Here is a 70484-nt window from a genome sequence, read left to right as displayed (position 1 = left end):
AACTGGTTCGCCCACACGGCGCAGCTGGCAATCGCATGCTGCGGTTTGTGTGCGCGAGCGCTCTAACGCCCCCACTACACGCTATGCCTACGTGGCACTGAAATTCCAACAGATTTCTTCAAGATTCGTGCAAAATATAACAGACGGAGATGAAAGCATGTGGGCGAAGTGCAGATATGTCACACATGTGGGCGTTATTATTTGGGAATAAAATAGCAAAAAGGTTTGAATTTTGTTCCTTGCGTGCTCCAGATAGTGCGTATCCTGGTATGCAAACATGCTCGATGATGTCCGTACGCAGATTTTCATTTCTTTTTTTTCTAATAAATATAATATTTTCATTTCTTTTGTGTTCTTTCGAGGTTTTCCTCCCCCTGAGCGACTGCCTTTTTCACCTTTTATTACTTATCCCTTGCTTGCCGGCGCTGGTCGCTAAACTGTTTACCACTTAAAACAACACGCTGCATGCACGCAGACGCACGCGAGACTTTGCTTGTTGACGGCAACAGTCAATCGATCCAGGGCAAACATACTGCTAATCCGAGCACTGATCATGTGTCCCAACGCTCTCGGTAGCTTTGGTGACGGCAAGATTGCAAGAAGCAAAGCACACGTACAGGTGTCTCTCTCGACAGGTGCTCCATCAAAAAGGAAAGGCACTGCAGAGAGCGCCACGCGGAGCAGAAGCAACAGAGGCACGGCTGGCTCATGCGGCCGAGATAGGCCCATGCGGACGGCGGCGTTGGGATTTCCACGGCGGGTGGCGGCCAAACGATGGGCGCATGGCAGGTGCCGCCGCGCGCCAACTGTTTTCGTCGTCGCCCGGTCTGGATCCCATGCCTCATGCACGCACGCACGCTTGCTTGCACACCTGCCCATCGATCACACGTCCCAAAAGGCTCCTGCCTCTCCATCCAAGGTCGCAATCGCAACGCACGCACGGGCAACCACGCCAGTCATCGCCATTGCTCCCGCCAGTCATCGCCATTGCTGATTGCTACTGCCAGCTGACGCCGGCGGCCGTCGCATCGAGCAAGCAAAGCCGGCCAGGCGCCGCGCCGTCCTGACAATCCAATGGTACGTCTTGCGTCAGGCTAGTACCCGCTGATCTTCTGTCTGTGCCTCGTCCGATGCATATGCCGCTCATTGCGTGGCCGTGGTTTACATAGTAGTACAATTCTTGGCATGTGTTTGCAGTCTCTGCTGCCGCTGTTCCTGAGGCCGGCGGCGCGGTTCCTGGGGCCGTTCCTGGCGGGCCGGCCGGCGGAGGCGGCGGCCACGCTGCTGCACCGCGCCGGCGTGCTCCCGAGGAACCGCGCGCTGCGGCGGCTCGTCAGGGACGACCTGCTCGGCGACGGCGGCGGCGGCCACGACTGCATCGCGCGTCTCGTCGTCAGCGTGGTGAGCTGCCTCTGCTAGATCGCCGGCCCGGCGGTGCTCCGCTCTCCACCCCCGGTTCGTAGGTTCTCAGGGTGCGTGCGCGCCGTCGAGCTGATCAAAGTACTGTAGGTCCGATGTGGGCACAACTGAAGTGAAATTCGGTTATTTGGCCGAACAGGAAACCAAGATTTCAGTGGCCAAAATGTTCACATGATCCAAAATTTGAAACCATGATACAAACTCATCATAATCTGGAGAAACGAGAAAGAAGAGAATCTGTGTGGCTCCACCAACAAAATTTACACATAATCAAAATTTTCTGAAGCACTAGTACATGGTGGAGCAAATGAAATTAATTTCTGGAACTGCAGTCTGAAGTGTATCTGTATGCATCAAAACCAATATGCTATAGAACGAAACCGAAATCCTATCACCTGTATCCTGTTGTCCCTGTACCAATGCCCAATCTAGACAAGAAACACCACTCCAGCAGTGATAACCTCAAGCTGGAAAAATACACCAATGTTGGAAAAAAGAAGAAGGCGAAAACACATGCACATATCATCTCTTCAGTCTCAGAATTCAGAAAGGGTGTGAGCTCTGACTCACGGCGAAGAAACTGCCAGAAACCTCCAATTCTGAAAGTATACACAGGCCAAATATATTCAATTTTTGTGCATCCTCCTCAAGCATTCCTCAGAGCCATGACGCGGGCAGCCAGTTCCTCAAAGTCCGGCATCTTTGGGTGCACGCGCACCACCCCAGGACAGTCTGACCTCAGTGAGGTGGACCGAGCAGGAACCTTGGCAGCTTCACCCGGGCTGATGGATTCATGCGGTAGCGAGACCGCTCTTCCTGTAGTGTTCAAAGAACCGTTTTGCTGACATTGCGTTTGGGCTCCATGATAGTTTGCAGTTCTGCTGGTTTCTACTGTTGCTGTTTGGGTTTCATCGGTACCTGAACCTTTCTTGCTATAATGCATCAGGAGTTTGTCCATCATCCTCTCCTCCTCATCGGGATCTCCGCCGTGCGCATCAATGTTCCTGCTATTGAGTCGATGATGGCCATTTGCAGTCCGAGGCAACATATTACCAAAATCAATGTCAGTCTCATCTTCGCCTGCTTTAGGCCGCTGCATGGGTCCATCGTAGTCATCGTCATACAGAACTCCGTTTCTCATGCCTGGGTGACTTGGTCGACCACTAGGAGTTCTCTCAACATTCCTGCCATTACCAACACCATTGCCCTTCCGGTCATAGTCCTCGTTAGCACCCTTGTGCTTACTTGGTTGTGTTCTGTGACAGTTAGCCTTTTGGCTTGTGGCCTTTTCACCGTTAGGTGCCTCATCATAAGAAGGTGCTGCTGGCCTCCTTCTGACAGAAAGAGGCCGAAGCACACCTTTGTCAGCCAAGCGATCTGTCCTTTCACTCATATTGCAGTTCCTGTCAATTGGTTTTGCAGGATCATCGTTCACAGGCTGCATGCCAAGTTTAGGTTTGACATAAGGAGGCTGCACATTAGCCACCCCGTGTGGCGCTCGCTGTCCATTTTGCACAGTGTGTCCGAGATCTTCCAAGTGCTGTGGTCTGTCACGCAAGCAACTGTTGCCCTCTTCTTTTTCATCACAATTCCTTCCCTTCGCTCCATTCGGATTGGAAGTAGGAGGGGGCCTGTTTGTAGTTTTACCACTTGAAGGATTCGGTGAAGTAGGTCCTTGATTCTGCAGGCCAAGAGCTTTGCACCCTAAGTTTGCATGTATTCTGGTATAATCAGGACGGCCAGGTATGGGTGATCGGTGGTGATAGCCAAGCCCCCTGTTATTCTCTTTTTCGACACCATGTTCTTTCTTTGTTTCTTTTGGCTTCACAATTGGTGGAACTATTCTGTTGCTTTCTGTCTCAGGAAATTTCACCGAACCAGATCCTTGTTTCGGTAGGCCATTGATATCTAGCTCCACAGCTTCCATCAGTTCCTTCTCGGAAGGGCGGACATCTTTTTTCTTCAGTTTCTGAACTCGCTTTTGAGCTTCCTCTCTTTCCGTTTGCAGAGGAGATACTGATTTCTCCAAATGTTCCTTACCATCAGCTTTGTCAGCATGCCGCCTTCTGGTATTATCATCTTTTTGAGTGTTCTCTCTTTTCAAGTCCAAAGGAGAAACTGATTTCTCCAATTGTTCCTTACCATGAGATTTATCAGAATTCTTCCTTCCAGTATTATCATTTAACCGACCATCCTCCTTCTGCTTGATGGGCAAAGGCACTGCCGGTTCATCCTTTTTCATTGAATCCTTTTCGAGAAGATCCTGAAATACAAAATCCAAGATGCCAAGTTAACGACACATGTCATTGTTCGAGTAGTAAATTCATTTACGCAAGTTCATGTAAACATACATCTTCAGACTCCCGTGCAGCCCATAACTTGATTTCCAATGCCCTCATGTCAAAACCAACTGAGGATTCTTCAGCAATACTTTGCATTACTTGAAACTTTTCCTCATTTGTAAATAATTCAGACTCAAGTTTCCGGATAAACTGCAGATACAAAAACATTAATGAGGTTAAGTAGAACCCTATGAAGCAATTTAAAGGACAATAAATTATTGGAGCATCTCTCGCACCTCCAGGCTAACAAAAGGTTCAAGAGAACCACCATATCTTTCTGTGAATATATGCCTTAAGTCGCACAGTTCAGGCAAGTCTGGGAACCGAGCAGTAGCAAAAATTAGAGTTGACACGGCCTCCATGGCTTCCTGGGGGCAATCCCTGTTGATGCAAAAATGAAGATAAATAAACTACCTGTTTGCTTGCACCCCTGAGATATTGTCAATGGTTATATTCATTAACTAAAGCTCCATGCAGAAAAAATGCTTGTGATAACACTAAACTATAGACCATAAAAAGAATCAAAGACATATATTTTGGTGTTAAAACTCTGTTTCATCATTCACAAAAAAGAAGACTTAAAACTCTCTTGACACACTGATTTTATACTAAAGCAATCACATGCATACTAATAATGGTTAATTGGCCTTTCTTGGAAAAAAAGGTCAATTGGCCTTTACTATTTTATATTCACCAACTGAAGGTCCAAACAGAAAGGTTTTTGTATAGACTAAACTAGACCATCAGCTCGACGTGTGCTTCACTTGATGTAGAGGCTACGGTCTTCCATTATCCAAGAAAAACTAGACCATCAGAAGAATCCTATACCGTGGATGCTACAGTCCTGCTAAATCGATTCCTTAATAAAATGCCGCACAGGGGTCCCACTAAGAGAGTTTAGTTGGGATGCATAACTCTCTTGGCCATTAACAAACTTTGCTTCTCGTTGACCACAGAAATAGTGGGACATCCTTTCCTACTGTTTTGACCCACAAGGAATATAAACTTAAGGGTGCAGAGTTGAGTTAGCCAGATAGATATACCTCTGTTTCTGCAGGCTGTTGAGTTGTTTTCCAAGGAAATCGCAATATTGCTCAATCATGTCGTAGCACGAAGCATGGTTCATCTCCATTATCAGCGCATCCATCTGGAAGCAGAGACAGGAAACAGAACTACAATGTTCAGTCATCACAGTCACAATTCTCCTCTAGCAAATGACTAGAACTTGACGGCCAATGAGTAGAAGCTTTTGCCAAGTTCTCCTGTGGACAAAGGGGAGCAGAGCGCAAAAACATTCTCTAATTCGGCTTCAACCAGGACCATTCGTACCAATCCTGAGCAATGCACCTCAGCAGTGGAAATGCTGGGCAAGAGAGAAACACCTGGAAAAATTGCTTACCCGTCCGAAGGCATGGATGTCGAGGCCGTTGGCGAGGAGGTCGGCGACGTCCTTCTTGAGGAAGCCGATCATGGCCTGCTTCTTCCGCCGTATGACGACTAGCCGCGTCCGGATGCATTTGAAGGCGTGCTTGCTGCATCCATTGTTCAGCAACCCAGCACTCGGTCAGCCAAATTATCCGGCATCACAGGATGCTTATATGCGACAAACAGCAACGAAATTAACGCAACCGAATCGCCCGGAAATGCGACTGGGGATGGAACCCAAATTCGACGCGGCACAGGGTATTTTTCCTTCTTCTAAAACAAAGCAGAGAATCGGCAGGGGAAAACAGCCTCCAAATGCGGAGGAAACTGGCCACGAACCCAGCGAGTTCGGAAGCACGAAGCGGAACAAAATCCCGAACATCACGCCGCGCGGATTGGGGCCGCGCAGCCCAGGGACCAAGCAGCAGAGCAGCATCTGGACACACCGGATTCGACTCGAAAAGACGAAGGAACCGCCCATCTAAGCAACCCACGCCCCGAGGACTCCGACGAGCTCGCCGGAACCCGGCGAACCCAAGCGAAACTAGCTAGCAGCGAATCCCATCTCGTACCATCGGTTGTAGAACTTGGAGTTGATGAGGCCGTCGAACATCTTCCTCCGCCGCCGCTCTCCCGGCCCTGCCCTCCTCCTCCTCTGCTCCCTCCCCTCCCGTCTGAGCCGCCTCCCTCCCTCCCTCCGCTTCGACCAGCGGGCGGAGCTCCCGACGGCGGCGTCAAAGCATCACGAGGCACGGGGTCGGCGGAGGGGAGGGCAGGGGAGAAGCTACTGCGCGAGGCGGCGAGAGGGAGGCGGTTTGGGGGAGGTGGAGGTGGAGGTGGTGGCGGTGGTGGGCTGCGCAGATGGCAGGAGAAGGGAAGGAACGGAAACTGGGTGCAGAAAAGGCTGTTGCGTCGCAGGCGTGTGTCAGCCTTGCGGGAGGGGCGGCCAGGTGGCGGCCCGGGGTTTTCGGCCGTCGTTGGCCGCGCGATCGGGGATCGACGGCGGGGATCGGATGCGAGGCGGAGGATCGTAACAAACATGAGGGGATAAAGCTCGCCCCCAACGAAAAGTAACAACGAACTGGGTTTTGAAATTTGGGAGCCCCTGGCAGAGTATCATCGGCCCGTTGCAAAGTATTGCTTGATTTTTTGTTTCCTGTCATATGCCACTTGTTGTTTTTCATATACTATTAAATTTCAGGTTAAAAAAAATTCAAGCATTGTGAAGAAATATGTAAATGTGTGATTTTAAGAGACGTTGTGCTCCGTTTCATGGTACTAACTAGTTTAGTAATATTTCTATTAATTTAGCTTGTTCTTTCTGCGGTATGGTTAGAAATCATTAATTCAGTACGATTTAAAGGATAAAATAAAATTTGCACCCCCTGTTGATGGGGCTGCATTTTGCGTGCGCCATGTGTGTGAAGGTGTATGCATGGGTCTGCGTTTTGTAATTGCAGAAACAGAAGGAAACGCTGCTTGATGATATAACGTTCCACAAAGAATGGTTAGAAAGCATTAATTTTGAAATAGTCTAAAAATGATATTTACATCATCTCGTTAATGTTAGCTGAAGGGTTGGGGGTGTTCAAAAAAAGTGAAGGGTGGGGGGATGGGGGGAGGTCCGCAAAGTGCTTGTGTGTCATGGTGTATGTACATGCTCTCATCTTGTATCGCCAAAAACCAAACAAGAACATTGTATGGATATATAACATTCCATGAAGTTAGAAAACACTAATTTTGATATAACGAAAAGATAATGATTGCATCAACATGTTGAGGAGGGCACATCCATGTGGTCCATGCACGTGATGGTGTATGTACATGAAGAGACGTTGCATAAGGATCTCATGTTAGACAAAAAATGACTAGTCTTTACCAAAAGATATAGACAGCTATGATATGGACGGTCCTTCTAATATCTGAGCATTATTACTTGCAAACTTCTTATAAAATAATATATTCTTAGAGCAAATTTTAGTGCATCATATAATCCCTTTATATAGACATCTATTAGGTTTCGCTTTGATACCCCCGTTGGCAAGTCTCATCACCTTTGGAGATGGTTGGAACGGTTGCTCCATTCCCGTCGCGGCCTTGATGGATGTCACACTCGATTATAGTTTTGGTGGTTGCACTCCATGGGCTAGCTCCGGAGTACACCACGATGAGTTAGGGGAGTCATGGGCGGCACAATTATCCCAAGATTCAGGTCAAGATGATGACTGTAGCACTCTACATGAATGTATAATGGATGATGTTTGGTTGTGCCACAAAGATAACCATGTTTTTCTTTTAAAGGTCCGGGTGCATGCTATAGTTGTTGTCCAAAAGGAAATTAGAACGAAGTTGTATCGAATGAGAGTCTTCTTCTGAACTTGCACAAATATTGGTCATATGCAAAAGTCATGTGTGCACAGTCCCACAAACCATATAAGTTATGTAAAAACATATTTCTACATAATGGAAAAAATCAACTCAAGAAAAATAATAATGGAATTATCCAAAATAACTTATTCTCGGGAGGGTATGCAATTTCTCCAAAGTATATATATCCTGAGAATTATGTCTTCCTCGGGGCACCTGGCAGGCAGTTCTGATAATTCTCAACAAATAAGTGTAGGTCAACTCCCCGCAAAAAAAAGTGTAGGTCAACAGACCGACATTCCAACATGTTCCTGTAACCTGTTAACAACAGAATCTGTGTTCCAGTTAGGACTAGTGGACCATAAATTTGTTTTTTTATCACCATAAAAATAGTTTTGACTTCCGGTACGCTTGTGAGAGGCACTTGCGCGTGGGATAACGGAGTGATTAGCACGAGCGGGTTCCCGCGCATCACGAGGTGGGGGTGCATGCATTGCCGGCCAGGGCCCGCCAGGCGTCCCTCGTCGCATCATGTGCTGCCTGTCCATTTAGGTGATGGAATGAAGGCTCGACCGGCGCCATGAAAATGGAGGCTCACGGGCAGCTCGCTTTCCTCCCTCCATGGCCTCTGTCCCCGACATTTGGCACTGACGCGGCGTGAGCGAATTGTTTTTCACTCTGTTTTCGTGTATGGATATGTACGTACGCACGCATGCATGCTCGCTGCCGGGTGCCGGCCGGAACCGATTTGGCTTTGGCCTCTGGGGACATGCTTGGCCGTTGTCAAATGGCAAGCTTGCGGCTTGCTCTCGCAAAGCGCCGTTGACAGGTAACCAAGAAACCTGTGCATTTGTCGACATCATGACCGTAGTGTCAGGGCTTCGTGGCCCGATTGTCAGGGCTAATTTTGCATCCGATTTGATGAAAAAAGAGTTAAAAGGTGTCAGGCTCTCCTGTGAGCTCCGATGAATCGGTCAGCGCGGACGAGGAGCGACCGACACAAACGGCGAGACCCCCCACGACTAGACGCTCTACGTGGCTACGTGCATCGCATCGACAGTTGGAGGCACACGTCGTCAGGTTCTTCTGGACAGCGACAACCGTGGAGGAGGAGGCGCAGCCGCACAGCTTCCCAACGGTCGGGACGGGCAAACCCCCGGCCTTTTCTCCTGCCCTGCTGCACCAGCAGTTGTGCCTGCCTGCGGCGGCGGCGGCGGCGGCCTGGGCCTGGAGGCATCGAGCGCGCGGGCAACGGGTAGGAGCTGGCTGGGCATGGAGCGAGCAGCGATGATGGTGATGATGCCGCGACGGCGGCGCGTGCGGGGGTGGAAAGATGATCCAAAAGTCGGAATCATGGCCACGGCCTGCGTGGTGGCACTGGCACCCTTCCCTCACCCCTGTGCGGCGCATTGCATTGCGTAGGTACTTCCGATTCTGTTGCCAATTGGCACCGGACGCCATGCAGTTTGCACACGCCTCCCGTTTGCCGGCTTGGATGTCTAGGAGTGTGTGCCATCCTTAGAGCATTTCCAACATACGCGCAACGCGCGGTGCGCTAAAAAAGAGAATACAACGCCGGATGAGCCAGCTTTTGTGCGCGACGTGCGCTGGCTCCAGCGGCCGCCGCAAAATAAAGCGCGTCCGAGCCGCTCCAGCAAGCGTGCTATATTTTATCATTTTTAACTATGATTTGATACACATTTGGCTCTGATAGTACAAATGTGAGATAGTTCATCACATAGCCTGCTCCTACGATATAAAATAGTGCATAGATAGTTCATAGCCTTCTCCTACGATAGATAGATAAAACGAAAAACTACTACTACTCGTCATTCTCCGACTCGGACTCTGCCTCGGTGATGTCCTCCCCCGACGTCCGAGCGTAGGCGTCAAGGAACCGCTCGTCGTTGGAGTCCCAGGTCGACGCATCTCCTAGCGCGATGTTGAATTTAGCGCCCGCCTTCTGCGTTCGCTTGTCCTCGCGATAGGCGGCTCGCTCCTCCCTCTCCGCCCTCCTCTCGACGAAGAACTGTTGCTCGTTGATGACGTCTTCCGGGAAGCGTTGGCACCACAGCGCCATGGCTTCCTCGTCCATCTCGGCCAGGGGAGGCGCCAACTCCTGCGCCTGCTCCCGCGTCGCCACGTCCGGCAAGTTCATGTCCCAACGGGACCGCCGGAGGCGCCACGCCGCAGCGTCGTACGCGCGGGCGCCCTCGTGGGCGGTGTCGAAGGTTCTGAGGCCGAGGCGCACGTCGCCGGACCGAATCTCGGCGGAGTAGGAGCCGGACGGATGCACGTGGACGCCGCGGTGGCCAGAAGCTCCCCGGCGTCGCGGCGGCATGGTGGCGTGTCGGCGGCGAGAAGAGAAAGCGGTAGAGGGAGCGACTAGAGAGCAGCAAAAGGTGCTGCCATTTATAGGCGCGCCGGACACGGTGTGCCAAATCTAGCGCGCGAGCTCCCGCTTTTTATCGCACGTGCGCAATCGTTCCCACGCGTGCTAGTTTCCCGCCTCTGCTGGAGCGCGCGAAAACGTCCCGCGCGCTCTAAAATGCCAGTTTACCGCGCGCGTTTTTAGGCCAACTCCAACGCGCGACCCCAAAGGGACGTCTTCTTTGCCCGAATTTCGTCCGTTTGGGGCAGAAAAACGGACACGGCCGTTCGCTTGTGGTTGTGCGGGCATCGGTGCGCCCAACGGGTCGGCCGCACCCCAAACCGTCCGTTTGTTTTGGACGTGAAAATAAACCCCAAAACCAAAAAAATTAAAACATAAAACAACCTCGAAAATATTAAACGCAGGCATTAAAACGTCCACATCACCCCAAGTTCACACATTAATATAAACAACATAATAAAAACATCAAAAAAAGCGGCCATCGCCGCTGCCCTAGACGTTGTTGCCTGCCGTGGCCGCCGTCTACTCGTTTTCGTCGCCGGTGAGGTCGGCGTATGGAGGTGGCTGCCAGAGGCGCGCGGGCGACCTGGAAAATAGGACTGCCGCCGGATGTCGTGCTCGTCGCGGAGCCACGAATCCCAGAGCGGCAAGTCCACCACGTATAGTCGTGGAGGAGTTCCGGCGGCAGATAGGCGCGGCGACGCTGGATCTCATCCCGACGGGTGCGGCCGCTCACCGTCGCCGGCGGCATAGGCACGCGGTCGGCGAAGGGGTGCCAGTTGTTGGGGAGGTGCTCGTCACCCCACGACAACGGCGTGCGCGTCTCCCAATACCGCTGGCACACCTCCGCCTTGATGTACGGCCGTTGGCAAGGTGGGACGCCGCCCGACGCGATACGGAACGCGGCCGGTGGGGGTGAGGTGGAGGTGGAGGCGAGGGGGAGGAGCGGCGACGGGGACCGGACGACGACCCTGCCTCGTGGTCGTGCATCGTCTTGCGGCCGGGGAACCATCGCCCCACCATTGTCGTCGGCGGAGAGGGGGAGGGCTAGGGTTTGTTGTCGGGATTTGAGGAGGCAGGCTGGCCGGGAAGTGGAAGCTGTGGACTGGCCGGTCCACGGCTTCCAATTTAAGAAGGACGACGACCGCAAATGCATGTGGCTGATAGTCGGGCCCGTCGTGCGTGTGCATTTACTTTGGGCGGTGGTGGTAGTTGGGCGGCCGCCACGCGTCCCCGAGGCGGACGATCCGCAACCGCATGCCCGTCCGTTCGGCGTCCGTCTGGACGCAAACCGAGCGCATGTTTGCGCCGAAAATGGGCGGGCCGGACGCCAAATAGACAAAATTTGAGGATGCGGCCGCGCGTTGAGCCGCGTCATCTATCCGTTTTGGTCCAACGGACGTGAGCGGACAGGATGGGGTTGCGCATTGGAGTTAGCCTTACATGTTGCCATATGCATAGATCATTATTTTTCGCATGAATGAAAGTAGTACGCATGATTGATCATACTCCATATTCTGTAGCATCAAGCAATAAAAAAACACTAGGAGAAAAAACTAATTCACTGGACTGGAAAGTTCGGTTTGTTTTCTCTGAAATATGTATATGAGCACATAGGAAGAAACTTCTGTTTTTTAAATATTTATTATTATCTATTATTGCTGTGGAAAGTTGTTTGCGATTTTAATTGGAAGTGAGGGACCAACACAGCTAATACCAAATTTCCGAAGCGAAAAAAATAAAAGAGAAATCATCTTATGTGGCTCCAATAACGATGGTGTGGTCATTGACCACATTATATGTGCCAAAATGGAAAAAAAAAATCAGGCAAAAACTATATCAAAGTTGACGCTAAGAACCAAACATTGATCTAGCGACTATGAAATAACTAATTTTCTAAGTTGATTGAAAAATTGCCAGTTCAATTGATTTTAACCAAACAAAGTACATCCAAACAAATGAAACTGAAACAAAAACACAAAACCTTCTAGTAAAAATAAAGGATGCATTACTATCTTTTGAAGACGCCTTTGTTGGCTCCATAACTTGTGGGTAGACCTGGCCATGGGCAGCCCGGCCCGGACGGCCCAACCCGACCCGGCCCAAAAATCCTGGGCCGGGCTGAGCCCGAACATGCCATCGGGCTGGGCTCGGGCCTGAAAATCAAGCTCGACGGGCAGATCAGGTCGGGCTTGGGCCTGTGAAAAATTGATTTTTAGCCGTGGTCGGGCCGGGCCGAGCGGGCCGTGTCGGGCTTTTCCAGGTTCGGGCCGGGCCGGGCTCGGGCCTAGGTTTTCAGCACCGGCCTTTTTTGGCCCGGCCCGAAGCCCGCCCCGGCCCGAGATATGGCCAGGTATACCTGTGGGGACTAGTTCCACCAGTTTTCGACAACAGAAGTCTTTGAAAAGATTATATTTCCCAACATTGCAATAAGACGACGCAATCAAACAAAAGGGTAAGCAAAAGCTTAGCATGCCTTTTAGCAACTGGATTGCATTATTGACAAAAAAAAAACCCACACAATCCAAGAGGGGAAGGGGTGACAGGAGCCACACATGGCGACCACATGATAGGCTGACTTTGCAAGGTTATGTGCCTCAAAATTTTATACTCTCTAAATTCACTCCTTCACCACCATACCATATGAGCAGAAAGCTCTGCTCTCAAGATTGTTGATGACCGCCAAAGAATCACTCGAAAAAGCTATTTTCTTAAGAAGCAAATATCCCGCCAAAGAAAGAGCTTCGATGGTCTTATATACCTTTGAGGGCTGTGGATTCTCTATGGCAGAGAGCTACAGTACCTCTGCCTTTCCTCTTCTTTCGTCTGTTGGATCGAGAACGGACCGTCCAGATCTGATGCAACAGCAGCGCCGCTATAGTATCTGAAACAGTGATCTGAACAGGAACATTAAACAGTTCGCTCGCTACAGTCTTTACCTCGATCTGGACCGCCCACTTTTGATCTAATGTCTCCCGGACAAAGGTAGAGCACTGTAGCTTCCTGCCTTGCCCATGGCAAGGTAGAGAATCCGTGCCCACCTTTGAGGAGCTTACCAAAGATTTTTTTTAATGACCCAAAAATCGCATGTTTTTCATATTTATAACAGGGTGCAGAAATTTACAACTGGCCAAAAGGCCAAGAATAAAGAAAGAAGAGGCGACCGAAGGCAGAGAAGAAAAGTAAAAATTTCGCAAAAAAAAAGAGAGAAGAAAAGTAAAAAGACGAGTGAAGTGGTAGGCCTATATCGCACAACAAGTACCCAAGGGGGGCTCCAAACGACCGGCACCCGTGAGGAGCCATTGCTCCAACGTTCTTCTGATCACCGCCATCACTTCGTTTACAGGAGAAAGCAAGCCCAAAGAATTTGCTGACAGCATCTCAGCATACCACCCTCACTGCACCGGCTAGCGCCAGTGCGTGCTACAGTCTCATCTACATTCATCTTGATGATAATCATCAGGTGGCCCTAGCCATTGCTGCCGCCATGACCTCGAAGCCGTAACTTGAACTAGAGCAGTAGACATTATTGAATTGCACGATGGGCCGGTGTGTATGGGCCACGGATTACTTTGGGGCTAATCATCTAGATTATCCAAAGCAATGGTTTTTTCTTATGATTGAAACTCTTCCTCAGCAAAGGGTTTATCGGGAGCAACTAGTTAACGAGCGCTCCTTCGGGAGCCTCGCAACGATCAGCGCCACTTGGCGCGCTCTCAGCCATTCGCCACGTGTCGCGCTCTGGACGCTTCCTTCGATTTTGTTTTTTTTTTATTTTTCCGCACGCGTTTTCGGCTTCTAAACGGTTTTTTCCGGGTTTTTTCGACGTTTTAGTTTTTCTCCGGTCTTTCTTAACTTTTCGATCAAAAATTTTTGATTTTTTTTGCGCGAAAAAAACGCGTTTTCTTTTTTTTTTCTTTCGCGAAAGTCACGATTTTTCTTCCGCGAGAGGCACGGTTGTGCTTTAGCGAGAGTCACGGCCGTGCCTTTCGGAAACGAAAACAGAACGCGTTTTCTGTTTTTTTTTCTTTCGCGAGAGTCACGGTTTTGCTTCGGCGAGAAGCACGGTTGTGCTTTCGCGAGAGTCACGGCCGTGCCTCTCGGAAAGGAAAAAACAAAACGTGTTTTCTGTTTTTTTTTCTTTCGTGAGAGTCACGGTTTTGCTTCCGCGAGAGGCACGGTTGTGCTTTCGCGAAAGTCACGGCCGTGCCTCTAGGAAAGGGAAAAAAATACGCGTTTTCTGTTTTTTTCTTTCGCGAGAGTCATGGTTTTGCTTTCGCGAGAGTCACGGTCGTGCCTTTCGGAAACGAAAAAAAACGCGTTTTCTATTTTTTTCCTTCCACGATAGTCACGGTTTTGCTTCCACGAGAGGCACGGTTGTGCTTTAGCGAGAGTCACGGCCGTGCCTTTCGGAAACGAAAAAAGAACGTGTTTTCTGTTTTCTTTTTCTTTCGCGAGAGTCACGGTTTTGCTTCCGCGAGAGGCATGGTTGTGCTTTCGCGAAAGTCACGGCCGTGCCTCTAGGAAAGGGAAAAAATACGCGTTTTCTGTTTTTTCTTCTTTTGCGAGAGTCATGGTTTTGCTTTCGCGAGAGGCACAGTTGTTCTTTCGCGATAGTCACGGTCGTGCCTCTAGGAAAGGGAAAAAATACGCGTTTTCTGTTTTTTTTCTTTCGCGAGAGTCATGGTTTTGGTTTCGCGAGAGGCACAGTTGTTCTTTCGCGAGAGTCACGGTCGTGCCTTTCGGAAACGAAAAAAACGCGTTTTCTATTTTTTTTCCTTCCACAATAGTCACGGTTTTGCTTCCACGAAAGGCACGGTTGTGCTTTAGCGAGAGTCACGGCCGTGCCTTTCGAAAACGAAAAAAGAACGCGTTTTCTGTTTTTTTTTCTTTCGCGAGAGTCACGGTTTTGCTTCCGCGAGAGGCACGGTTGTGCTTTCGTGAGAGTCACGGCCGTGCCTCTCGGAAAGAGAAAAACAAAACACGTTTTCTGTTTTTTTTTCTTTCGTGAGAGTCACGGTTTTGCTTCCACGAGAGGCACGATTGTGCTTTCACGAAAGTCACGGCCGTGCCTCTAGGAAAGGGAAAAAAATACGCGTTTTCTGTTTTTTTTTCTTTCGCGAGAGTCACGGTTTTGCTTTCGCGAGAGGCACGGTTGTTCTTTCGTGAGAGTCACGGCCGTGCCTTTCGGAAACGAAAAAAAACATGTTTTCTATTTTTTTTCTTCCACGAGAGTCACGGTTTTGCTTCCACGAGAGGCACGGTTGTGATTTTGCGAGAGGCACGGGCATGCCTCTTTTGGAAAGGAAAAAAACCGTGCGCCCGGTTTGGTTTTTTCGCCCGTATTTTTCGTCTTTTTTTGTGAACAAAAAAGTTCGTCAAAACCTATCAACATGGGATCTAGTTTTGAAGATCTCGACGCGAGGAATCCAATGATGAAAACGGTTCGAGATTTGGACGCACGGTTTAAGTGATAAAACGTTTGAATAAACGGATCTACGAAAAAAGGGAAAACTCCCAGGTTGCGACAAATGGCGCGCTGCATGTGCGCCACTTGTCACGACATGGGAAAGTGAAGTGTTCTTTGCAACGAGTACTCCTTAATTAGTGATTTCGGGGTTTATCATAGTTTTGGTTTTTTATTTTTGAGATGGTTTATCATTGTTTTGGTAGCCGTGGGCGGGCAGTGCGAACGGCGTGACTGCCGGAAATGAAGGTCCAGTGCCAAAGCCCAACGTGACTGGGGGCCCATGGGCGCCACTGTCTGCCTATGGCACTTGTCTGGGCCCGCACACAGTACACCGCCTGCAAAAAAACGCGCGCAGCACAGACCTCTACCGAACAGTCTTGAACCTGAACCTACCAGCAGCTCGCTTTGCCGGAGGCCGGAGCTATACAAGCCTACAACCACCGGTCTCCGCCGTAAGCACGCACGGCAACATTGCGTGCAAAACCACATGCTTCTTCCCGCTCACCGCCGTCAACACGTGAACAACCCGAACCGCCGCCATAGTCGCCACCTCGACCCCGGCCGGCAAGATCGATGATGGCTCCGACTCCGAGCAGCGTCATCCAGGCCAAGCTGGTGGGTACGTCGCCCAGGCATGCAGTTTTCGTTTCTCCGTCCGATCACCACCTACCACCTTGTCTCTCGGCCATGGCATTTGCTTGTAATTAACGATCGATCTAGCATGCTGCTTTTCATGGCGAGAGTGATCCGATCGATTTGCGGCGTGCGCGCGCGCGTGCGTGTGCAGGTGCTCCTGGGGGACCTGGGCGCCGGGAAGACCAGCATCGTGGTCCGGTTCGCCAAGGGGCTCTACTACGAGTGCCAGGAGTCCACCATCGGGGCGGCCTTCTTCTCGCAGGCGCTGCCCGTGAGCGGCGCCGGGGGAGGTGAGGACGCCACCGTCAGGTTCGACATCTGGGACACCGCCGGGCAGGAGCGCTACCACAGCCTCGCCCCCATGTACTACCGCGGGGCCGCCGCCGCCGTCGTCGTCTACGACATCACTAGCACGGTGAGAGAGATGTCCCCTTCTCGTCGGTACATCGTTTAGCGATCTTCTCTGAATCTGTGATGAATGAGTCGATCGTGTCGTGTCTGATGATGGAAACTGAAACTGATTGCTCTGCCCTGCTTGATGTTCGACCGTTAATCTGTTCGATTTTTTCGCTGCGTGGGCGTCAGGATTCGTACATCCGAGCGAAGAGGTGGGTCGACGAGCTTCAGAGACAAGGTATGATAACTGAACACCTTGTCTATGTACTTCCATCTCGTCGCTGGAACTCAATATGCGTGTCAGTGCTTAGGTTTTTCTGCACATCGATCCAAACAGGGAACCCTCATTTGGTGATGGCGTTAGTGGGCAACAAGGTCGATCTGGAAAAAAGGAGGAAGGTTGGCACACAGGTATATACATACTTGCGACATATTTGCAGACAAAAATTTCAGAACCCCAGTGCTGCATCTGTCAGTCAAACCCATCACCGTCTCTGTTTTTTCTCTGAATGAATGCGGGCAGGAGGCGCTGGAGTACGCGGAGCGGAACGGCCTCTTCTTCCTGGAGACGTCGGCCAAGACTGCGCAGAACGTCGGCGAGCTCTTCTACGAGCTAGGCAAGCATCTGTGAAACTCTACATGCTTCTTCTGGATCTGCTTCGTCTCTTGCTATGACCGGCGATGGCCTGCTTGCTCTGCTTGGAGTACTGATACGTGTGTTTATCGGCAGCCGAGAGACTGGTGAAGGTGCGGCCGAACCATCCAGCCGGGATGGTCCTGCACAACGACGGCCAGCGCGGCGTCAGAGGGCGGTGGTTCTGCTGCTCCGGGTGATCGACGATGCCGATGCGTGTCGCGCACCGGCGGCGGCAGGGGAAGGTGCTGTGTGGATAGGATTCTGCGTCGTGTACATATGCCGCTCTCTGTGTGTACGTTGCAAGGACTCAGACTACTTGTTGCGCATGCGTTGTGAACTGGTGATGGTATGACATTTGGTTTATGGTGGTGCACGTTTTGGTGGTCCTGGCAGGGGCTAAACTGCACGTTTTTATGCACAATACTTTTCTCTATTTCAAATAGGATTGGCTAGGGGCAAGTCGACTGAAAATTCAGTATGGTCAGTCGATTCGTTTAAGCCGTCAGCCGTGGGCGGTGATGGCTGGCGGTTCGGCGGATGGTACGTCCGTACGTGGGGCGGTTGAAGAAGAAAACGAACATGGGGCGCTGGAGCTTGAAGAAGGAACCTGACCGCTCGTTTTGCATCTTGCCGCCCCACCCTCGCCTTCACCATCGTCCACGTCCATGCTAACGCTGCCCCGGCCATCCCTTTAACTTGAACAAATTTTTCCTGTGATAGAAACCGGGGTTGCCTACCACTCTAAGATAGACACCGAGGTCACCTGCCACGCTAAGATAGACTCAGAGGGCTTCTCCAGCTGCTGCTCCTTCCTTCCCTCCGGCAATTGCTTCCTTCATGCGAAATCCACCGACTCAAATATTATTTTCAGGTGACTTACAAGTAGCTAAAATGATTTCAAACAGAGTGCATATTTGTTTTAGAGAAAGAATACACCATTTGCACCTTATAACTTCTCAAACCAGACAAGTTTCGCTCTCGACCCAACCGGCCCCGGTTTCAATCACATACCCATCATGTCTGGTGACATTTTATCGAACACCTGACGTGCCACACCGAGAACCTCAAGCTATACTAGTGTGCCAGATGCTGGACGAGCTCGAATTTATGCTAGGTCATCGCAAAATATTTGTCACGGTAATATCTTCAAATCAAGGAGTATAACTCAGGTGGAGAGATGAATCGAGATCATCACTTTGAAGAAGGCAACCAGATAGACGAACACACATAATCCGATGAGTGCGCCAGCCTCAAGCTGTTGAACGAGCTCCCTGTCCAAGGCGAACCGCGGCGCCAGCACACGGAGGGGCCGCACCAGGGCCTCGGGGACGAAACTCCTGCTCCTGCGGCGCAGCAGCGTGTTGCCGCCGCCGGCGCTGCTCTCCGTAGCCGTGTGTCCGCCGACATCGCCGTCGCTCTCCTCCTCCTCCTGATACCCCTTGCCATCCTCTGAACTCAACAACTCTTCCTCCTCCACGTTGTTGTCGTCGCTCGGGCTGACTGCCGCTAGCCCTTCGATCTCGCCGTCGTCCCTGCTGTCATGGTCGAGCTTGGAACTCCCAGCCTCGTCGTCTTCGTCGCCCTCTTTCTCCTCCTCCGGAGCCGACGGAGCAAGAATGTAACCCTCGAACTGGACAATGCCCGGGGGCGAGGGGCCGGTCGCGGAAAAGGAGAACTTCTGGTCCAGCACCACCGGGGGCCGGAGCTCCACGCGGGGCGCCTTCTCCGACAGCGACGCGAGCAGGAGGGACTGCCCGGTGCCCATCAGGACGTAGGCGTCCACGGCGCCTCTGTCGGCGTCAGCCGGATCCGGGAGGAAGACGGTGGTGACGCAGATGGGCGCGTCCGCCCTCGGGGTAAACCTCTCCTTGTGGCCGCTCTCGAGCCGCACGTACCAGTCCCCTTCGTTGTCCACGGGAGTCGCCGCCTCTCCCACCTTCTCCGCCGGCGGCGGCAGAGCGACGACGTATCCGTCAAACCGGACGACGGCCGGGCCTCCCTGCGGCATCACGAACAAGGAGCACTCCTCCCCCTGGTACACCACCACCGATGTCTCCACGCACGGGTTCGCCGCCGACAGCGACGCGAGCGGGACGCAGTCCGCCCCACACGAACGGTTGATGACGGCGCAGACGTCCGCTGCGCCCTGGCCGCCGACGAGGAAGGCGCCGGTGACGCAGAGGCGCTCGTTGGGCCCCGGCGCCACCGTCTGCTCCTTGTCGCCCTCGACCCACAAGGACCAGTACTGCTGCCTCGACAGCTGCTGATCCATGGCCATGCTCGAGCGATCGATCGGCAGAGCAAGAACAGGGTATTGATCGTGAACGAGGCCTGGCCACGGTTAGTTTGTGTCTACCTGCTTATATTGACTGGGGGAGGGGGACTCGCCGATTCCCATATCATGCGTATTCGGGGAGGATTCCGACCCGATCGATCTGCGATCTGATCGACGGACTTCGTTGACGCCCGTCGATCGTGTGGCGGGCTGGCGGCTGCTAGGCAGGGCCTCGACTCGATCGATCTCAAACCATCAAACCCTAGCGAGATTCTCGTTCCACTGGTAGAAAAAGAGGCTTCCATACGCCCCCATTAGTCCCCAAAACAATCGAACCGCGACCAAAGGGGTCTTTAGTCGCGGTTCGGGAGGAGACCCGCGACCAACTATCTGGGCCCAGCGCGCTCGGTCGACAACTGGCGGACGGGAGGGGCTTTAGTCCCGGTTGGCCTGGCCAACCGGGACTAAAGGTCCCCGAAGGCCTTTAGTCGCGGTTGGCCAGGCCAACCGGGACTAAAGGCCCATCCAGCTGGCGGACGGGAGGGGCTTTAGTCGCGGTTGGCCTGGCCAACCGGGACTAAAGGTCCCCGAAGGCCTTTAGTCGCGGTTGGCCAGGCCAACCGGGACTAAAGACCCATCCCTATATATAGGACTCAGCTCACTTCACTTCACTCAGCTCACTTCACAATTTTCAGAAGGGGGTGGTGGGTTTGCTTTTGGTTCCTCCTATGCACACAAGGTGTTCGATGAAATGCCCGAGAGCCTGAAACAAACATGATATGAAGTGTCCGAGCCACACTTGAGCTTTCTCATTTATTTTTCCTCCGCGATCGCGGTTAGCAACTTGAACCTTTCATGTGTCATTGATAAAATATGCATGTGTGTAGTTCATTGTTTAATTTGTATTATTTCTAGCTAGTTAGTTTAACAAATGCATGATGGTTAATTATATACTTTATATCATAATAATGCAGATGAATCGGCAATGGATGTACGGTCCCCGACTCTCCGGCGAGTTCACTACGGGTTTGAAAGATTTCCTCGTAGTGGCAAATGCGAACAAGCAGCAAGGTTTTATTATCTGTCCATGTGCTGTCTGTAAGAATCAGAAGGGTTACTCCTCCTCAAGAGACGTTCACATGCACCTGCTTCGGCACGGTTTCATGCGAAGCTATAATTGTTGGACCAAGCATGGAGAAAGAGGGGTTAGAATGGAAGAAGATGAAGAAGGGGATGATATCGATGACAACTATCATGATCATTTCGGTGATATTTTCATGGAGGATGATGCTGAAGGTGGGGAAGGGTTAGGTGAAGGTGAAGAAGAGGCACATGATGAGCCCGCTGATGATCTTGGTCGGACCATTGCTGATGCACGGAGACGCTGCGAAACTGACAAGGATAGGGAGAATTTGGATCGCATGTTAGAGGATCACAAAAAGTCGTTGTATCCAGGATGCGATAATAGTCTGAAAAAGCTGGGCTGCACACTGGATTTGCTAAAATGGAAGGCACATGAAGGTGTAGGTGACTCATCATTTGAAAATTTGCTGAAAATGTTGAAGAATATGTTCCCGAAGAATAACGAGTTGCCCGCCAGTACGTACGAAGCAAAGAAGGCTGTCTGCCCTCTAGGTTTAGAGGTTCTGAAGATACATGCATGCATTAACGACTGCATCCTCTACCGCGGTGAATACGAGAATTTGAATGAATGCCCTGTATGCACTGCATTGCGTTATAAGATCAGAGGCGATGACCCTGGTGACGATGTTGAGGGCGAGAAACCCAGGAAGAGGGTTCCCGCCAAGGTGATGTGGTATGCTCCTATAATACCACGGTTGAAACGTCTGTTCATGAACAAAAAGCATGCCAAGTCGTTGCGATGGCACAAAGAGGACCGTAAGTCCGACGGGGAGTTGAGACACACCGATGATGGAACGCAATGGAGAAAGATCGACAGAGTGTTCAAAGATTTTGCAGCTGACGCAAGGAACAAAAGATTTGGTCTAAATACTGATGGCATTAATCCTTTTGGCGAGCAGAGCTCCAGCCATAGCACCTGGCCCGTGACTCTATGCATCTACAACCTTCCTCCTTGGTTGTGCATGAAGCGGAAGTTCATTATGATGTCAATTCTCATCCAAGGCCCTAAGCAACCCGGCAACGACATCGATGTGTACCTAAGGCCATTAGTTGAAGAACTTTTACAGTTGTGGGCCAGACCTGGTGTACGTGTCTGGGATGAGCACAAAGGAGAGGAATTTGACCTACGAGCGTTGCTTTTTGTAACCATCAACGATTGGCCTGCTCTCAATAACCTTTCGGGACAGACAAATAAGGGATACAATGCATGCACGCACTGCTTACATGAGACTGAAAGTGTACGTTTGGTTAATTGTAAGAAGAACGTGTACCTGGGTCATCGTCGATTTCTTCCCCGAAATCATAACGTAAGAAAGAAAGGCAAGCATTTCAACGGCAAGGCAGATCACCGGCCGAAGCCTGCAGAACGTACTGGTGCTGAGATATTTGATATGGTCAAGGATTTGAAAGTCATCTTTGGAAAGGGTCCTGGCGGACAATCAGTTCCGCGGGGAGTTGACGGGCACGCACCCATGTGGAAGAAGAAATCTATATTTTGGGAGCTAGAATATTGGAAAGTCCTAGATGTCCGCTCTGCAATCGACGTGATGCATGTTACGAAGAATATTTGCGTGAACCTGCTAAGCTTCTTGGGCGTGTATGGGAAGACAAATGATACAAAGGAAGCACGGCAGGACCAGCAACTTTTGAAAGACCCAGATGACCGGCATCCGGAATGGTTTCAAGGTCGTGCCAGCTACGCTCTTACCAAAGAAGAGAAGGTCATTTTTTTTGAATGCCTGAGCAGTATGAAGGTCCCGTCTGGCTTCTCGTCGAATATAAAGGCAATAATAAACATGGCGGAGAAAAAGTTCCAAAACCTGAAGTCTCACGACTGCCACGTGATTATGACGCAATTGCTTCCGATTGCTTTGAGGGGGCTCCTACCGGAAAATGTTCGAGTAGCCATTGTGAAGCTATGTGCATTCCTCAATGCAATCTCTCAGAAGGTAATCAATCCAGAAGATCTACCACGGTTACAGAACGATGTGGTCCAATGCCTTGTCAGTTTCGAGTTGGTGTTCCCACCATCCTTCTTCGATATTATGACGCACCTCCTGGTCCACCTAGTCGAAGAGATTTCCATTCTCGGTCCTGTATTTCTACACAATATGTTCCCCTTTGAGAGGTTCATGGGAGTATTAAAGAAATATGTTCGTAACCGTGCTAGGCCAGAAGGAAGCATCGTCAAGGGCTATGGAAATGAGGAGGTAATTGAGTTCTGTATTGACTATGTTCCTGACCTTAAGCCGATTGGTATTCCTCAATCGCGGCACGAGGGGAGACTAAGTGGAAAAGGCAAGATCGGAAGGGAATCCACGATATGTATGGACGGTCATTCTATGACTGAAGCACACCACACAGTTCTGCAAAATTCCAGCTTGGTGTCTCCGTACTTCGAGCAACACAAGAATATTTTACGCTCGGACAACCCGGGGAAGCCTGAATCCTGGATTAGAAAGGCCCACATGGAGACTTTCGGCAGTTGGTTGCGAAAACATTTAATGAATGACAATGATGTTGGAGATCAGCTGTACATGTTGGCCAAGAAACCATCTTCGACTATAACGACTTTCCAAGGGTACGAGATAAATGGGAATACATTTTACACCATCGCCCAAGATAAAAAGAGCACCAACCAAAACAGTGGTGTCCGCTTTGATGCAGCAACCGAGAATGGGCAAAAGGTCACATATTATGGTTACATAGAGGAGATATGGGAACTTGACTATGGACCCTCCTTTAAGGTCCCTTTGTTCCGGTGCAAATGGTTCAAGCTAACAGGAGGTGGGGTAAAGGTGGACGAGCAATACGGAATGACAATGGTGGATTTCAACAATCTTGGTTACCTTGACGAACCATTCGTCCTTGCCAAAGATGTCGCTCAGGTTTTTTATTTGAAGGACATGAGTAGCAAACCGAGGAAACGGAAAGATAAGAAAACGATCAGTACATCATGCGATGATCCAAAGCGCCACATTGTTCTTTCAGGGAAAAGAAACATCGTGGGAGTGGAGGACAAGACAGACATGTCAGAAGATTATAATATGTTTGGTGAAATTCCGCCCTTCAAAGTGAACACTGACCCAAGCATTAAGTTAAATGATGAGGATGCTCCATGGATACGGCACAATCGTAAGCAAGCAGGGACACAAGGGAAGAATTGATGTGTAATAATTTATTGTACCAAACTTTGTATTTGGTCGATGAACTGAATGATGTATCAAACCTTTTGTCAAACCTTCAAGGGATTTTAAAATGAATTAGTTTTATTTTTCTGATTTTTTTGATATATAATTGTATTTTTAAGATTTTAAAATGAATTAGTTTTATTTTTCTGATTTTAAAAGGAAAAGGGAAGAAGAAGAAAGAAGGAAAAAGGAAGAAAAAAACAGAAGAAAAAAGGAAAAACAGAAGAAAAAACAAACAGAAGAAAAACATAAGAAAAAAACAGAAGAAAAAAACAAACAGAAGAAAAAATAGAAGAAAAAAACAGAAGAAAAAAACAAACAGAAGAAAAAAACAGAAGAAAAAACAGAAGAAAAAAGGAAAAAGGAAAAAAGGAAGAAAAAAAAGAAGAAAAAACAGAAGAAAAAAACAGAAGAAAAAAACAAACAGAAGAAAAAAACAGAAGAAAAAACAGAAGAAAAAAGGAAAAAGGAAAAAAGGAAGAAAAAAAAGAAGAAAAACAAAACAAAATAAATAAAGCAAAAAAGAAAACAAAAAACAGGCAAAAAATAAAAAATATGCCACCTACTGGGCCACCACGGCCTGAATACGACTAGAAACCCATTAATGGGCCAGGATTCAGGCCCGCAGAAGGCCCAGTAGGCCCACAGGCACATAGTGACAGAATAGGCCCATAAGCCTGCATTTGAGAGGAGCTCGAAGTGGTGAGCGCAGCCGCGCTTATAAACCACTGTCGAAGCCTCTCGGCTAGCGAGGTGGGACTAAACATCCCACCGCATCGCGCCAGTTCCAGCACAGACCTTTAGTCCCGGTTGGGGAGGCGGACCGCGACTAAAGGGTACCCTTTAGTCGCGGTTGTTGTCCCCAACCGCGACTAAAGGGTCTTTCTGCGCGGGAGCGAAAGCGGCGCCAAAACCCTTTAGTCCCGGTTGGGCAGGCGGACCGCGACTAAAGGGTACCTTTAGTCGCGATTGGTGTGGCCAGCCGCGACTAAAGGGTACCTTTGGTCGCGGTCCTCCTCCCCAACCGCGACTAAAGGTGCGTCTATAAATACTGCACTTAGCAGTTTCGCCATTTCCCATTCTCCTCTCTCTCGACGCCGAAGCGCTGCCCCGACGCCGATCGACGCCGAAGCCCTGCCCCGACGCCGACGCCGACGCCGACGCCGAAGCCCTGCGCGCCGCCGCTTCCGTCCCCAGTGAGCGCCGCCTCCGCCCGTGCCCTGCCCTTGCCCGCCGGCCGCCGCCCGCCGCCCGACGCCCTGCCGCCCGCCGCCCGCTGGCCCTGCCTGCCGTCCTCCGCGCGCCGACAGAAGAAGAAGAAGGAAGAAGAAAAAGGAAGATGAAGAAGAAAGAAAAAGGAAAAAGGAAGAAGAAGAAAGAAGGAAGACGAAAACAAAAGAAGAAAAACAAAGGAAGAAGAAAAAAAGAAAGAAGAAAAAAAGGAAAACACAAGAAAAACAAACAGAAGAAAAAAACAAAAAAAACAAAAAAACAGAAGAAAAACAAAGGAAGAAGAAAAAAACAAAAGAAAACAAAAAAACAAACAGAAGAAAAAAACAAAAAAAAGGAAAACACAAGAAAAAAGAAAAAGGAAAAAGAAAGAAAATAGAAATCAAAAGAAAACACAAGAAAAACAAACAGAAGAAAAAAACAAAGGAAGAAGAAAAAAATAAAGATGAAAAAAAAGGAAGAAGAAAAAAAGAAAGAAGAAAGAAAGAAGAAAAAGGAAGAAGAAAAAAAGAAAGAAGAAAAACAAAGGAGGAAGAAAAACAAAGGAAGAAGAAAAACAAAGGAAGAAGAAAAAAAGGAAGAAGAAAAAAAAAGGAAGAAGAAAAAAAGAAAGAAGAAAGAAAGAAGAAAAAGGAAGAAGAAAAAAAGAAAGAAGAAAGAAAGAAGAAAGAAAAAGGAAGAAGAAAAACAAAGGAAGAAGAAAAACAAAGGAAGAAGAAAAAAAGGAAGAAGAAAAAGGAAGAAGAAAAAAAGAAAGAAGAAAGAAAAAGGAAGAAGAAGAAAGAAATAAGAAAGGAAGAAGAAGAAAGGAAGAAGAAGAAAGAAAGAAGAAGAAAAAAATGAAAACCAAATGAAAACCAAAAGAAAGAAGAAAGAAAAAGGAAGAAGAAAAAAAGAAAAAGAAAGGAAGAAGAAAGGAAGAAGAAAGGAAGAAGAAGAAAGAAAGAAAAAAGAAAAAGGAAGAAGAAGAAAGAAAGAAGACAGGAAGAAGAAGAAAGGAAGAAGAAGAAAGGAAAAAGGAAGAAGAAGAAAGGAAGAAGAAGAAAGAGGAAGAAGAAAGGAAGAAGAAGAAAGAAAGAAGAAAGAGGAAGAAGAAAGGAAGAAGAAGAAAAAAAGAATTTTTACTTAAAGAATCTTATTTTTTAATTCCTCCTCCTCTATGTCCCCTTAATCTTATTTTTTAATTCCTTTATACTTAAAGAATTTTTACTACATGCAGGAGTGACATATGGCAGACGATAGAACCGAGCCGCTTAGGGATCCGGAGGCTGAACGTTATTTAATGGGCATCATCAACAACGAGATTCCTTATGTGCCGGGCTCAGAATATGAGCAACAAGAGGATGTAGTCTCTTCTTATCTGAACCTTGACGGTGGAACAGAGATTGTCGATGATCAAGAAGGTGAAGGAACGGACATTGTCGACGGAGGTCAACCGTCAACAACCGACGATCTCGAATTGCAAGTAGCAACCACCTCCGGCGAGGTATATATATACATTGAGCCTCTCGTGATACAAACTTACTGAAATGTGAATACATATGTATTAACGCGTGTGACTCTCTTTCTTTTTTTAGCCCTCCGGATCGAGTACGACAAAGCGTGGCAAATCCAAGGCGATGAAAACAGGAGAAACATATGCCATTGAGTTTGTCAGTGAAACCGGCAAGCCCCTACAGCACACCTCAAAGTTTATCAACCAATGCGGAGTCGTTGTTAGAGACAACGTCCCGATCACCGTCCAGGAATGGAAGGAGCCAAAGAAGGCACGTCTTGGTTTCAGTTTTGTCGACAAGAGAACGAAAAAGGATTGCTGGAGAAAGCTTATGGAACATTTCATTCTACCTCCGGAATACAACAAAGTCGATGAATTCGGTAACGAGGTTCCGGGTGGACGTCAGAGGAGGAGGCTAGTTAAAGAGTTCGCTCTTCAGAAGATGGGCGAAGCATTCCGGAACTTCAAGAAAAATTTAACCCGTGACTATGTCAACAAGGGCAAGACTCCGGATTTCAATGGACAACATGAGAAACTGAAAGATGATTGGCCAGAATTTGTGAGGCAAAAGCAATCGGAGCATTTCAAGGAAATATCAAAAAAAAATAAGGATAATGCGAGTAAGAAAAAGTTCCATCATATTATGGGGCCAGGAGGATACCGCCTTTCGGAGCCTAGGTGGCAGAAGATGGAGGAGGACCCGAGGGTGCGAGGAATCCCTCTAGGTACAGAGGGATGGGACCCAAGGGCCAAAAGCTGGTGGTACGGGCATGGGGGATCGCTAGACCCGGAGACAGGGGTGTGTGTTCACCGGCAGAGACAGTTTGCTCCCACCCAAGCCCTTATTGACGCAATGACCCAAGCTCAAGAGGGCTTGATCAAGTTCAACAGAGAGAAAGACGCACTGACAACAGCCCTCGGGAATGATGAACACGGAGGACGTGTACGAGGCAAAGGCAAAGTTCCGTGGAAAGTAGGGTTTTCCCAGGACAATGACCCGTACTGTTACAGAAGCCGTAAGAGAAAGACGGACCGGGATGCAGATCTTATGATGAAGTTTGCATCAGAACTCCATGAGTTGAAGCAGACCGTGCATGAACTAGTGAAAGAAAAATCGGCTGCAGGGCCGCATGAAGATCATGAAGCGGATCGCGGAAGCCAGCAGCGGAGAAGCAGCGTGGCTTCCACGGATGCCCCGCCTGGTGCTAGTGCACCGATGATCGAGATTCGTGCACCGGAGCCTCACTACCCCGTGGATGATGTAAAGGAGATGAAAGAATGTGATCTGCATTATCCCGTGGGGAACGTTTCCACGAAGGTAGCTAGCGGCAGTGCTTTACCCTGTACACCTGGAGCACTCCACCACAACAACCCCATTCCATATGGCTATGCTCGTGTCACGGTGGAAGACATAGTCCAAGGGTTTGAGGACCTGGAGATTGACAAACCTACACCCGAAGGGGAGAGAAGACTTGGAGATGTCAAGCGCCAGTTCATTCTATGGAAAAAGAAGTACATAGTGTTTCCAGGCGAGGCGCCAAGGCTAGCAAGTCCACCCCCCTCCGATGGTGGTGGTGGTGGCGGTGGTGGTGGTCGTGGTGGTTCACCTACACCTCCTTCACGCCATTCGACGCCGTCCCCTGATCCACAACCTCCGGCGGGTACGACGCCCCCCAATCCTCCTCCGGCGGGTACGACGCCCCCCAATCCACCTCCGGCGAAGAAGCAGAAGCAGGCGGACAACAAGGAAACCCGCTCCTGGACTATTAACCCGGACCCTTATGTACCTAAGACCACAAGGGTACCGGAGCCATCACTGAAGCCTCTCCTCCCAAGGCCTGGGGAACTTAGTGAAGCTGAAACCAAATTGGCCGCGTCTGCTGATTATGAGAAATGGAAGGCGGATATGAAGGCGAAAAAAGAGCCTGAGCCCAAGCAAGTATTCACTGAGAAGCAAAAGAAGTGGGCTAAGGATTTTTTGACGACACCGTCCCAAGCCGAGCTGAATATGCCTGACGACTATGGACATGAACTTCGTAGGCAAGCAAAAATATTGAAGGAGGAGAAAGAAGAAAGTAAAAAAAGCGGGAAACAAGTTGACCAGCTCGGGATGCAGAAGAAACAATCGATCCCCCCGCTCATAGTGAAAGCCGGTCCAGAAGAGGACCCCGAGATCATAGCAGCTGCGGCAGCACTTGGATTGACTGTAGCGGGTGCCATGAAACAAGCGTCCGAGATGGGTTTGACTCTTCGTGCCTTCTTAGGCCTTGAGGATGCGCCAGTATGTGAGATAGCATTACAATATGTGCGGAATGGGCCTCTCGTCGAGCCTGCGCGGGAAAAGAGTCTACCACCACAAATGCGAAATCTGCTACGTTGGTACAAGCAATTCATAACATGGGCCGACAAAGAATATGTTTATGCGGATGTTACAGAGGAGCATCACACCAAACGGTACTCTGTAGAAATTCATATGAGTGAATTGTTCCAGCTGTTCAATCTGCGCGACCTCGACAAATCTATGCTGAGTTGCTACGTTCTGTAAGTGATTTATTTCTACCTCATCTCGTTCTTCATTGCCTACACTATATATATATATTGTCCTAACTATATTGTTGCGTACGCTATTATGCAGATTGAAGATTTGGGAATGCAAAATAAGGAACATCCATGATGTTGGGTTCATTGACCCACATATCGTTAATGGACATGTGTTACAACATCACCCTGAAGACGTGGAGAAAGACCTGTACAAGTTTCTTAGAAAGCATCAACTCAAAAGTCATATTCTATTTCCTTACCATTTTGGGTGAGTGTTTCTCTCTTGTGCCCATTCTCTTTTGTTTACTCCATGCATGGTATGTCTAATCGACTGTGCATGTAACGTGTCCGCAGGTTCCACTGGATTCTGCTAAATATTGAACTTCACACCTCCAGAGTTCTAATCATGGACTCTATGGATTCGGATCCAAAGCGTTGGGCCGACATGAGAAAAATGCTGCAAAAGTAATTATTTTCAATCATTTGAGCTCTATACCGATCGGTCTCTTTCGTTCATTTCCTAATATCAAGTAACTAATAACTTCCTTATTCATTTAATTTTCTTTGCCCTGTAGGGTTTGGAGACGGTTCTCAGAAGAAATTGTCGGTGAATTCAAACATGAGCTAGATTTCAGAAGGTTAGTTAATGTGGATAAGCAGCCACCGGGGACCAATCTATGTGGATACTATGTTTGTGAGAACATCCGGAGACACACCACTGAGCGGAAGGCATCGGATAGCGTGCGGAACGCGACGGATAACTTGCGGAGGAGGCTTAGTCCAGAAGCTCGCTTCCGACCAATTCAAGAAGAATTAGCAGGATTTTTCATGAGGGAAGTCATCAATCCTAAAGGAGAACACTATACCGAGGACGAAGAAATTTATATGCATACCCGAGATTGAAACTTGTACGAAGTTGTATATGGTCATCCATCCTAATTGTGTATGGAAACTTGTTCGAAGTTGTATATGGTCACCCGAGATTGAATATATATTATATATTCCTCTTGAATTCTTCTTGTTTGAAATTTCATATGCATGTATATAGTAGCGTAAAATATGTGTACTGAAACTTTATCAAAATTAAAATAAAACACAAAATATAATATAAAAGAAATAAAACACTCCAAACTAAAAAGAAACCAGGTTTAGGGGGGCTAAAACCCTAAACCTGCGGAGGAGCCCTTTAGTCCCGGTTGGCCACGAGAACCGGGACTAAAGGTCCTCCGCCCCGACGGACCACGGGCGCCCACGTGGACGGGCCTTTAGTCCCGGTCAGCCACAAGAACCGGGACTAAAGCCTTTAGTCGCGGTCCGTAAGAGGCGCGGCTAAAGGGGGGGGGGTCTTTAGTCGCGCATATTTAGTCCCGGTTGCACAGCCAGGACTAAAGGCTGTTGCGAACCGGGACTAAAGGGCTTTTTTCTACCAGTGTTCCAAGGCCGGCGGCGATGGCGATCTTCCCGTGGCGGCCGTCGCGAAGGAGTGGGGCCCCTACGACGACGAGTATCAGTGGAAGATGCAGTCATGCACGCAAAATTGCTACACCTACGGTCAGAACCATCAAAAAAAATCTCGAATGTTTGAGCAACATACAGACATGCAGAACACTAGGAACACAACGTGACATTCAGATTTGCCCAACTATTCTGAAAACTACACATCGATTAATCTTCCAATAAGGCTTCCTTTGAGCTTTGACAACCAGAATGTGGTTAGTGATTTCTTAGCTAATTTTGGTAGAATAGAAAAGAGAACTGTGGTCTGGTTGGGTTCAGCCCCCCGGAAGTAGTTGATCTGCTGCTGTATCAAAAAGCCATGAGGGTCCACCACAGGGGTAACTCTACGGGGTAGGAGGCGATTGCGGGGCGATCGCGCGACTACGCTAGGGTTAGGGTTTCTTGCTGGGGGTGGTGAGTATATGGCGGCGACTCAGGTTGGCGCCGACGCACCTTGGTTGCGGGTCGGAGCGGCTACTCTCCGCCGGAAGCGGAGGCGATGGCGGAGAAGGCTGGAAGCGCGGCGGCTGCTGCGATGAAACCCAAAACGACCCCGAAGTCGGCGGCGGCGGCTACAACGTCACAATCGCAGAAGACCGGGGATCCGGCTAGCCGGAGATCGTCGGCATCTCCGGTGGAGAGCAAAACACCTGATCCGGCAGCAAGCCTTTCAGCACGGTTGGGAGGGATGGTTCTAATGGACAAGGAGGCGGATGGACTCGTCTTTGAAGATCACGAGATCCCGATCCCTAAGGCATCTAGATGGTCTGTGGTTTGTAAGGTTAGCTCTGAAAAACCTATGAAGATGTCTGCTGTGGAGAAGACGATGCCGAGAGCTTGGGGATTACACAAGGAAGCAAAATTCAGAGACATGGGATCCAATATCTTCGTTGTTCACTTGGGCAGTGAGGGCGACTGGAGACACGTGATGAACAATGGTCCCTGGCAATTTGATTTTAGTGTGCTTATTGTGAAAGAATACGAAGGCAAAATCCGACCTTCAGAGATGGTGTTTGAGAATATCGATGTCTGGGTTAGGGTTATTGACCTACCTCCGGACAAGAGATGCGAAGCCTTTGGGACAGCCCTGGGCAATTGGATTGGCAAAACAGTAAAAGTTGACACTGATGGTGATGGAATGGCTCGTGGACAGGAGCTTAGAATTCGTACCACGATCTCAGTTTGTGATCCCTTGATTCGAGGCTTCAATCTGAAAAAGTCGAAGGATGACAAAATTGGTACCTGGTTTGATTTCTTCTACGAAAAAATCCCGCATTTTTTCTTTGAGTGTGGCAGGCTGGTACATGTTGGAGGAGTTCGTGACCCCCCATTGAACTCCTCAGATCAGTGGGGGTGTTGGTTACGTTCATCCCCGGGAAGGAACAACTCGATGAAGGAGGGATCTTTTACTGCTGGAGCGTCAAGTAGCAGTAACAGTCATGCAAATTCACAAGGAAACGATGGGGGCATGCACCGCCAGGAACACCCGAGAGTTCATGATCTGCCTACAAAGAGGAATCTAGGGGCGCAATTTGCTGGCTCGGCAGAGCACCGCACTGGCGGGAGCTCTGGTCAGGGCAGGGGCGAGGTCAATAGCACCATTAAGAGCTCGGGTGTGCACGGAGACCGCCATGGTAGGGACCTGCGGGACAGCCTTGAACAACGCAGGGAGATGGACCTGAGGGAGAAGCTGACTAGACAGAGCCAGCAGCGCCGTAATGAAAAATCTGTGGCGGAGCAGGCTAATATCAAAGGGAAAGATAATATTAACCTCGGGGATGAGGAACGGGCAGGGGGACGACATCAGCACAGAGGTAGAAGGGAGGATTTCTATAGCGAGTCTGGCTATTATGGGAGACCTGGGACGAGTGAGGATCAGGGAAGAAGAAAGGGATACTATGTTAGAAAACCTAGGAAGGACTATGATCATTACCAGCAATCTTCATCATATCCCAGGTGGGAGAATGTGAGCAGAAAGAGAAGTCCAAAGCAGATTTGGAGGGTTAAGGAAGATTATGACAGGCAAGGTGCAGATGATGGGTTCATTCGCGATACAAGGCGCAAAACGTCGACAGTGTTTGACCGCATCACGGAACAAAGAGACGCAGCGGCGGACCCTGGATTCCAGGGCCGCCGGGAGCAATGAACATCTTGGCCTGGAATTGTCGAGGCTTGGGGTTGGACTCGACAGTGGGCGAATTGCGGGACCTGATTAGGTCATACAACCCAGCGGTGGTGTTCTTAAGCAAAACAAAGAAAAAAGCTCGAGCAATGGAGAGATTCAAATGGATTTTGGGCTTCAAATGTGGTGTGGCAGTGGATTGTCGCGGAAGCAATGGGGGGCTGGCTCTTTGGTGGAGGGAACATGTTCAAGTTACGGTGAGACCATGGTCCCAGTATTACATTGACGCCCAAGTTGTTTGTGAGGGCAAGACCTCGAGAATCACTGGATTCTATGGGGAACCCAATACGGAGCTGAGGAAGAAATCTTGGGACGTTATCCGTTATCTTCGAGCACAAGACGACCAAGCTTGGATTTGTGTCGGGGATTACAATGAGGCCTTGTTCCAAACCGACCAGCTAGGGGGGAATGTAAGGAGTTTTTCGCGTATGGAGGATTCCGAGACTGCTTGGCCGACTGCGGTCTGGCGGATTTGGGATTCTCCGGATACCCTTACACGTGGGACAATAGAAGAGACGGTACTGATAATATCCAAGTGAGATTGGATCGTGCTACATGCAATGATAGCTTTCTGCAGATATACCCGGAGATGAGTGTAGAACACATAATGACGGAGGAATCAGACCATCAAGCGATTCTCGTAAGAGCGGTGGAGACGGCTCCATCTGCTCCTAGAGGTGGTGATCGTCCCTTTCGCTATGAGGAAGCATGGACGAGACACGAGAACTATGAGCTGATGGTGAAGGAGGAATGGGAAGCGGATGCTACCGGACAGCGGAACCTAGAAGCAAAATGGGACAAACTAGGGTGTGTCTCTGACTGCATGCAACGATGGGCAAGAGAAGTCTTTGGCTCCGTTAGGCGCAAGATGAAGGAAATATGCCCTAGAGGCAATAATAAAGTTATTATTTATTTCCTTATTTCATGATAAATGTTTATTATTCATGCTAGAATTGTATTAACCGGAAACATAATACTTGTGTGAACACATAGACAAACAGAGTGTCACTAGTATGCCTCTACTTGACTAGCTCGTTGATCAAAGATGGTTATGTTTCCTAGCCATTGACATGAGTTGTCATTTGATTAACGGGATCACATCATTAGGAGAATGATGTGATTGACTTGACCCATTCCGTTAGCTTAGCACATGATCGTTTAGTATTCTACTATTGCTTTCTTCATGACTTATACATGTTCCTATGACTATGAGATTATGCAACTCCCGTTTACCGGAGGAACACTTTGTGTGCTACCAAACGTCACAACGTAACTGGGTGATTATGGTGCTCTATAGGTGTCTCCGAAGGTACTTGTTGGGTTGGCGTATTTCGAGATTAGGATTTGTCACTTCGATTGTCGGAGAGGTATCTCTGGGCCCACTCGGTAATGCACATCACTATAAGCCTTGCAAGCATTGCAACTAATGAGTTAGTTGCGGGATGATGTATTACAGAACGAGTAAAGAGACTTGCCGGTAACGAGATTGAACTAGGTATTGAGATACCGACGATCGAATCTCGGGCAAGTAACATACCGATGACAAAGGGAACAACGTATGTTGTTATGCGGTTTGACCGATAAAGATCTTCTAGAATATGTGGGAGCCAATATGAGCATCCAGGTTCTGCTATTGGTTATTGACCGGAGACGTGTCTCGGTCATGTCTACATTGTTCTCGAACCCGTAGGGTCGCACGCTTAAAGTTCGATGACGGTTATATTATGAGTTTATGTGTTTTGATGTACCGAAGTTAGTTCGGAGTCCCGGATGTGATCACGGACATGACGAGGAGTCTCGAAATGGTCGAGACATGAAGATTGATATATTGGAAGCCTATATTTGGATATCGGAAGTGTTCCGGGTGAAATCGGGATTTTACCGGAGTACCGAGAGGTTACCGGAACCCCCCGGGGGCTTAATGGGCCATAGTGGGCCTTTGTGGAGAAGAGGAGAGGCGGCCAGGGCAGGGCCGCGTGCCCCTCCCCCCTAGTCTGAATAGGACAAGGAGAGGGGGCCGGCGCCCCCCTTTCCTTCCTCTCTCCCTCCTCTTTCCCCTCCACTCCTAATCCAACTAGGAAAAGGGAGGGAGTCCTACTCCCGGTGGGAGTAGGACTCCACCTAGCGCGCCCCTCCTGGCCGGCCGCACCTCCCCCCTTGCTCCTTTATATACGGGGGCAGGGGGCACCCTAGAGACACAACAATTGATCGTTTGATCTTTTAGCCATGTGCGGTGCCCCCCTCCACCATAGTCCACCTCGATAATACTGTAGCGGTGCTTAGGCGAAGCCCTGCGTCGGTAGAACAACATCATCATCACCACGCCGTCATGCTGACGAAACTCTCCCTCAACACTCGGCTGGATCAGAGTTCGAGGGACGTTATGGGGCTGAACGTGTGCTGAACTCGGAGGTGCCGTGCGTTCGGTACTTGATCGGTCGGATCGTGAAGACGTACGACTACATCAACCGCGTTGTGCTAACGCTTCCGCTTTCGGTCTACGAGGGTACGTGGACAACACTCTCCCCTCTTGTTGCTATGCATCACCATGATCCTGCATGTGCGTAGGAATTTTTTTGAAATTACTGCGTTCCCCAACAGTGGCATCCGAGCCTGGTTTTATGCGTTGATGTTATATACACGAGTAGAACACAAGTGAGTTGTGGGCGATATAAGTCATACTGCTTACCAGCATGTCATACTTTGGTTCGGCGGTATTGTTGGATGAAGCGGCCCGGACCGACATTACGCGTACGCTTACGCGAGACTGGTTCTACCGACGTGCTTTGCACACAGGTGGCTGACGGGTGTCAGTTTCTCCAACTAGAGTTGAACCGAGTGTGGCTACGCCTGGTCCTTGCGAAGGTTAAAATAGCACCAACTTGACAAACTATCGTTGTGGTTTTGATGCGTAGGTAAGAACGGTTCTTGCTAAGCCCGTAGCAGCCACGTAAAACTTGCAACAACAAAGTAGAGGACGTCTAACTTGTTTTTGCAGGGCATGTTGTGATGTGATATGGTCAAGACGTGATGAGATATAAGTTGTTGTATGAGATGATCATGTTTTGTTGAAGTTATCGGCAACTGGCAAAAGCCTTATGGTTGTCTCTCTATTGCATAAGATGCAAGCGCCAAATAATTGCTTTACTTTATCGCTATGCGATAGCAATAGTTGCAAGAGCAATAGTTGGCGAGACGAACATGTGACGACACATTGATATAGATCAAGATGATGGAGATCATGGTGTCATGCCGGTGACGATGGAGATCATGACGATGCTTTGGAGATGGAGATCAAAGGCACAAGATGATGATGGCCATATCATGTCACAAATTTTGATTGCATGTGATGTTTATCTTTTATGCATCTTATCTTGCTTTGATTGACGATAGCATTATAAGATGATCTCTCACTAAATTATCAAGGTATAAGTGTTCTCCCTGAGTATGCACCATTGCGAAAGTTCTTCGTGCTGAGACACCACGTGATGATCGGGTGTGATAGGCTCTACGTTCAAATACAACGGGTGCAAAACAGTTGCACACGCGGAATACTCAGGTTAAACTTGACGAGCCTAGCATATAACAGATATGGCCTCAGAACACTGAGACCGAAAGGTCAAGCGTGAATCACATAGTAGATATGATCAACATAGTGATGTTCACCATTGAAACTACTCCATCTCACGTGATGATCGGACATGGTTTAGTTGATTTGGATCACGTGATCACTTAGAGGATTAGAGGGATGTCTATCTAAGTGGGAGTTCTTAAGTAATATTATTAATTGAACTTTAATTTATCATGAACTTAGTCCTGGTAGTATTAGCATATCTATGTTGTAGATCAATAGCTCGCGTTTAGCTCCCCTGTTTTATTTTGATATGTTCCTAGAGAAAAACTATGTTGAAAAATGTTAGTAGCAATATGCGGATTGGTTCCGTGATCTGAGGATTATCCTCATTGCTGCACAGAAGAATTATGTCCTTGATGCACCGCTAGGTGACAGACCTATTGCAGGAGCAGATGCAGACGTTATGAACGTTTGGCTAGCTCAATATGATGACTACTTGATAGTTTAGTGCACCATGCTTAACGGCTTAGAATTGGGACTTCAAAGATGTTTTGAACGTCATGGACCATATGAGATGTTCCAGGAGTTGAAGTTAATATTTCAAGCAAATACCCAAGTTGAGAGATATGAAGTCTCCAAAGTTCTATAGCTAAAAGATGGTGGAGAATAGCTCAAGCAGTGAGCATGTGCTCAGATTTTCTGGGTACTACAATCGCTTGAATCAAGTGGGAGTTAATCTTCCAAATAAAATAGTGATTGACAGAATTCTCTAGTCACCATCACCAAGTTAGTAGAACTTCGTGATGAACTATAGTATGCAAGGGATGACGAAAACGATTCCCGAGCTTTTCATAATGATGAAATCAATGAAGGTAGAAATCAAGAAAGAGCATCAAGTGTTGATGATTAACAAGACCACTAGTTTCAAGAAATGGGGCAAAGGGAAGAAGGGGAACTTCAAGAAGAATGGCAAGCAAGTTGCTGCTCAAGTGAAGAAACCCAAGTCTGGACCTAAGCCTGAGACTAAGTGCATCTACGGCAAAGGGACTGGTCACTGGAAGCAGAACTACCCCAAGTAATTGGCGGATAAGAAGGATGGCAAAGTGAACAAAGGTATATTTGATATACATGTTATTGATGTGTACTTTACTAGTGTTTATAGCAACCCCGCAGTATTTGATACTAGTTCAGTTGCTAAGATTAGTAACTCGAAACGGGAGTTGCAGAATGAACAGAGACTAGTTAAGGGTGAAGTGACGATGTGTGTTGGAAGTAGTTCCAAGAAGATATGATCATCATCGTACACTCCCTATACCTTCGGGATTAGTGTTGAACCTAAATAAGTGTTATTTGGTGTTTGCATTGAGCATGAATATGATTTTATCATGTTTATTGCAATACGATTATTCATTTAAGTTAGAGAATAATTGTTGTTCTGTTTACATGAATAAAACCTTCTAGGGTCATACACCCAATGAAAATGGTTTGTTGGATCTCGATCGTAGAGATACACATATTCATAATATTGAAGCCAAAAGATGCAAAGTTAATAATGATAGTGCACCTTATTTGTGGCACTGCCGTTTAGGTCATATTGGTGTAAAGCGCATGAAGAAACTCCATGTTGATGGGATTTTGGAATCACTTGATTATGAATCACTTGCTGCTTGCGAACCATGCCTTATGGGCAAGATGACTAAGACTCTGTTCTCCGGAACAATGGAGCGAGCAACTGACTTATTGGAAATAATACATACTGATGTATGCGATCCGGTGAGTGTTGAGGCTCGCGGCGGGTATCGTTATTTTCTGACCTTCACGGATGATTTGAGCAGATATGGGTATATCTACTTGATGAAACATAAGTTTGAAACATTTGAAAAGTTCAAAGAATTTCAGAGTGAACTGGAAAATCATCGTGACAAGAAAATAAAGTTTCTACGATCTGGTCGCAGAGACAAATATTTGAGTTACGAGTTTGGTCTTCAATTAAAACAATGTGGAATAGTTTCACAAATTCGTGCCACCTGGAACACCACAGCATAATGGTGTGTTCGAACGTCATAACCATACTTTATTGGATATAGTGCAATCTATGATGTCTCTTACCGATTTACCACTATCGTTCTGGGGTTATGCATTAAAGACAGCTGCATTCACATTAAATAGGGCACCGTCTAATCCGTTGAGACGACACCGTATGAACTATGGTTTGGCAAGAAACCTAAGCTGTCGTTTCTTAAAGTTTGGGGTTGCGATGCTTATGTGAAAAAGTTTCATCCTGATAAGCTCAAACCCAAATCGGAAAAGTGTGTCTTCATAGGATACCCAAAAGTTACTGTTGGGTACACCTTCTATCACAGATCCGAAGGCAAGATATTCGTTGTTAAGAATGGATCCTTTCTAGAGAAGGAGTTTCTCTCGAAAGAAGTGAGTGGGAGGAAAGTAGAACTTGATGAGGTAACTGTACTTGCTCCCTTATTGGAAAGTAGTTCATCACAAAAATCTGTTCCTGTGACTCCTACACCAATTAGTAAGGAAGCTAATGATGATGATCATGTAACTTCAGATCAAGTTACTACCGAACCTCGTAGGTCAACCAGAGTGAGATCCGCACCAGAGTGGTACGGTAATCCTATTCTGGAGGTCATGTTACTAGACCATGACGAACCTACGAACTATGAAGAAGCGATGGTGAGCCCAGATTCCGCAAAATGGCTTGAGGCCATGAAATCTGAGATGGGATCCATGTATGAGAACAAAGTATGGACTTTGATTGACTTGCCCAAATGATCGGCGAGCCATTGAGATTAAATGGATCTTCAAGAGGAAGACGGACGCTGATATTAGTGTTACTATCTACAAAGCTAGAATTGTCGCAAAAGGTTTTCGACAAGTTCAAGGTGTTGACTACGATGAGAGTTCCTCACTTGTATCTATGCTTAAGTCTGTCCGAATCATGTTAGTAATTGCAGCATTTTATGAAATCTGGCAAATGGATAAGCAAAACTGCATTCCATAATGGATTTATTAAAGAAGTGTTGTATATGATGCAATCAGAACGTTTTGTCGATCCTAAAGGTGTTAACAAAATGTGCAAGCTCCAGCGATCCATCTATGGACTGGTGCAAGCATCTCGGAGTTGGAATATACGCTTTGATGAGTTGATCAAAGCATATAGTTTTATACAGACTTGCGGTGAAGCCTGTATTTACAAGAAAGTGAGTGGGAGCACTACAACATTTCTGATAAGTATATGTGAATGACATATTGTTGATCGGAAATAATGTAGAATTATTCTGCAAAGCATAAAGGAGTGTTTGAAAGGAGTTTTTCAAAGAAAGACCTTGGTGAATCTGCTTACATATTGAGCATCAAGATCTATAGAGATAGATCAAAACGCTTGATAAGTTTTTCCAACGAGTACATACCTTGACAAGATTTTGAAGTAGTTCAAAATGGAACAGTCAAAGAAAGAGTTCTTGTCTGTGTTACAAGGTGTGAAATTGAGTAAGACTCAAAGCCCGACCACGGTAGAAGATAGAAAGAGAATGAAAGTCATTCCCTATGCCTCAGCCATAAGTTCTATAAAGTTTAACATGCTATGTACCAGATCTATTGTATACCCTACACTGATTTTGGCAAGGGAGTACAATAGTGATCTAGGAGTAGATCACTGGACAGCGGTCAAAATTATCCTTAGTGGAATAAGGATATGTTTCTTGATTATGGAGGTGACAAAAGGTTCGTCATAAAAGGGTTACGTCGATACAAGTTTTGGCACTGATCCAGATGACTCTAAGTCTTCATCTGGATACATATTGAAAGTGGGAGCAATTAGCTAAAGTAGCTCCGTGCAGAGCATTGTATACATAGAAATTTGCAAAATACATACGGATCTAAATATGGCAGACCCGTTGACTAAACTTCTCTCACAAGAAAAACATGATCACACCTTAGTACTCTTTGGGTGTTAATCACATAGCGATGTGAACTAGATTATTGACTCTAGTAAACCCTTTGGGTGTTGGTCACATGACGATGTGAACTATGGGTGTTAATCACATGGTGATGTGAACTATTGATGTTAAATCACATGGCGATGTGATCTAGATTATTGACTCTAGTGCAAGTGGGAGACTGAAGGAAATATGCCCTAGAGGCAATATTAAAGTTATTATTTATTTCCTTATTTCATGATAAATGTTTATTATTCATGCTAGAATTGTATTAACCGGAAACATAATACTTGTGTGAACACATAGACAAACAGAGTGTCACTAGTATGCCTCTACTTGACTAGCTCGTTGATGAAAGATGGTTATGTTTCCTAGCCATTGACATGAGTTTTCATTTGATTAACGGGATCACGTCATTAGGAGAATGATGTGATTGACTTGACCCATACCGTTAGCTTAGCACACGATCGTTTAGTATTCTGCTATTGCTTTCTTCATGACTTATACATGTTCCTATGACTATGAGATTATGCAACTCCCGTTTACCGGAGGAACACTTTGTGTGCTACCAAACGTCACAACGTAACTGGGTGATTATAAAGGTGCTCTATAGGTGTCTCCGAAGGTACTTGTTGGGTTGGCGTATTTCGAGATTAGGATTTGTCACTCCGATTGTCGGAGAGGTATCTCTGGGCCCACTCGGTAATGCACATCACTATAAGCATTGCAAGCATTGCAACTAATGAGTTAGTTGCGGGATGATGTATTACAGAACAAGTAAAGAGACTTGCCGGTAACGAGATTGAACTAGGTATTGAGATACCGACGATCGAATCCCGGGCAAGTAACATACCGATGACAAAGGGAACAACGTATGTTGTTATGCGGTTTGACCGATAAAGATCTTCTAGAATATGTGGGAGCCAATATGAGCATCCAGGTTCCGCTATTGGTCATTGACCGGAGACGTGTCTCGGTCATGTCTACATTGTTCTCGAACCCGTAGGGTCTGCACGCTTAAAGTTCGATGACGGTTATATTATGAGTTTATGTGTTTTGATGTACCGAAGGTAGTTCGGAGTCCCGGATGTGATCACGAACATGACGAGGAGTCTCGAAATGGTCGAGACATGAAGATTGATATATTGGAAGCCTATATTTGGATATCGGAAGTGTTCCGGGTGAAATCGGGATTTTACCGGAGTACCGAGGGGTTACCGGAACCCCCCGGGGGCTTAATGGGCCATAGTGGGCCTTTGTGGAGAAGAGGAGAGGCGGCCAGGGCAGGGCCGCGCGCCCCTCCCCCCCTAGTCCGAATAGGACAAGGAGAGGGGGGCGGCGCCCCCCTTTCCTTCCTCTCTCCCTCCTCTTTCCCCTCCACTCCTAATACAACTAGGAAAAGGGAGGGAGTCCTATAGTAGGACTCCACCTGGCGCGCCCCTCCTGGCCGACCGCACCTTCCCCCCTTGCTCCTTTATATACGGGGGCAGGGGGGCACCCTAGAGACACAACAATTGATCGTTTGATCTTTTAGCCGTGTGCGGTGCCCCCTCCACCATAGTCCACCTCGATAATACTGTAGCGGTGCTTAGGCAAAGCCCTGCGTCGGTAGAACATCATCATCGTCCCCACGCCGTCGTGCTGACGAAACTCTCCCTCAACACTCGGCTGGATCGGAGTTCGAGGGACGTCATCGGGCTGAACGTGTGCTGAACTCGGAGGTGCCGTGCGTTCGGTACTTGATTGGTCGGATCGTGAAGACGTACGACTACATCAACCGCGTTGTGCTAACGCTTCTGCTTTCGGTCTACAAGGGTACGTGGACAACACTCTCCCCTCTTGTTGCTATGCATCACCATGATCCTGCGTGTGCGTAGGAATTTTTTTGAAATTACCGCGTTCCCCAACACAAGATACCAAAGCTTAAAACTCAGCTGACAGATGCTAAAACCCGGGCTCTCTCAACCGGGTATCACCAGGAAGTTCGCGATCTAGAAGAGCAGCTACGTGAAATGTACGAGCGGGAAGAGATTTTGTATAGGCAACGGTCACGGGTGGACTGGTCAATGCCAGGAGACCAAAATACAAAATATTTTCAGAACCGGGCGACTCATAGGAAGAGGAAGAACACTATTCGGGCTCTTAAGAAGGATGATGGTACTAGGGTGACCGTGGATGAGGATATAAGGGCACTGGCAGAGTCTTTCTACGAGCGGCTGTTTACATCGGAGGGGTCGACGGGAGTAGAGGCACTTCTTCAAAACATTGAGAAAGCTGTGTCAGGGGAGATGAATGCAAAGCTGACGGCGCCGATCACGGATGAAGAAATTCAGTCAGCGCTCTTCCAAATGGGACCGACCAAGTCGCCGGGGCCGGATGGGTTGCCAACACTCTTCTACCAAAGGCACTGGCCGCTGGTACAGGAGGATGTTTGTGCGGCGGTCCGGGATTTTCTTAATGGTGCAGCTAGTCCGGAGGCCTTCAACGACACTGTCATTGTTATGATTCCTAAGGTGAATGCACCGGAATTACTATCACAGTTTCGACCTATTAGTCTATGCAACATGTTGTACAAGATAGCTACAAAGGTCCTGGCAAATAGGCTAAAGGTGATCCTCCCAATTCTTATATCGGAGGAGCCGAGTGCGTTCGTCCCAGGCCGCCTCATTACGGACAACGTGGTAGTGTCATATGAGTGTGTACATGCCATTCGGACAAGGAAGCGGAAGAAGTGCCTATGCGCGGTTAAGTTAGAATGATGAAAGCATATGATAGGGTAGAGTGGAATTTTTTGGAGAGGATGATGGCTCAGTTTGGTTTTGAACCACGATGGATAGCAATGGTCATGCGGTGTGTCACTTCGGTGCGTTTTTCTGTTAAGATTAATGGGGGCTTTTCTAGGATGTTTTTCCCTTCCCGAGGGCTCAGACAGGGGGACCCCTTATCACAGTATTTATTCCTCTTTTGCGTGGAGGGCTTTTCGGCGCTATTGAAAAGAGCTCAGCAGGATAACAGTCTCAAGGGTGTTACTTTTTGTGGCACTGGCCCCCATGTTACACACTTATTGTTTGCGGATGACAGCATCGTCTTTTTGGAGGGGTCCAATGAGAGCATGACCACTCTTAAGGAGATCTTGCTGCGGTATGAGGAGGCTTCAGGTCAGAGAGTGAACTTGCAGAAGTCATCTATCTTCTTTGGAATAGGGTGTAACGACAATGTCAAAGCTGAGCTAAAACAGGTGGTGGGTATTGAGTCTGAAGCACTGAGCGAGCGGTACCTAGGACTACCAACACTGGTGGGCAAGTCGAAAGATGGTACTTTCAAATATGTGGTGGAAAGCTCAAAAGGCAAGGTGACAGGATGGAAAGGGCAAGGGTTGTCCAAGGCAGCGAGAGAGGTACTCGTTAAATCGGGATTACAAGCGACACCGACTTTTACCATGAGTTGTTTTCATCTCACAAAGAAGATATGCTAGAACCTGACTTCGATCTCTTCGAAATTCTGGTGGGGTGCGATGAATGGTGAAAGAAAGGTGCATTGGATATCCTGGGAGAAGATGTGAGAATCCAAGAGAGAAGGAGGTGTGGGGTTCAGAAACCCTGAGGGCTTTAACCAAGCGCTTTTGGCAAAGCAAGCTTGGAGGGTTCTATCTACTCCATCCTCTCTTTGTGCTCGAGTTCTTAAAGCACGCTACTTCAAAGATGAGTCAATCTTGAGCGCCACCTGCCCTTCCAACTCTTCCTTCACGTACAAGAGTATTCTGCATGGAAGAGACCTCCTCCGTGAGGGGCTGGTTTGGCGTGTAGGAGATGGCTCCAGAATCAACATACACCATGACAACTGGATACCTCGACAAGGACATTTGAGACCACTGGGTCAACAATATGTTCACGGAATGACAAAGGTTGTAGATCTTCTGGATAGCAGTGGGACAATCTGGGACCGTAATAAGCTTGCCACCATGTTTAGTGATTCGGATGCATGTGATATAGCACAGATTGTGGTTGGTGGCCCAGGTACTGAGGATTATCCCACGTGGAACTACACTAAGAGCGGCATCTTCAGCGTTAAATCAGCTTACCATCTCTGGATGTCAAGGAGGAGGGCACAGACGGGCCAGCAGGAGTCATCCAGTTCCGTTCAGAAACACAAGGGATACATGGCGGTGTGGGATACCAGCGCGCCACCCAAAGCGAAGATCCATATGTGGCGTGTGATTCGAAATGGACTCGCTGTGGGATCAGAGCTTCGTCGGCGACGGATCAAAACGGGTGTTTTTTGTGTTGCATGCGGAAGAGAAGAAACTATCCTTCACCGCTTCTGGGCATGTCAGCATTCCTCTCAGTTCTGGCTGTTGTTGCGCTCAGAAAATGGTATTATACGGTGGCGGCCCCACTGTGTCAGATTGATACCCAGGGCGCTCTAGCTCGTTGGCTTTTGAGTTGGTTCTTCGGTGTAGCTGACGACGAGAAAGAGGTTATGATATAGGCGACATATGGTTTATGGCTAGCTTGGAATGAGGCGCGGGATGGAGTCAGAATTCAGCAGCCACATGCGATAATGGAGGTTGTTTATGCGCATATGATAGAATGGACAAACTCCCATTAGCCAAAGGTTCATGTGAGAGAGAGCCGAAGGAGATGCAAAAGTGGGATGTGCCGGAGAAGGGATGGATTAAGATCAACTGTGATGGTGCGGTGTCCAGGGTGGGTGACAAGGCGGGTGGTGGTGCTGTTCTCAGGGACCACAACAGAGCTTTTTTGGCGGGGGTTTGTCATCACTTTCCAAGCATAGCGGATCCGGAAGCAGCAGAAGTTCTAGCTTGTAGGAGAGGATTACAGGTGGCCGAGGAGATCGGTGCCCAAAATATCCACGTCGAGCTGGATAGTTTACAAGCTGTCCAGATGATTAACCAAAGCGGCAGGAACTTCTCGGCTGTTGGTCCGTGGATCCATGACATAAAACAAATGCTGGAGATGAAGCAAGGAGTGAAGGTAACTTGGGTTCGACGATATGCGAATGCCGCGGCGCATAAGTTGGTTAGAGTAGGGGTAGGAGACGAACTTTGTAAGGTTTGGTTGGGGCTGCCCCTAGACTGCATTTTGGGTGTAATCTCGGATGACATTCCGGGCTTTGCGGAGCTTTAATTAAATAAAGCGGCGGCATTTACCCTAAAAAAAGAAGTAGTTGATCTTACCCCGCAAAAAAAAAGGTAGTTGATCTTTGTAAGACAGACTTGATTCCATCTGAATAATACAAGTTTTTTATCCCGCAAAAAAGGAAAAAGGATAGGAATATCATAGGAACAACAAGTTGGTCGGAAATGAGATGACATGTATCCCAAATTCTATGCGTATCGGAATAGAAAAAGAGATATTATTTGATTCACATCATATAAATTTTTTCATTTGGTCTAGCCTAATGTTATTTTTCTTTAAAATATGGAGGATAGGAATCAATTTTGTGTTGGGATAGAAATTCATTCTTATTATGAATTAAAGGGCTCTAAAGAAAAAAAAATCTATAAGAATCCTATAATATAGAATTCCTACGAAATTCCTTCAAAAAAGGAGACGCTCTTCCAACAGCCAGAGTTTGGAATGGGACAGTGTATATTTGATGTCTACTGGTGTAGGAAACGTGCTGCGCAATGTCTTCCAGTGCAAAACGCCTTTCTATGGAACCCGTTTCGTCCAGCGGCTAACACTAAAGAGGATGCTGCGTCCCGTAAAAAAAAAGAGGATGCTGCGTCTTGTACATATGCCACTCTGTGGTACTACCTACTACACTTTGCTGTAGCATCATTGTGAACTAGTGATGTCCATGTGACATTTGGTTTATGGTGGTGTACTATTTGTGGTTTCATTATATATTTGGTTTATGCCAACATGCGCCTGCCCCAAGGAATGTAGTCTAGCGGACAACTGGCTGGGAAGGTGTCCAATCGTCTTATTTTTGTGACGATGCCTATTCCATAGGTTTTCTTTTTCATTTCCTTCGTATACCCTTTGTAATTGTTTATTGAGTAAAGTCTGTTTTAAACATTGAATTCATATGGCTTGTCAGAATCAAACCCTAACCTTCAATGCCCTGAAATCGACACCCTGCAGTCTTTGATCCTAGTCTATCTCAACCCTAAACCGGTCTTGACTGGTTTGTCACGCTAGGAAAATAATGATCCCGCCCGGAATCACTCTCTACTCTCACTGACTGCATGGGTCCACATGTCATATCCATCTTCTTTCTCATAATGTTTATCTCTCTCCACAAGAGCTGAAAATAAATGATGACTGGAACAATAATACAATGTTTGCCACGACCTAGTCGAAATCAGTGGACACCTTGAACCGTGACATATCTATACTATATGGTTAGAACGAAAAACGAAACGAATATAACAACCAAACAAAAAGAAGATATACACAGGGTAGTAATATTGGATAGTAATTATTACCGGGCAACAATATTTGGAGACTAATAATCATGACATTTAATTATCACCTAATCTCGTACTTTAGTACCATAAATCCAGTATAAAATGGCCTGTCCGTGATGTTTTCCTTCAGAACTCGCAGAGCAAAGCAACGATCGCCAAGTCTTTCCTTCAATACAACGACTATCTAAGATGAGGAGTAGCCAGATGTTGCTCCTGGCGATCGCCTTCCTTGCCCTAGCATCAGGTACCCATTTGTTCACTACTACGTTCCTTCAAAATCTCGTCCAAACAAATAATGGCCAAGTTCTGATCTTCCCTTTTCCTCATGGTGAGATTTTGCAGATGTGGCAACGGAGGCGTCAGTGGGCGTTGAAGGAATCCCTTGTACGACAAGCATTATCCCGTCGCCAAAGCCATGTGATAACAATAGCTGCAATCAGGCATGCATCGACCGTGTGTGGGTCGGCGGATATGGCGAGTGTGTTGCGGGGGCGTGCAAGTGCCAGCAGTGCACATACATTCCTCCCAAAAATGGAAACTGATTAGCTATGATTGGATGCCATGTTCAACTGAATAATGTGATGAGATCGTAAATGGTGTAGCAACAAGGTTGTTGACCGATAAGCCGTATGAAGAACGATGAATTTTGTCTTGCTTCTTGAATTATCAGAGACTATAAAGTGAGATATATGATGTTAACACTTAAAACTGTGGTATATGATGTTAACACTCGTATGATAGTACTACTAGAAAAAGGATTTGGTAAAAAAAACACCAACACATTAGCTTTGCTTTTAGACGAAAGACTACTCCTTGGGGTAGTACATTGTATCGGCTCATCAGATGGATAGTGCCCTGCATGGTTGTGACTCGTGAGTTGTACTAGTACTGTTACTCGGCTAATTCTCCTTGCCACCATGCAAAATGACCCAATTAAGACGACCAAGTTACTATCGTCAGTGATGGGTCTCATTGGCCTTTAGGTGGTCAAAAGCTGGAAGATTAATACTGCATCACATTTGTTTTTCGTGAATAACCGAGCTTTATTTTCTTACTAGTAATTGTGTAAATGTAATGCACGTTTTTTTGCGAGGAATGCACATTGGCATTAGATAGGATATTATTTGCACGTTGGTATTTGGTAGGATATTAGATGCAGGTTGATATTAGGTACGATATTAGTTGAATGTTAATATTTAGTAAGATGTTATTTGCGTGAAAAAAAATCATATGGCGTGGCTCAATGTGTTTATAACTAACGTCGGCGATGGGTAATTAGAACGCTAAGCATGTACGCGTTGTGAACCGTATAGTTAGAGCATATGTACGGATAAAATGAATTTGATTCTCCACTTTTATAGGAGTACTAGTTAAAAAGCCAGCCCTGATGTGGTTTCCAGAAGGGGAAATGAAAAAATAAAATAAAATAAGAAGATGGAAAAACAGACAAGAAAGGGAAAACCAGCAGAAAACAACTAAAAATAAAATCAGCAAGAAAACCTAGCGAAAACCGTAGAGATCCGAAGAATCCCATGAAAACATCACAACCAAAACGGGAAAAGTAACAAACGGAAAACCAGCACCTGACAATTAGTGAAGCGAGGCCCAGGAGAAAAGGGCGCATCCTGATCGTCAAATCCATGGCCGGCGGCGGGCGACTGCGAGATTTCATCAACACCAACTCCTTCGGCAACCGATTCGGCTTCGACCTCGACGAGGAGTCTACGTTCAAACGTACACCTATATTGCTTTCTTTCTACTCTATTTGAGATGAGTAGACCTCTCGTTTGACAGCACCTGTTAGGTCCCATGAGGCCATGAGACACACCGATAAGATCTTCGGAGAGCGGTTCACTGGAATCCCCTAACGGCGAGACGTGTGGTACGAGATAGTCTCTGTGCATGACATGTTGGTGTTTGACAGTTGTTGCTATAGGTGGTGATGAGTTATTTGTCAGCACTCGTACAACGTCTGCTGCTTATCCACAATACCGGATTCTCCGCGACCATGACCTCTTTCTCGTTCGCATGCTCACCGGCGTTCTGGCCCTTCTCAAGTCGGTGTTGCTGGATCGAGGAGCTGCCGGGTGTACCGTTACTCCTCCTGCAGCATCCGAAACGCGGAGACCAGTGGCGTTGCCCATTGCTCCGGTGGCGCCTCCAGCATGACAACATCAAAGTGCGCTAGCGCTAGCACCATGGTAAACCGGCCTACCGGCGCAGGCACGGGCTCGTGTTAGATGCCTCCTCTGTTGTCCCGTTGTCATCCTGTGAGCTCTCCTTCAGCGAGCTCGGGGGTAGACCCGCTTCTATGCGATCTGGTCGCCGGGCCTGCCAGTTGTTCATGATGTCCGCGATCTCGTGTCGGTGCCACGACGAGAGGCACTTCCATCATGGCATGGTGCTCGAGGCCATTGTGTCGGTTGTTGCCATGGAAGAAGGAAGAAGGAAAGCGGGGGTGCACAGACGGTCATGGATGGAGGAGTAAGCGAAGCGGAGGTGGTGTGCTTTGTGTCATCGACGACCGTGTTTATATAGCAGGTGCCGGCAAGGCCAATCGACGATTTGGATGCAGGTGCCCGGAGAGGGTTTCTCGACCACCGGGCCTGTTCAATGCCGGGCGGGCGGATATACAAGCAGCCGACTTCAATACAATAGGAATCCGGCTCGTCGTCGAGTAGGTAAATGATATACAAGCAGCCGACTTCAATACAATAGGAATCCAGCTTGAATGCGACAAGGAGAGCGAGCGAACGCAGCATGATCGCGCTCTTGTCCATCGTGCCGATTGAATGCCTAGCCTTTGGGCCGGCATGCTGCAGTGGCTTGTCATGTTTGCGCTCTGGACTGGCATGAAGACTTCTTTTTTCTTACCAAGCTGAAGTTCCTATCCTACATAGAAATAGAAATTTCTATCCCATAGGTTTCCTATAAAAATCCTACAAACCAAAGGAGGCATAAGAAAATACATCATTTTCGAACTCTGTCTCCCCAGAGCGGAGACAGAGTTCGAGCGCATGCATGTGACAGGTTTTTGGTGGCCTCGTTTTCTTGGACTCGTAGATGGTACAACCTGCAAATCTCCCCTGATTTGGTGCCGGTTTACGGGATTTTGAATACACAGGTATAGTATATTAGAATGGAACCAGCAAACAGTTTTCGTTAACATTTATCTGATGGGGAGAAGACATGAAATCGGACTCGCAGAGCGGATTAAGAACGATACTAAAGAATGCACAGGAGCTGACAAAAAAATGATGTATTTTCTTATGCCTCCTTTGGTTTGTAGGATTTTTATAGGAAACCTATGGGATAGAAATTTCTATTTCTATGTAGGATAGGAACTTCAGCTTGGTAAGAAAAAAGAAGTCCAAAAAATGAACGCCGACCGTGGGGATCGAACCCACGGCCACGTGGTTAAAAGCCACGCGCTCTACCACTGAGCTAGGTCGGCTTCTGTCGATTGTAATAACTGTATCTAAACTTTTAATATTGTACAGCAGTAAAATATAAGAGCGTTTTTCACATGAGACGGAGGGTAGTGTCGAAAACGCTCTTATATTACGGACAGAGGGAGTCTATTTGTTTTGGTCAGACTCAAGAAATTAGTATGGTTTTTAGTTCTTGAACTATGAAGCAGAGAGCGATCTAGAGGGTAGAAAATGGTTGGAGCAGACAAATATGGTAGTATGCTCCACATGAATTGGAAGTTTGGAACAAAGCCTCATCCTTTTTCCTAGTAACCCCTTACATAACACCCTTTTTGGTAGACCACCAGCACGACAGATACACCAGCCTACCAAAACTGTAACCATCAGATGTGCACCACAAAATTTAGCATCAAAATCCCTGACCGTTCTGGCCTACTACTACTACATCAGCTCCTTTTGAGTAAGCGGCCAACTCAAACTGAGTGTCTCCGCAGTTCCCTCTAAAAAGCATGCCATGAGGCGCCCGCCTCACCCACCTCCATCCTGCACCATTGCTCAACTCTTGTACGGCGGGAGAAGATGGAACCTCTTGACATGATCTTCCCTCGACCGACAGTGCGACGCGAGCCCCTCCTCGTCCACCTCCCCCGTGTCCGACAACGAGACGCCGTAGCCCAGCAGCCGCCTCACGTCCCTGGCGGTGGGGCTCCGCCACCGGCCGTCCCACCACGCGTGCGGGAGGAGCGGGGTCAGCGCGCACTGGTGCGCCTGGCGCGGGCAGCTCAGGGGCCCCGCGTACCTGCTCCAGGCGTGGCCCCAGCCGGCCTGCGTCGACAGCCCGTCCACCAGCAGGTTGCTGTGGATGCTGCTTAGGAACGTGAAGTTGGCGCCCGAGGGCTCGTGGACTGACACGCACAACAAAGTCACGGATAGATCAGTTTTGGCAGTTCAGAGACTCGACGGACTATAGAAATGTTTTGAGGGATGGTCGGAGCGTGGTGATGTAATGTACCGTGTCTGTTGGCTGCGGCCAGCGCTGCGATGAGCTGCGCGTAGGTCGTTCCCACGCGTCGATGCGCTCCGGTGATGACCGTGTGCCTGGCGCTCGAGGCCAGGAAGAAATCGACGAAGGCGGCGCACCTTGGAGCTGATCCCCAGTCTCGTGAACGGAATTCCAAAGGCTATACACAATAGAATGAGCGAAATGAGATTTTGTAAAATTCAATGCGGTACATCTATGAAAGATATGTCTGAGCTAGAGTATATGGTCCATGATATAAACCTAATACCCATGGAAACACTAAAGGTTTCAGGCTTTCGGCGTATCACCTATCAGATGATGCAGAAAATGCAGCAAAGATCTTTCAGGTAAGAGTGTAACATACCTTGTCCGTTCCATTCATCTCTAGGTCAAAACTCTTGGCAAACGATTTGTAATCAAAATAAGTTACCTGCCCAGAACGTATAGAATAGTCATCCCCTTTTCTAGAAAATTCCAAATCAGTAACTGTGAATTACATGGATTCTAACCATGATCCACAATGCTCAACAAAAGTACAAAGTCCATCTAACAATATTCAACCAAAAGCAACTAACCTCTGCAAACTCACTGATCTCTTGCTTCATCTCCTTAACAAATGATGGTGTGTCGGAGATCAATGCCACCCGAGGTGTACCCTTCAAACCAGAAATCTGTATAGCTTTCTGAATACAACTAACTGCAGCAGTTCTTGCTCGTACTGGCCTAGTCAGAAAATCAGTTATCTTCAGCTTCTGAAATGATATGACGAGGAGTTGCAAATAAAGATAATCTGCATGATGTAGGTTGCTGACATTCTAAAGCTGAAGGAGTCGCAAATAAAGATAATCTGCATGAGGTGCAAAGACTTTGAACACCATTACCATCCGCATTAATTTTGTCTAGCTTCTCAGGTATTCAGAAATCTTTACTAACAAACTTCTGAAATAATTTCAAACTATCTATCCTCTTTGTTGCAAACGCTGAGCATGAGATGGCATACTTTGCAGCATTTCTCACCAGATTGGAGAGCACTAAAACTAACTTATACATCAGGAAGAAATAACCAGAAAAAAAGGATGACTTGAGTTTCGATCCACAATATTCAGGAAAGAAGCAGCATATTTCAATGCTATTGATGAACTGAATTTCTTCACACTTGAACATAATGTTAATATAACTTTATAGTTAATGTTGAACAATTATGACAGGTTTCTTCCATTTAAGTCACATACAGTGTGTCATACCTATTGGCCATCATTCGCATGTGCAGAACCATATCTGGACTGAAACCCTTCGATGCCCACTGAACTGCTTTCTGGACTACCTGGGAGGGAGATATGATCACGCGCATAAGTTCCCCGAATGTATTAGGCCTGGCATGTAGCATGCCTAGGGATCCAAGAATTGTTGAAGCAGCAGTTTTCATTTCAGGGTGAACATTCTTTAGAAAGAACTGGATTCCAACTACATCTGTTGTGCCATCAAACCTAACGCCGTGAAGAAGTAACACCTGTCAGTACGCTTTGTTGTTTACATATAGCTTTCTCAAGAACATTAATAATAAACAGAAATAAAATTCATCTAAGCAAACAGTAGAAGAAAATACTAATTAAAGAATGAGCTACTTCAGTGATGAGTAGTTACTTAAGAACGAGGAAGGGAAACAACAGCCATTAGTGAAAATAATTTATAGATGAACATGGAAGAAATGTACAAAAACATATAAAAAAAGGTACTCAATCAAAGACAAGGTAATTAGATCAGAGCTCACCAATTGGGTTTTTTGTCCAGATAAAACTTCTAGGTCGCTGCAGGGGAGACATAACGTATCCTAATACAGATGGAAACTAAACAAACATTGAACTCATGTCACCAAACGGTTCCATGCGTAAGGAGTACAGTCCCCTAGATATTCCATTAAACTTTGGTCAAATCTCCAAATACGGATGCATCCTATTCCTATCAATCTCCAGATATTTTCCAAAGGATAATGCAAAGAAACAAGTAATATCATGGTGCTTACACTTTCATGTCAGCTCAAATCCCGCGGGGGGGGGGGGGGGGGGGGGGGGGGATCAGAAAAGGGATAGCAGTCAGAAGTTCACAGCACATCACGCCTCCTTGCATGGATTTCTATATACAGAACACTGTAAAAGTGTGCTATTACATACGAAACTGTAAATGGAATCACAAAAGCAAAAGCACTAGCGTTGACAGTTTCATATGTCCATAAGTGACTGCAAAGGCATCTCACTCCAATATACGAGACAATGGATCTAAAGAAAAAACGACAATACAGAACTTGCTTCTAAATTTAAGGTACTGAATGTACACAGCGGACAAAAGTAAAAAAAGAAAGACAAGTCATAGCTTGCTTCTGAATTCAACATTGTAGGAACTTCCTACCAACCAGGAAATGAAATGCTTAGTAGCTTATGTATCAGGGTTCTAAGTTAACTTGTCTCAATATCGCCACTACCCGTTATTTTCTCCAGTCCATTCTTGTGAAAGAACCCTTATGGCCTTATGTGTCTCTAGAAGTAAACATAAATGTGTATAAAATTTGCAACATATAAAACCTCATCTAATTTAGTTTTCCTTTTAATTTCTCAGACTGCAAGTGCATAAGCACATGGCAATGTCAGGCGACATACTTGAACAAGCTTGTCCATGAAATAGGGGATTAGTTAACATCTTTGTATTTTCTACCTAACAATCCCTTTTAAATGAATTGCATCAAAAGTTTTCTGCAAAACATACTGAAAGCTCGAAATCTGATCAGGTCTTGAGGCGAAGAAAAATAGCTGTAAAAAAGTATAACTGATTGTACCAAGTTGCAAGTGCAGTGCTAACCAGATTATTGGATCTTTCCATCTACTCCAGTCACTACAAAGAACATTTGTCTCCGAGGGATTCTCAAAATCGTCTACCCTCACATTCAGATCTCTACCATATGTTTGGGCACATCGGTTTTTCCTCCATAAATGCTTGATTTCTCCAATAGTAAACGAGTGGTCAGTATAAGAAATGTACTGTCCAAACGGATATAATCCCCTGCAAACAAAAGACAAAGGGTAAGAGGACAATCACCACCATTTCTGTGCTACATTGGAATCATTTGCATCACATTACCACACGGATTGACAATAACTATGTTTTGCTTGTCTAAAGATGAACCGATTGCTAAATTATGTTTTGCTTGTCTAAATATGCAAGTAGGAAACCCATCATAGATAAATAACAAAAGTAACTGGGTGTGAATGCATATGCCTGGTTTGGCCGATGATCAGGGAGCGGTTTAACATAACACTCAGAGCTGCTGCCGTTAATATCTTGTACATCTCATTGCCAAACCCAGCTTCAGATGCTTTCCCCAACACAAAGCCTTGTTTGCAGAACTCAGCTGCAGGCAGCGACCTAACTCTCGCAGCGCCTGACAAGTTAACCGGAGAAGTAAGCATCGGGGCGGTTGAACCAACCTAGGAACTGCAAGTCTTCCTATTCAAAACTAGCCAGGCTACAGAGGTGTAGTCTGACTGCTGATGCAGATGAATGGAAAGCAACGCAACGACAGGTACATTTCAGAATAGGTTTACTTCGACAACGAAACGGGAGCTACATTCAGCGTAAGGACAAAAGTAATGCTCTGTTTTCATCAGTGAGATTCAGCCCAGCTCCATGAGAGGGGGGATTGCAGTACTAAGAGGATGAAGCGTTGAATCGAATGTGGGTGTTACGCACCATGGAGCAGGAAGTGGCGCCGAATCAGCTCGCGGACGCGGAGGCTGGCCGCCTCCGTCGACCCCCCGCCGACGGCCTCCTCCCCCATCTCCTCCACCGTCGCGCACGTTGACCCGCCGCCACCTCCCTCCGAACCAGCCGCCGCCTCAGGCGGCACGACACGGAGCTCGTCCGAGGAGGCCGAGGCGGGAGGCGGCTCAACGGAGAGCTCTTCCGGCGAGGCCGAGCCGGGAGGCGGGTCCACGGAGAGCTCATCCGAGAAGACGAAGTGGGGAGGCGGGTCAACGGAGAGGTCCGGAGACGAAGAGGATGGTTTGCGGGGGTCAGGGCCCTGGTGGCTGAGTAGAAGGAAGAGGGCGGCGGCGGAGACGGCTGCCAGGAGGAAGGCTCGACGGAGCAGGAGCAGCGACGGGCGGCCGCGACGCCATCGCGACATGAAAGCTGGCTGCGAGCCTGCGACTGCGAGTGTGCGCTGCTGGTGGATCTCCAGAGGTAAAAAGATCTCTGAGCATAATTGGTTTGGTGCCAAAAATTGGCATGCTAATGTTTAACATTGTGCCAAATATTGGCTAATAATTGGTTGGTTACCAAATTGTCTTATCTATCTCACATGAAGTTGTTAATATTTGGCAAGTATTGGTATTGCCAATATTCGACAATGCCATATTTGGCTAGCCAAATATTGGAAGCAAACCAATCATGCTCTCTGTCTCTGCCCCTTCATACCAACCATTTTTTCAAAAAGAATTCAGATTTAATATAAAAATTCATCAGAAGCACGAAACACGTCAAACATAAAAAAAACCTAAATCGAGGTCTCTAGACCATCGAACGACCACTTCTGCAGTCAGAATGAGCCGTCGACGCGCTGCTGTCATTGCTCCCCTACCGGAGCCGGCTTTAGCTTGTCGATGGCATCCGAAAAGTCTTCGGGAACGTGCCCTTAGGGAATAGCTCCCTGAATCCGTGGTCTTCTCCATTGAACCCTTGAATATATCCGAAGCAGCTAATACCAAATTCCGTTGTCGCGGGCACGACAAGAAACTGTAGCCTCACTGTTCCAAGGAGACGGCAAGAATCTATGCCTCGGCGGCTAGGGCAAACGCTCCCCTCCAGGCTTCATCGGCGAGCCCCTGGATCCGCCTCCTCTCTACCTGCCGCTCCGACGGCCGGTGGAGGGGAGGGGAATCCCGGTGTCTTCACTCCGGCTAGTAGTTTAGTTTAGGAATTTTTTAAATCCTCACAAGTGTGCCACTCGGGGTGGATGACGGTGCTTCTTCTTCGAGTTTGTCTTTACACTAATCCTCCTTCAGTTCATCCATATGGATGTAGTTGATGAAGCTCCAACATAGAATCTCTATATCAACCCACTTAAACTTAATTAAACATACTTGCAGAAACATCATATAAACTCCAACATCATCAACATAGTACTCCAAATACGTAAACATTAGCAACATAGTGCATAATTAAACATAATTAAGCATAAGAGGAAGAGAGGGAGAGGGTCAGGATAGGACGGGCATGGGAGCCTCATGTGAGATTGATTTTTTTTTCCCACATCCATTTGATTCTAGGGATTCAGTGGCGGCTTCCAGCCACATATCTAAGGCTCCCAGCCACAACCTTGGATGTGTGGCTGGGAGCCTGGATGGACGTCATGTAGATAAGGACGAAAGATAAGAGATCATATGTGATTCTGGTTCGTCTCCATTTTGGTGACACTCTTCCGCAAGCAAGGCAGCTGTGACACGTGGACCAGATTGGGAACATGGCACAAGTGGGAGGCGGTCGACCGGATGCAGCGATCAGTCGGTGATGATGAATGTTTCTCAAATTCTATTGCTATTCTTCTATTGTGAAGGTGGCCTAAGAGCAACTCCAATAGATAGCCTAAAGAACTTTTCGTAAAATTTGTTTCATGGGATGACCGTATAATTTAGGGAAAGTTGTCTCACAACTAGTTTTCTTAGTTCCCGTAAATATCTTCCCTATTTTTTTTCCTATTTTCTATCAAAAATAGCCTATGGCCCGCAAGTCAGTGACACCTGCGACATGGTGGCACGGGTCGGCAAGCCGACGTAACTCACTGTAGTGGCGGTGGTCGGCGGTGCTAGTGGTGGCATTTGGGCAGCCAGAGGAGGAGGAGGCACGGTGGTGGGGAGGCTCGCCTGGTGGTCGACATGGTCAGGGTGCAACGCATGCATGATGTGCCTCACTTGTGAGCTCCTCTCCCGGTGCTGCGACGTGAAACTCCAGACGGTGATGGTGGTGGCGTGGCGACAGTGGTCGAGGGTGCTGCTAGTGGAGTGGCGACGCGGGCCCGTGGCGGTGGCGCGAGGGTATCTGAGCCATAAAGTTCAGATGATTACATGCTGCCAAAATTATAAGAGAAGGTCATCTTCTCGTAAATATGAGGGTAGTTGGGGCAATTATATTGGATCATGAAAAAAATCTTTTAGAAAACTTCTAGGTTTATGGGAGTTGTTGGAGGGGCCTCAATTTCCCGTAAACAGTAGTTCTTTTTACAAATTGACAAGCTATTGAAGTTGATCCATGTCTTGTGATCTTAAACGGTGGTTTTTATAGTTTATATGGTGATAAGTTGCAAGGCATCTCTGACGCCATCCACAAACATGGATTAAATCACATCCCCTAAAGGCCGCCCATGTCCTGCAATCCGTCATTTTAAATGCATAGCAATATGGGCAATAGTGCGGTATTCATAGCATCCAATCACAACTAAAAAGAGGTGGATGTTTATAGTTTTTACATGCACCCGATCACAAAAGAACCAGTTCGGCAGTCCATTCCAAAAATGACATTTTTGCCCTCCTAGACCGCTGTCTGAGCCTCTTAGGTCACTCTGCCACCTCTTCCTCCTCCTCATCCGCATTCTCACCATCCGCGTCCTTACTATCCGCCTCCTTTTGGGACATTTCAATCGTGGCCACCAAACGCTTCAACATGCTAGCATAAACGAAGTGCACGATCATCGCTGAGTCGAGATCCAACTCGTCCACTCCTCATGGCCAACATCTTGGTATCCTCTGAAGCTGCCGTGAGCTCAACCTTCTTCTTGGTTGACGCCATCAAGATATTGAACCTCTCCGCATTCTTTTCTCCCTACACATCATAGGGCTTGACATATGCCTCCTTCTTCGCCATGATGTCCTCGAACCTCCCCGTCACCTTCACCAGCACCTCTTCTGGCTTCTACTTGGCGTGAAAATGATCAGAGTGGAGAGGGTTGGGAAGCGTGGGTTTTCGCACAGAAACAATACGAACCGCTCCAAATGCGCGGGCGGAGGTCCGGACTCCCGCAATGCCCCGTTTGCTTTCGGTTTGTGAGAAAACACACAGGTAGATGCATTGGCAGACAACACAGGACCGCGTTAATGAGAAATTGCATGCGAAAAGTTTGCTTTGGAAAATTGCGTGCGTTTTAAGGACTGTACATAGTAAAAAAAAGAAACATGACTAGTAGTAAAAAAACATAAACATATATGCGGTTTGGTGTGGAAACAATATGGCCGGCTCCAAATACGCGGGCCGAGGTCCGGACTCCCGCAATGCCCCCTGGTTTGCTTTTGATTTGCGGAAAAGAAACGCGTCAACGACCAATTGCGTTCGGACGGTTTGATTCCGAAAATTGCATGCGATTTTGAGGGTCTGCGTTTGAAGGTGCATGACTCGTCAAATATAAACATACGATTCAGTTCATCCATAGACGAATTCAAGATTACATCATCGATGCCATTGCCAGCATAGAAACAACAAGCGTAAGAATCCCAAAGATTCCTCTAGCTACAACCTGTCGAACGTCCTTGCCGTTGCCGCTGGCACTGCTCGCCCTGGTCACGTCTGGGTCAATCTTGCCGTCAGTTTTCTGCCCCTCCTTGTGGTCGTTATTGTCTTTCTCCTCCGTGTGGAGAGACGGCGGAGCGAGAGCGAAACCCTGGAACTCGACGACTGCCGCATCGGCGTCCACGTCGGTGTCGTTGTCATCGTCGACAGCGTATCCGTCTTCCAGACGTACCACGTAAAAGCAAAACTCCTTGTCCAGCTCCACCGGCGTCTGCAGCTTCACGCAGGGGTTCTCCGCCGACAGCCTCCCGAGCAAGAGGTTCCTGGTGGCGATCTCGACGCAGGCGGCCACGTCGACGCTCTCACCGCCGGCTGCTCTCCCCGGACGAACGAGGTAGACGTCGGTGACGAAGAGGCGCTGGTCGGTGCTCCTAGGTGCTAGCGTCTCCTCCTCGCCGCACTTGAGCCTCGAAAACAAGGGATGTCGTTGCAACCGCTGCCCCTCCGTGTCCATGTCCAGCTTCCTGATCGTGGACGAGACCTCGGCTTGCTTTGTGCCTTTGTGCATCGACGCCTCTGCTTATATACACAGGACTTCGTTTCCGATTGGCGGTTAGCATGCCCCGGTCCCGCCAAACCAATTCAAATTGAAATTCCGACTCGGAGCAGCCGCCTACGTTACGTCCCAGCGTACACATCTATTTTTACTCTTTTTTTATAGGAAGTATACGTTCTTCTTACACTGTACAGTAAAATTATAAATACAATTAAGAAATATATCTATATCTATACTAAGGGCATCTCCAACATGGAGACTCATCTGGACGAGTTTCGACATCCGACGTGGTCTTCTATCCGTCCGCTCGGTGGTTCAAACGTCCATGAGTTACGAGCGTCCGGACCGATGTGACTCACGCATTCGACAATCCTGGCCCACCAAAAAAAAAACTCCCGCCTCTACTGCGCTTTCCTTCCAACTTACGCACTACATTTTTGCCTCTGCTTCCCGTGAACGGTAGTTTTTTATGAATAGGGATCTATTGGAGTTGCTCTAAGTCTTGTGATCCTAAATTGTGGTTTCTATAGTTTTTATGGTGGTAAGTGGTAAGGGCATCTCCAACTCCATTTCTAAAATGGACACATTATTTGTCCTATGAACTTATCCGGATCAGTCCACAAACATGGAAACGGAAGCTGGCCATCCAATCACATCCCCTAAAAGCTGGCCCGGTCCGACTATCCTTCATTTTAAATGCATATCAATATGAGCAATAATGCGGTATTTATAGCACCCAATCACAACCAAAAAGAGGCGGATGCCCCCGATCACAAAAGAACCACTCTAGTAGTCTATGTAAAAATGACATTTATGCCCTCCTAGACCTGTTGTCCGAGCCTCTTCGCTCACTCTACCACCGCTTCCTCCTCCTCACCATCCACATCCTCATTATCCGCCTCCTTCTGGGACGTCTCCATCGCGGCTGCCAAAAGCTTCAACATTTTAACACGGACGAAGCACACGATCATCGTCACATCGAGATCCAACTCGTCAACTCCTTATGGTCAACTGCCAAAAGTTATGGCGCACTAGGAAAGGTAGCCTGATGCTTCCCTTCAATTATTGGTAAGCATCAACCTATTTTACATAATGCGCCATAACTTGAGAGTACGAGATGATGAACGTTGCCTAGTGATTGATCTATGGTTTATGCTCATGTAGCAGCTTACCTCTACATGGCTAGGAAGAAGCAGAGGCATGTCAGGGGACATAGGGGTGGTAGTCACGAGATACGGTGTTGAGTACTCTGAAGATCGAGACGCAACCGGCGAAGGGTGAGCAGCCAACGGAAGCCCTGTCACGGCCGACGGAGGGAAGAGCATGGCTCGATTCGCCACCGGCAGAGGATGAGCCGTAACGGGCGGAGGGCCTGTCGTTGCCGTCAGAGGGACCATCGCTGCCATCGGAGGGAAGGGCATGGCTCGAGTCGCCACCGGCAGAGGATGAGCCATAGCGGACGGAGGGCCTGTTGCTGCCATCGGAGGGGCCGTCACTACCGTCGGAAGGCAAGGGCTAATGGACGCTGAAACGTGATCCTCCATGTCAACATATAAGATTGAAACGTGAACCTATCATATGCTCACTCAGGATTTTTCCTCCTTGATGGTGGACAAGTCAGGGGGTTTCTGCTAATTGTGTTTAAGTGGATCATTAGAGATCCCACCTTTGATCACCCTTCGTTATAGATCTGATGGACCACATGAGAATTTTCAAATATTCACCGAAAACCTATTCTCACCTAATACTTCACCTATGTAGGCACCATAAGACATTCTAGTTATTTGCTTGGAAACATTCAACTAGTGGTAGCTACAGGGCTAGCAGTTTACTGCCAACACAACCAACGGCATAATAGTGAATCATATATAAAAAGAAATCCTAACGGACGCGGAGTATGTGATGGCGAGCACACAGGAGCTCGGTATCAGGTTCGTCGAGAATTGCTATGAGATTCGATGCATTTAATTACTGAGCCTGTTGGCAGTTCCATCGGGAGCACGAGAAGTGAATATATACTGAACTATACACACCCGACAGATGGGCCTGGGATGAACGCCGTCGACGGTCCATGGATGAGCCGTGGCTCGACGTTGTCGCCGGGGTCCTGATCCGTGGAACAGGTACAATGGCTGCCGGACCCGCCGGCAGTGCACGCAGTAAATGCAGTGGTTGTGCGAGTCGGTGGATAAGAAAGAGAAGTTGGATTTGTATCTTTTCCCTGTGGGGGGTGAGGCTGAGAGAGTGGGGAGTAATTGACTCCGGCGACGGCGAGTGGGCGGCCCGGCGATCTCGCAGGGGTTCCGCCGACCATGGAATTCTTGCTGCAGCCAATAAACAGGTACGGATCTGCCACGTGAGCTATTTTTTACCATGGTTCTGCGCTGATTTTTTGGCTGACTGATCTATACTCTGCGCGTGATGAATTTGTGTGGAATGATTAGAACTCAGCTTGAGGAGGTCAATGAAAATAACGGGGCAATGGAGCCTGTGCGGTTTCCTGTGGCCGCGCCGGCGGAGATTCCTGCTCCAGCCCCGGCCGGTTCAAGTGCGGACGCCCAGATCTATCGGCCGGAAGCATCCTGCGGGGATAAGGCTCAGGGGTCCGAGCACTCAATAGAGCAGTTGGACCCGAAGACACCAGGATGGACGCAAAGGTAGTGAACCCCCTAGCCTATAAATTTCATGAGGATTTAGTAGTACCAATATGCAATTGTTTGAATGAGTTCTGCAAGTAGTTACCGATGAAAAGACGTTGGAAAAATTATATATAAGAATTTCCGTTTTGGGTACGGTAAATACATGATAGAATGGTTGATTTACAATATATGATTGAATCAGATTGTCTGTTTAAAGAACATAAGATTTTAATCTGCGCCGGTGAGCACTCTGAAGATGATCGATTATGAAAATTCAAGTGAATTGGCTGTAAATGCCCACCATCTGGCTCAGCGGTGTTGATATTCGCTAACTGATTGAATTGACTGTAACTGTGGACCATTTGGCTCAGAGGTGCTGATATTCTCTTGGTGACCCCTGCCTTATTATTGTGCATGATATGAATGGGCAGGGTGCGTGTAGGTGCTGCTGCTCCAGGAAGGCCTCCTTGTGCGGACAGGATCACGGCGCTGGAGAAAACCGTTAGGGAGTTCGCGGATCATCCAAGAGACATACTTATGATGCCAAAGATTGGAACAAGTTTCGACACCCTCGGAGAAGCATACGACTTTTACAATTTATACTCATGGGAGAAAGGGTTTGGTATTCGCTACGGAAAGAGTAGGCTGAACGTGAACAGGAGCAAGTGTATGCAAGAGATCGTGTGTGGATGCATGGTAAGAGGAAAGATAGACCAAACATATATTAACAATATTTAATGCTAGGACACATATATGGTGTGGAAATTAAATAAGATATTATTTCCATTTCGTACTACTGAATTGTTTCCTATTTCAAGGTGACCATGTATGCGTATCTATTATCTGTTGAACCAGTTACATCGTATTGAAATGTCTTCTCTAAATTTTCTCAATATGTACCGTACATGTTCATCATGTATCTCCTTTGGGTGCGCTATAGAGTGTAAGCTCATCTGCGGTCCACGGTTTAAATTCGTGTCACTTGAATATGAAGTTTTGCAGACTTAAAATACTGTATATTTGCTTCTTATGCCTGGTATCTTAGTGAGTGGAATTATATGTGCCATCAAATAAGTTACATATTAACTGAAGTGCACGTGACAGAGGCTGACTAGTTTAATTGTTTCGTCAGGGGAAGCCAATCGTTGAGAATACTCGTTCGTGCCGGTGTGAATGCCCATCTCTCATAGACTACTGAGAACAAAGGACAATGGATGGTACATAGCAGAGCATCGAGATGGACACAATCATGCATTGTCACAAACATATGGCCAGACAATACACTGGCCGTCACACAAGCATATTGACGTTTACAGCAAGGATTTAGTGTAGCAGTTGAGGCAGAACAATGTCAATTTGTCAAAAGTCTACAGCATTATTGGCAGCTTTTTTGGAAAGATGGAGAATGTGCCATTTACCAAAAGAGCTCTGCGGAATTTGTGTGGCAAGATAAGCCGAGAGCAAGCAGAAGATGATGTTAGGAAAACAATGGAAGTGTTTCATGATCTGTGCTCAAAGGATCCTCAATTCACATATCGAGTTCAGGCGGACAAAGAGGGCAGGATCAGCAACTTGATGTGGGCTACAGGGAACAGTAGGCTCCGGTACAACTTCTTTGGGGATGTCATTACATTTGACACAACCTATAGGACCAACCTGTATGACATGCCATTTGGGTTATTTGTTGGAGTGAACAACCATTTCCAGAGTATCATACTAGCTGGTGTGCTAGTTCGGCATGGGACAGAGGAAACATTTGAGTGGGTCTTCTCAGAGTTTGTTCGGATAATGGGGGGGAGGGCGCCACAAACAATACTTACCGGTAAGATTGGATGCAATTTTATAAGTGTAATTTAGAACTAATCCGTCTAACAGTTAGTCCAAATAAGACTAATGAGTTTAGTATGAATGTACTGCAGATCAAAACAGGGCGATGGAGGTTGCCATAAGTAATGTCATGCCAAACACGGCTCACCGGTGGTGCAAGTGGCATGTCCTAAAGAAGGCAAAAGAGTCGCTTGGCCCATTGTACACAAAGAAGAGTGATTTTCAACCAGAGTTTCACAAGGTTGTCAACCACATGCTAACCATAGATGAGTTTGAGGATGGCTGGAAGTACTTAATAGAGAAATACAAGTTGAAAAGTCATGACTACATGACTAATTTGTTTGAAATACGGCACAAATGGGCAAAGCCCTACTTCAAGGGGGTGTTCTGTGCAAAAATGACTAGTACACAACGGAGTGAAAGCGCAAATCACATGCTAAAGAACTACATGCCGCCTGGTTGCCCTATGCATGTTTTTGTGAGGAAGTATATGAGTTTAATTTTTGACCGTGATTCAGAAGAAAATTATGAGGAAAAGCGGACAGCAATTGTAAGTGCAAAACTAAATACTAAATTGCCACATTAGGGGCGGTGATATTGAGCTGATCAAATGCGATATTACTTATAGATGTCTTGTTTTGCAGGGGAGGCCACTTATGCGAGAAAATATGGCAACTGAGAGACACGTTGGGAAGATTTACACAAGAGCTATGTTCGAGCAGTTTGGCCATATACTGTATGAGTGTGGTGCATATCAGGTAGAAGAAAATGAAAAAGGGAAAGAGTATATCGCAATACATACAGATGCTGCACGGCGGGAGAAGTGGTGCAGAACCTCATACAAGGTGACGGTGATTGAAGGTGGAGATGAATTTGATTGCGAGTGCGGACAGTTTGCCCACATGGGGCTGTTGTGCAGCCATATACTGAAGGTTCAAAACAACATGACTATATATAGGATTCCTCTGTTTTTGTAAAACTGACCTACTCAGCTACATGATGTAGTACTGACTAAAAAAATGCTCCCGTTTGCAGGTAATGGACTTCATTCGTGTGACAGAAATCCCAAAGAAGCACATTGTGAAAAGGTGGACACGAGATGCGAGAGATGTGCTTCCAGCCCACCTGATGCAGTACCAGAGAGACAACGCTCAGGAAAACCCATTTAGTTTCAGGCATTTCAATCTGTACAAGCAAGCCATGGAGCTTGTACGCATGGGAGACTCAAGTGTGGCAGCTTACGACTGCTTGACATCACTATTCAATCACTGTGCAGCCGAGATGAAGCCGTACACGGATGTCAGAGATGGCCTAGGTTTGGAGGACAGGTTAGCCGGCAATGGTACTGTTCAAAAAATGTTACAATCAGCAGGCGACGTATGCAATCCGTTCGAAGCTACACAAGTCAACGACGGAAACGATGACAACAACTCGTCTAATGAGTCTGCAACTAGGATGGAGAACCTGCTGGCACCTGCCAGACGGAAGCAAGTTGGGAGGCCGACAATGAGTAGGGAGAAGGCGCCATATGAAGGTTTAAGTAAGAGAACTAGGTTCTGCGGGATATGTAGGCAGCAGGGACACAAGCGGACAACCTGTCCCGAACGAGGAGATGTACCAAAGCAGCCACGTAAACCAGCAAGATGCAAGAATTGTGGAGTTGAAGGACACCGGAGGAACAATTGCCATAAGGCCGCGCAACTAAGGCTGGTTTAATGCTCGAAAGAGCTATATGGTGTCCATCTTAATAAGATAAATTTCAATTTCATCCTACTGACCTATTTTTGATTTCTGAGGACTAGATGTAAACCAGGTTACCATGTATGTTTAGCTGTTATCTGTTAAACCAGTTTCATCCTATTGAAATGTTTTCTCTGAATTTTCTGAATATGTACTGGTCATGTTGATCATGTATACGGTTGTTAAATTTTAGAGTTAATACCACAATTGGTACATAAACTTGTAGGGGTGGGAACAGATTCATACAAAAACTAAAAAACCGCACATAACTAGTCCTCCAACTTGACTGTTATAACAAATTCATACAACACAGTTGTGGAGGCGACATTTGGCATGCCACGTTGGCTCTGGTAATTTTGCAGAAAGGCCCTCCAGTTTAATTTTTTTAAACCACGCTCCTGCTACCCCTCCTGCTCGTTCCTCATTTACAAATTAGTAGCCCCGAGGTCCTCTCCGCCACCGCCCCTGTCTGTCCACTCCGCCGCCGCCGCTCTCTGTCCACACTGCCGCTGCTCCGGCCACGCCACCCCTGTCCTCTCGCTTCCACCGCCGGCTCGTGCGTCATGAAGGGGTCGACATCTTCAGGATGGAGGGAGCAGGTAGGACGCCGTGGGGCAGCGCCGTCGTCTGGCCAGTGTCGCCCGCTCCATGGATGTGACCTCGCGGGCGCCGACAAGACGATGGGCGGCGAGCCCTGGGCGAAGATGATCGGCGAGGTGCGCTACATGGATGTTGATTATTGGAAGGTGTGTACCCTTTCCTCAATTTGAAGATGGACAGTGAAAATTTGTAGTGAATGGATATGATTGTAGATGTTGATTTTTGCAGACTTGCAAGATGTAGTGAATTTTTTTTCAATTTTGTACTCAATGTGGTAACTTTCTGAAGATGTTTTGGTTGGATATGATTGTAGGGGACTGCAATACTTCCAGACTTTGATTGGAGAGGTATACCATCATCCACTGATGCTGTTTTCAATGGCATTGACACTAGTGACCAATGTTGTCACTTTCTGAACCCAGCAAGAAGAGTTTGCTGTGAGGGCTATGACTATGGTCGTAGATTTCTTGTCTGTCCTGTTGAGGTTAGTTATATAGTGCAACAAACATATGTGACCAAAATGCTTGTTTAGAATGGATGCTAGTTTACTAAATGTGTGTTCAAAATGGTTGTTTCATGTTTTCAGGGTTATGGTGCATGTGCTTATCTGAAGTGGGTGGACAAAGAATGCCAGGGGAGGCCTAGGCAGGTGATTGGCAAACTTGCTGAAGAGAATGTGGCTCTTCAGAAATTTGTCTTTGACAAGGATGCTGAAATTATGAGGCTAAATGAAGAGAGGAAGGCCATGATCATGAAGCACAAGAAGGAGAGCAGAACTAGGGATAGGAGGGAAATTTGGTTAGCCTGTTTGGTCTGCTGCTCTGCACTGTTGTTTGGTGTTGTAGCTCTAGTGATACGAGGTTTTCTGTAAGTTAGGTAATTTAGTATTTGGCATGATGTGAGAGGTGAAACTATTTGTTATCAGTTGCTACTTGTACTGATTATATGAAATCAGTGGCTACCTATTATATATGTTGAGTGTTGTAAACATTCCAAACTGTTTGATGTGAGAGGTGAAATCATTTGCTTGCTCTTGTAATGATTCTCTTATTTGACATGAGAATAAACTGATGATTGACATTACAAGCTTTAGCACAAGCACACAATTTGGAATGTTGGCATATTAGGCAGAAAGTGAGCACATGGGCACGACATGGGCAGAGAACATAGATAACAACAGTACGTAGGCAACATGCAGACAACAGCAGTTCAACAACAACTGCTCAAAAAAGATAACACCAGTTGAACATCATCTCCAGTTCCACATACCTAACTACTTTGGTTGCAGAGAATGATCACTTCTTCTTCTTCACGCCTTCAGCTGTTGCAGGCGGATGGAGCGGCGCACCTTCTTCAGCTCCTTCTTCACTGCCCCCTTCTTCTTTTGCTCTGGCTCCTTCACCTCTTCTTCTTCTTCTTCTTCGACCTTCACCTCTTCTGGCAGGAGCTCGACGTCCGGCAGGAGCTCGGCGTCGATGGGCATGTTTCTGCCACCCTCAACGGCGGCCGGCGCAACGAGCACAACCTCATTAGTGTCGTCGTCACTGATGACAACCATGTCTGTCAGGTCGTCGTTAGAGGCGTACTCCGCAGGGTCGACTGGAGCAGGCATCGCGACAACGACGCCGACGGCGTCTGCAGGGTCGCCGTCGAGGGGGACCGGGGCGAGAGAGGTGGTGGAGCGGTACATCCACCACCTAGCTCGCTGGTATGGATCCACGCTGAGCGTGGCCTCCCGCATTGCCCAGACGAGGAATGATGGCGGCGGCACCTGAGCGTGGCCTCTGGGGAAGGCACGCGCCTTCTCGCCGTCCGTCAGCTGCTTGGCCAAGCCGCGCGCGTGACTGAGCAGGAGCCTTGCGCTCGGGAACCAGCTGCAGACCTCTCTGATCTGCGCGCGGAACGACTGGTCGTTGCCGGCCAGATCCTCCGGTGCGAGCTTCCAGGGCTCGATGTTCGCCATGGCGGCGGTGGCCGGCGGCGGTGAGTTGGGAGTGGAGGCAACGCGGTCGGCGGGTGGGGACTGGTGAATGGGGAGTGGTGGGCGGTGCGGTGGGTGGGTGAGTTATATTGATGCGGTGGGTGGGAACGCGAACCGTCCAGAGTGGAGTAGTTAATTGCAAGGCAGTACCACGCTTCGGCACGTTGTGACGAATCAGTACCAGTAGTCATTTTTTTGCCATGCAGTGCCAACTCTAAGCCTAAGTGTTGCAAAACGGTCTGATAGCCGTATAAGCTCGTATTGACCACGTATCTGACCGACCCGGCCCACTTGTCAGGTGCCACAGTGGCATACCCGCGCGCACCCGCACCCGCGCGGTCACTCGTCCCAGCCTGCTCGGTCGCACCAAGTAGCTTGGTCCGGTCTGGTCGAACCCGTACGCGACGAACCCTGGTTTCCTCTCCCCCCGCCCTCGTCTTCCTCTCCCCTCTCAGGCGATGGCGGCGGCGACTCCCAGCGGCGTCGACGGCGCGGGCGGGTACGGGGACCTTCCTGGCCTCGGCCCCGATGACCACTTAGGTCTGGACGACGTCGACGGCTCCAGTTCAGACTACTCCAGCGCAGACGACGCGGATTTGTAGGAGGAGGCCGTGTTGTCAATGGAGGACAGGGTGAAGCTGGCAGAGATATGGGTGGCCCACCCTACCAGTCCAGTAGCCATCAGTGGACCAGTGGAGCTGCTGGCGGCGTGCTGTAAGTCGTTCTCTTCTCTACTGCTTCTTTCTGTATATTCCAAAACAGGGTGCTAGGGTTAGTGTTGCTCATGACAGTATAAATTTGTGCTGTCAATTGTAGTTTGGATGATGCTGTTTGGGATGTTCAGATTCATTTTGATGCACGACACAATCTGGATATGAAGATATGCAGTTCAGATGTTACATTTCTGAACTTATATGCACCGATGCACACACAAGGTTATTCTTTCTCTGATGAACTGTATCACATGAAGAATTTAGGCAGAGGAGAGGAAAGAGAGCATGGGTTAGAGTTAATTGACACAAACATCAAACTGCAGCAACTTAAGAAGGAATATGAGCATAGTTTAGTTCTAAATTTGCTAGTGAGGGCAACAACAGCACCTTTTGTATGTCAGATAGAAGCAGATTTAGTGAGACCAAACTACAGCAATGTCTGTCAGAGGAGATAAGAAAATTTAGCAACTATATTGTATAGACCACCTGTTGTGTATGATCTTAGTGAGCCTGCAGTTCTTGCTGTTGATCAACAAGGTGTTGTTTTTCATAGTCAGTGCACACAAGAGAGCATAAATTTAGGTAAGGAGAAGCTCAAAGCTGTAATGGAAGAAGAGGCAGTGCTAGAGGAGGGACATAATAACAGTGATGACTCTGAGGCTGCTGCATATGACAGTGATAACAATCCTTTCTGCATGGAGAAGTACAGGATAATTGAAGACACAGTGTTAATTGAGGGGAATAGACTAGCAGAGCAAGAAGTTGAAGATGAAGATTCCGGTGAAGATGATGAGGATTCAGAAGAGGAACAATTACATTATGAGGGTGACACTGAGGTTGAGGACTTGTTTGAGATGGAGGAGGAGGAGGAGCAGGAGAAGGAGAAAGAGGATGAGGTCAATGTTGTTGCAACAGAAGAAGCACCAATGCAAAAACCTCCAAAAAAGAGGAGGAAGCTGGCAGTTAGGAGAGGCCCTACTACTAGGACACATTCAAGTGTGTTGGATGAGGTGCAACCTGATTTCATTCCTTCATCACATGAAGAAGATGATGGGTTGCTGTTTGAGGATGATGATGATGGACATGAGCCAACGTCCTTTGTTCTACCTAAAGGGAGGAAGAGTAGGGCCAAGAAAAGAAAACCAAGGATCTGGTTCAATGACAAACTTGAGCAACCACATCAGCAGTTATGTCTGTACATGTGCTTCAAGAATCAACAGCAATTCAGAGATGCTTTGTTGAGCTTGCACATCACACAGGCCAGAGACTTCAGGTATCACAGGAATTCAGACCAAAGGATCATTGCCTGTTGTAAGCAAGAGCACTGCCAGTTTTGCATAGTTGCTGCAGTTATCAAAGGGGAGAAGACTTTTGCTATTAAGAAAATGAGGCTGGAGCACACTTGCCCTAGCAGCACTGAGTCATCAAGGAATGTTGTTTTGGTGCTGTTTTGGTGCCATTTTGGATGGCTGCAGTGATTGTTTTGGTGCTGTTTTAATGCTTGAAGATTGATCTCTTAATATGGCTGCAGTGATCATTAATTTTAGAGCAAAATATGGCTATTTTTTTGTTTCAGAAACAGGAGAAGGCCGGGGTTTGGACACTTGCGAGAAACCAAAGGGCCGGGGACGTTTGAGTTTTCGAGGCAACCGTGCACCCCATGTCTCCCCCCACTAGCAACTCCCCACGATGCAGAGGGAGTTTGGGTTTTCTTCCAGTCCATGTAACTCCCCTCCTATTCCATTGCCGCTCCATCTTCCTCCCTCTGCCTCCCTCTGCCTCCCTCCTCATTCCATTGCCGCTCCATCTGCCTCCCTCTGC

At 47.6% G+C, this 70484-nt stretch overlaps 4 protein-coding genes and 1 non-coding gene across 5 annotated transcripts; 1 reads left to right on the top strand and 4 right to left on the bottom strand.

Annotated features, from left to right (window-relative positions):
- Positions 1-1678: 1678 nt before the first annotated feature.
- Positions 1679-6052, bottom strand: LOC109752358 (uncharacterized). The gene is made up of 6 exons (XM_020311254.4): positions 5759-6052; positions 5161-5293; positions 4805-4908; positions 3998-4142; positions 3771-3911; positions 1679-3682 (listed from the first exon to the last, which is right to left on the bottom strand). Exons 1-6 carry the CDS (start codon positions 5797-5799, stop codon positions 2066-2068), a joined length of 2181 nt encoding a protein of 726 aa, XP_020166843.1. The 5' UTR covers positions 5800-6052; the 3' UTR covers positions 1679-2065.
- Positions 6053-6488: 436 nt separating this feature from the next.
- On the bottom strand, positions 6489-9894 carry LOC109752340 (ethylene-responsive transcription factor ERF071-like). Its single transcript, XM_020311231.1, has 2 exons — positions 9584-9894; positions 6489-6507 (listed from the first exon to the last, which is right to left on the bottom strand). Exons 1-2 carry the CDS (start codon positions 9892-9894, stop codon positions 6489-6491), a joined length of 330 nt encoding a protein of 109 aa, XP_020166820.1.
- Positions 9895-15842: 5948 nt separating this feature from the next.
- On the top strand, positions 15843-17457 carry LOC109752350 (ras-related protein RHN1). The gene is made up of 6 exons (XM_020311244.4): positions 15843-16030; positions 16203-16466; positions 16637-16685; positions 16785-16858; positions 16971-17064; positions 17178-17457. The coding sequence occupies exons 1-6, from the start codon at positions 15989-15991 to the stop codon at positions 17279-17281; spliced, it is 627 nt and encodes a 208-aa protein (XP_020166833.1). The 5' UTR covers positions 15843-15988; the 3' UTR covers positions 17282-17457.
- A 32532-nt stretch (positions 17458-49989) lies between these two features.
- Positions 49990-50061, bottom strand: TRNAK-UUU (transfer RNA lysine (anticodon UUU)). The gene has a single exon. It is a non-coding gene; the product is annotated as a tRNA-Lys (tRNA).
- Positions 50062-50287: 226 nt separating this feature from the next.
- Positions 50288-55297, bottom strand: LOC109752356 (uncharacterized). The gene is made up of 8 exons (XM_020311252.4): positions 54801-55297; positions 54330-54492; positions 53913-54113; positions 52304-52546; positions 51635-51782; positions 51424-51489; positions 51051-51219; positions 50288-50943 (listed from the first exon to the last, which is right to left on the bottom strand). Exons 1-8 carry the CDS (start codon positions 55234-55236, stop codon positions 50594-50596), a joined length of 1776 nt encoding a protein of 591 aa, XP_020166841.3. The 5' UTR covers positions 55237-55297; the 3' UTR covers positions 50288-50593.
- Between the last annotated feature and the right edge of the window lie 15187 nt (positions 55298-70484).

This window comes from Aegilops tauschii, chromosome 7, assembly GCF_002575655.3.
Source record: "Aegilops tauschii subsp. strangulata cultivar AL8/78 chromosome 7, Aet v6.0, whole genome shotgun sequence".
NCBI lineage: Eukaryota > Viridiplantae > Streptophyta > Magnoliopsida > Poales > Poaceae > Aegilops > Aegilops tauschii.
The sequence above is the reverse complement of the archived record's forward strand: the minus strand, read 5'-3'. Positions and strand labels throughout refer to the sequence as shown.

Excerpts from the sequence above, each read along its gene's own strand:
- LOC109752358 (XM_020311254.4), bottom strand. The coding sequence starts at position 5,799 with ATGTTCGACGGCCTCATCAACTCCAAGTTCTACAACCGATG. Across the intron at positions 5,294-5,758 it reads TCCAAGTTCTACAACCGATG|CAAGCACGCCTTCAAATGCA; the intron begins GTACGAGATGGG and ends CAATGGATGCAG. Across the intron at positions 4,909-5,160 it reads ACATCCATGCCTTCGGACGG|ATGGATGCGCTGATAATGGA; the intron begins GTAAGCAATTTT and ends CTCTGCTTCCAG.
- LOC109752340 (XM_020311231.1), bottom strand. The coding sequence starts at position 9,894 with ATGCCGCCGCGACGCCGGGGAGCTTCTGGCCACCGCGGCGTCCACGTG.
- LOC109752350 (XM_020311244.4), top strand. The coding sequence starts at position 15,989 with ATGATGGCTCCGACTCCGAGCAGCGTCATCCAGGCCAAGCTG. Across the intron at positions 16,686-16,784 it reads CGACGAGCTTCAGAGACAAG|GGAACCCTCATTTGGTGATG; the intron begins GTATGATAACTG and ends CGATCCAAACAG. Across the intron at positions 16,859-16,970 it reads GGAGGAAGGTTGGCACACAG|GAGGCGCTGGAGTACGCGGA; the intron begins GTATATACATAC and ends GAATGCGGGCAG.
- LOC109752356 (XM_020311252.4), bottom strand. The coding sequence starts at position 55,236 with ATGTCGCGATGGCGTCGCGGCCGCCCGTCGCTGCTCCTGCTCCGTCGA. Across the intron at positions 54,493-54,800 it reads GCGCCACTTCCTGCTCCATG|GCGCTGCGAGAGTTAGGTCG; the intron begins GTGCGTAACACC and ends TTAACTTGTCAG. Across the intron at positions 50,944-51,050 it reads GGCCGCAGCCAACAGACACG|TCCACGAGCCCTCGGGCGCC; the intron begins GTACATTACATC and ends TGTGCGTGTCAG.